Source organism: Gossypium hirsutum, chromosome A09 (assembly GCF_007990345.1).
Source record: "Gossypium hirsutum isolate 1008001.06 chromosome A09, Gossypium_hirsutum_v2.1, whole genome shotgun sequence".
Classification (NCBI taxonomy): Eukaryota; Viridiplantae; Streptophyta; class Magnoliopsida; order Malvales; family Malvaceae; genus Gossypium; species Gossypium hirsutum.
In genome coordinates, this window is record NC_053432.1 from 58,653,422 (window position 1) to 58,725,510 (window position 72,089).

The 72,089-nt window shown below is 33.4% G+C and overlaps 3 protein-coding genes across 25 annotated transcripts in view; all 3 read left to right on the forward strand.

The window, feature by feature from the left end:
- The first annotated feature begins 20,087 nt into the window (after positions 1-20,087).
- Positions 20,088-22,772, forward strand: LOC107888983 (plastid-lipid-associated protein, chloroplastic). Its single transcript, XM_016813262.2, has 3 exons — positions 20,088-20,666; positions 21,865-22,060; positions 22,233-22,772. Exons 1-3 carry the CDS (start codon positions 20,170-20,172, stop codon positions 22,548-22,550), a joined length of 1,011 nt encoding a protein of 336 aa, XP_016668751.1. The 5' UTR covers positions 20,088-20,169; the 3' UTR covers positions 22,551-22,772.
- Positions 22,773-26,680: 3,908 nt separating this feature from the next.
- LOC107888984 (uncharacterized) lies at positions 26,681-32,949 on the forward strand. Of its 23 annotated transcripts, none has more exons than XR_005901811.1 (10): positions 26,681-27,103; positions 27,861-28,023; positions 28,280-28,375; positions 28,461-28,666; positions 28,750-28,808; positions 29,153-29,221; positions 29,311-29,354; positions 29,485-29,634; positions 30,702-30,822; positions 32,685-32,949. XR_005901811.1 is itself a non-coding variant. In XM_016813263.2 (4 exons), exons 1-3 carry the CDS (start codon positions 27,023-27,025, stop codon positions 28,562-28,564), a joined length of 348 nt encoding a protein of 115 aa, XP_016668752.1. In that variant the 5' UTR covers positions 26,731-27,022; the 3' UTR covers positions 28,565-28,808; positions 29,153-29,224. The 23 variants fall into 23 exon arrangements, 1 of the variants encoding a protein (XP_016668752.1); XR_005901815.1 differs by having other exon boundaries at positions 26,739-27,103; positions 28,754-28,808; XR_005901814.1 differs by lacking the exon at positions 28,280-28,375.
- Positions 32,950-69,681: 36,732 nt separating this feature from the next.
- Positions 69,682-72,089, forward strand: part of LOC107891823 (chromatin remodeling protein EBS) — a 2,839-nt gene continuing 431 nt past the window's right edge. Inside the window, exons 1-4 of the mRNA XM_016816745.2 lie at positions 69,682-69,979; positions 70,499-70,841; positions 70,941-71,009; positions 71,104-71,245. Coding sequence (XP_016672234.2) covers positions 69,880-69,979; positions 70,499-70,841; positions 70,941-71,009; positions 71,104-71,245 — 654 coding nt within the window. The 5' untranslated portion in view covers positions 69,682-69,879. The remainder of the gene's footprint in view (positions 69,980-70,498; positions 70,842-70,940; positions 71,010-71,103; positions 71,246-72,089) is intronic.

A 72,089-nucleotide genomic window follows, 5' to 3' on the forward strand; every position in this document is an offset into this window, starting at 1 on the left:
GAATAAGGATTTAATTACATGAATTTCATTTTTCGAGCCTAGGGATGAAATCGTCATTAATTAAAAGTTTAGGGGCAAAATGGTAGTTTTACCTAAGATGTGAATTGAATTGAAATGAACATGAATTAATGTTAAATTCATTCATATAGATCCGGGTAAACAAATTCAGAATTAAAACGAGGAAAAGAGAAAATGTCAGATTAGTAGATTTTACGTACACAAATATTTTTCGAGGTAAGTTTGTGTAACTAAATTTTTACATTTATATGCTTGAATTGAATGTTGTGTATGAGAATTATATAGTTGTCATGTATATGAAATTGAATATATAAATATATATCCGATAAGCCCGATAAAAATTAAATCCCGTTTGAATAATGAAAGTCGTTGGATACATGATTTCCTGTATTGATTGTGGTCTAGCATATGTTGCGGGTACACTATAGCTAGATGAGCAATCCTGATATAAGCCCTCTCGAGCATCTTGTTATATAGTTCCTGTGAGCATCCTGATCGTAGTGATTCTACATGTGTTGCACACTACTGCAACTCTTTGTGAGCGTCCTGTTACATGATTCGATCGGTTGTGATCCAACATTTATTGCAGACACAAACGCAGCTCTTCATGAGCGTCCTGATATAAGCTCTTATGAGCTTCCTGATATGGCTCGCTTGATCTCTCTGTTATGCTATCCAGAGCTCCCTGTTAATAACTCTTCGGAGTTACCTGCTAAGCTCAATGAGCTTCCTGTTTTAAACTCTTATGAGTTTCCTATTTAGCCTGGATAAGCGTCCTGTTACATGGCTTATCTGGGCACCTTGTTATATGGCTTGAGAGTGTGCTTCTTGATTATGTGTCCTAATGGGTACCCCTGAACATGAATTGACAGATCATTAATTGGTATACCTTATGTATACTACTTGGATGTCCACCAATATTTCAAATAAATTCAACGGGCAAAATCCTGACATGAGAAAATATGAACACGAAATGAATTAATACATGTATCTACCTGAATTACATGAAAATGATGATACATGATATATGGAAATACAAGAAAATAATATATGAACATGGAATTTGTTTGATGAATATGTTCAATAATGATTATAGATTTGTACACCTTGAGTGTATTACCCGTGTGACACTGACATTTCAAATTATTTAATGGGTAAAGTTCTGACTTGGAATAATTTGAACTTGAGACGAATTATTATGAAAATGTACTTGAAATACATGGGTGTGAATTGTAAATGTTACATGAATTCATGATGTGGAAAGTATATGTATATAATAATCTCGTTATTATTAAGCCCATACATGTTTCTTGATAATTATATGAGATAATATGACTTAGAAACAAACTATTACCCGCATGTACTGAAGTACATGAAAATGATATTATCTGATATATTGATGCATGAATTGATTGTTATTGGAATGTGGAACTGACTTGATGACTTTGTTCATCCATGATTAAGGACAATTATATGTGATTACTTGGCTAACATGATGAGGATATGTGTTTAGGGCTTGTGACCAAATTGGTTGATAGTGCCTTGCATGTTTATTTTGAACATAAATGAATAGTAAATTAATTACCATGTTATACGAACTTACTAAGCATTTCATGCTTACTCTATTTTACTTTTCCTTGTTCTATAGCAATTCAGAATCTCGTTGGATTGGAAGCATTGACGAAGATAACTCACACTATCCATCGGCCCGTCTTCATATATATATTGTAAATTAATTATGGTTATAATGGTATGTATAGGTTAATTAGCCAATGTTGGCATGTAAATATTTGAGTTATAACTAGCCATTGGAATGGCTTGTGATAAATATGTTTTAATATGTATAAATGAGGTTATAACATGTTTGGTGTGTGCTTAAATGGTTGAATGATAGAAAATCATGTTGGCACATTGATGATTAATTCTAGCATATTTGGTAAAATATGCATATAAGTGAATTTGATAAGTTAAGTAAGTTTTGAATGTTTGGTTACATGATGGTAAAGTATTATTTAAAGTGCTTAAGAGCACATTGTTTGTATGTGATGTTATGTCATGCAGAAGACTTGGTTTTGACTTGAATTAATTGTTTTAAAATGGCTTTTGAATATGTAAAATTATTGGTGTAAGAGGAAGACAAATTGGGTGAGAAATGTGGCTTGGAAAATAGCCTATTTTTGTTCATACGGGCAGAGACACGAGCGTATGTCTCAGCCGCATGTGACACATGGCCTAGCACATGGGCATGTGATCTGGCCGTGTGTCCCCTGCATCTTTAAAATGTCAAAACAGAATGCTCAGAATTGATCACACGGCCTGACACACGGGCATGTGGCTTGGCTGTGTGACCCTTGCACCTACACACGGTCTAGCACACGGACATGTGAATTGACTGTGTGACCCAATTCAGAGAGTTACACAGCCTGAAACATGGGCGTGTCCATGGCCGTGTGAGCCACATAGCTTGACCACACAGGCGTGTGACCCTAGTACCTAGGAAAATTTTTGAGATTTTGCAAAAAATTCTCCGAGTACCCGGTTTAGTCCCGACTCATTTCTAGTGCATGTTATGGATATCAAAGGTTCATACAAGGGACTTTATGTTTGATTTCTAACCTGAATACTGTATAAAATGAAATATTTGTTTACTTGATCTGTATATTCCAGTAATGCTTCGTAACCCTGTTCTGGCGACGGATACGGGTTAGGAGTGTTACACATGGAATCGAGGTAGATAAAGCAGAGGTAGATGTTATTGAGAAACTCCCACCTCCAACATCTGTAAAAGGTGTTAGGAGCTTTTTAGGCCATGTTGGCTTTTATCGGAGATTTATCAAGGACTTCTCCAAAATTACTAAACCTTTATGAAAATTATTGAAGAATGACACAATGCTCAAATTTGATGAATAGTGCTTAAGAGCTTTCAATGATTTGAAAAATTGGTTAGTTTTGACACCAATCATCACCACATTAGACTGGGATTTTCTATTTGAACTGATGTGTGATGTAAGTGACTTCGTTATAGGAGTTGTGATGGGCCAGCGAAGGAACAATTTTTTTCATCCCATCTACTATGCAAGTCAGACTCTGACGGGAGCTCAATTGAATTATACGGTAATAAAGAAAGAGTTACTTGCTATTGTGTTTGTTTTTGACAAGTTTCATTCTTATCTTGTAGATACCAAAGTGATTATCTATACGGATCATCCAGAAATTAAGTATTTACTTGCTAAGAAGGATGCCAAGCTGAAATTAATCTGATGGGTACTTCTATTCCAAGAATTCAATCTAGAAATGCAAGATCGAAAAAGGGTAGAAAATCAAGTAGCAGACCACTTGTCCAAATCGGAGCCGCAATAAGGAAATTCTCCACTTATACATATTTAGGAGACATTTCCAGACGAGCACATACTTAAGGTAAATCATGTCTATAATACACTTTACTTTGCTGATTTTTCTAACTATTTAGCTTGTGGTTTGATGTTAATTGATAAGACATATCAACAAAAAAAAGTTTCTTCATGATGTGAAGTACTATTTCTGGGAAAAATCATACTTGTTTAGAAAGTCTGTGGATGAAATGATCAAGAGATGCATGGAAAAAGATGAAGTACATAAGATTTTATATCATTGCTACACAGCTCCGAGTAGCGGACACTTCAGAGGTACACGTACTGCGGCCAAGGTATTGCAAGCCAGATTCTTGTGGCCAACACTATTCAAAGATAGGTATGCTTACTTAAAAAGTTGTGATCGATGCCAAAGGGTTGGAAACATCACCAAAAGAAATGATATGCCCTGGATGAACATCATTGAGGTAAAATTATTCGATGTTTGGGGTATTGACTTCCTTAGTCCTGTCCCTCTGTCTTTTGGTCACAAGTACACATTGGTAGCAGTAGACTACGTGTCTAAATGGGTTGAGGCCGAGGCATATCCAAGAAACGATGCCAAGGTTGTGATGAAGTTCTTGTAGAAACATGTTTTCACAAGGTTTGGAACTCCTAAGGCCATTATCAGTACTAAGGGGTCCCACTTTGTGAACAAATGGTTGAAATGGTTACTTGACAAACAAAGAGTGAAGCACAAGGTTGCCATAGCTTACCATCTACAGACAGATGGACAAGCTGAATTGGCAAACAAAGAGATAAAAGGCATACTTGAGAAGGTAGTTTGCTCAAACCGACGAGATTGGTCCAAAATATTGGACGATGCTTTATGGGCCTACAGGACAACATACAAAAACACCTTTAGGGATGTCACCCTATAGGTTGGTTTTTGGGAAAGCTTGCCATCTTCCCTTGAAGTTAGAACACAAAGCTTATTGGGCTTTCCAATAACTCAACTTGGATATTAAGCTTGCTAAAGAGAAAAGGATGCTTCAACTTAACGAGTTAGAAGAATTTTGAATGTTCTAATACGAGAATGCCAAACTTTTAAAGGAAAGACTTAAAAGATGGCATGACAAGCACATTTGAGATTGAGAATTTGAAGCAGGTCAGCATGTAACACCCCAAACTCAGCCTAGACGTTATGGCCGAATCTGGGGAAGTCACATGAGAATGCATTTAAAACCGTGTTACCCGAAAACCGTTCCAGATACCACATTTTTCTTAACTCAGAAAACATATATTGATTAATTTGCTTGAAAACATTTCTTAGTTCGCAGAAGCTTAAGAACAAATTAAGTTGCAGTTCCAAAATCCATAAACAGTATTTCAATATTCTGAACTTAAACCAAATAGTCGAAAACTAGAAATTACATAATTACTCCCAACTATAGCAATTAAAATAATAAAAACATTAAAAGCCTTTAAAACCAAGGTGTATGTAGCAGTGGTCACCGTCGAGCCCCTCCGCTGCACCGATCCCCCTACTGCTGGGGATTTCCTAATAGACAAACAAAATAAGGGGTGAGTTTTCGCAAACTTAGTGTGTACATCCCCACAGTAAAGCATGCATGTAAACGAATATCAGTCAAACAGTCATAGTCGAGCCTGAGCTCTTAACAGGAACAGTGCATGCCTTAGCCCACCCAGAACAGTATCAGATACATTCAAGCCTTAGCCCATACAGACATACATGCATATCAATCAAAACAATAATGCCCACCAACCTTGCACACCATCTCCGTCTAGCCCAACACACCGTGTGGGGATAAAATCGACCCACCTAGCCCTACACACCAAGTATTGGGATAAAATCAACCCATCCAACTGTACACACCAAATGGTACCGTATACGACACGTGTCAGATATATGCAGCATAGCTGCCAGATGGCAGGCTAATAGCCTTTCAGTCTTCCTTCTCTTCAACAACATGCCTAACCCAATATAATGCAACATAAATAATAAGGCATGCTCATGTGCAGATATCAAATCATAACATCATCATCAAATCAAAACAGATACACATGCTTTAAGTATCATGCTTTTACATACATCTTAGTATTATATCAGAGTATAGAGGTCTAAGTAACGCTTACCAACCCTACAATCAGGTCACAGTCGACTTGGGCGACCCTTTGCAACCTTGCAAAACATTTCAAACAAATCGGGCTCACACACCCGTGTGCTCTGCCCGTGTGGCTCACACAGCCCACATTGGCCTTGCTCGTGTGGATCACACGGCCTGACCCAAGATCCCACACGCCTGTGTGGTTCACCTGTGTGGCCCACACGCCTGTGTGGCCCACACAGCCCAATTGGTCAAGCCCGTCCCTCGCACATGGCCTCACCAGCCTCACACGCCTGTGTCCGTCGTGCCCATGTGGCACGCGCACGGCCTACTTCGTCGACTACACGGCCGTGTTTGGCCACAAGGCCTCCATACGGGCAGACCACATGCCTGTGTGGTGTCAAAAATAGCATTTTCGGCTTTCGTCGAAACGCGATTTTACATCTGTAACACCCCAAACCTGGCCCAGACGTTGTGACCGGATCCGACATGCCACATCGAAGCGTTCAAAATATTTTATATTGTTGATCCTGAAAAACTTACTTAGTGTTTTAAAAGATAATTTCATTATAGGTTAAAGTGAATGGAAGCTGTGCACCAGGTAGGAAACCGGAAAAGAAGTGGTGAGTCCATCGGACTGCTTAAGTACCAAGCTCCCTTCGGATCCAATCCTAGACATGCATACCGCCATTGCCACACCTTAACGTCATGGATATTTCTAGGAAACTGATTTGATTAAGTCATTTTTAGGAAAAGTGATTAATTTTGGAAAATACTTTCATTGCGGAAGCTTTGTTTGTTGTCGTGTTATTTTGAAATCAATTGTTGTTTTTGAAAACGCGCCCTAAAGCTATCCAATTTCAACAGTTAAAATAAGTAATACCTATCTTAGTAATACATATTAAAACCATCAAAAATAATTAAGCGGCCTTATTACATTTAAAAACCCAAAACTTCAAACGTAAATAAAAGGATGTCCAGTTCACCAGAAGAAAATCAAACTTTCAGAACGGGTGGCCACTCCGAATTCCTTCACAGCTCCAAGCCCACTATGGTTGGGGATTTCCTGTGTGGATGAAAATAAAAAGGGTGAGTTTGGGGAAACTCAGTGTGTAAGGAAAACCCATTCAAAGCCCAAGTCAGCTCAAGCCTATTGGGCCTAAGCCCATTCAGGTAACAATAAATTGGGCCTTAGCCCCTTATTCAGATAGCAGTATGGCCCATAGGCCTATTTTAAAATACATGCAACATCAATAACATATGCAAGCCCATTTGGGGAGACTACTGAACCCACCAATCACTACACTCCACCCGTACCAGCCCTACACTCCATGTGGGGAATAGCTCAACCCACCCAGCCCAACACTCCACAGTTGCAGCCTTGCTGCTCAGTTAACAGTAAATTGAGGCAAAACCTCCAGTACGTGGACAAGCTACTTTCAGTACTTCCTCCGTCAATATCCCAATCCCATGCATCAGATAATAACACATGGCATGCAGTAAATAACAACAGTCAAACATGCATTTAGGTCAATTTAACCCTAGGGGTATTTCGGTAATTTATCTATTAGGGGTAAAGCTGTAAATTTTCCACTTTTTAAAGGTATTTCAGTAATTTATCTATTTTAGGGTTTTTCATGCATATTCCTACTTTTCACGTACTAACAGAATCACGTACCGAGGGTTCTTACCGAATTAGGCCCGTTGGCCCATCATTCCAATTTTGGCCCATTAAGCCTAAAAATATCGAGGGCACAGAAATCATGCACTTTGCAGTCCAAATTTTGCAGCTTACCAAAAAAATTAATCGATTTACCTCACGAGCATTCGCACACTCGCAAATCTACAAAATACCGGTTTTCTGCATTTCGACTTTTCGACTTTTGCCGATCCAGACTAAGAAAGAGGGTGTTAGTTACACACCTGTTTGCAACGATATGCTGACGAGATCCACACACGAACTGCCTACAATTGGATTACTAACACGTTAATCTAACTATTCAAATACAAACTACGTGTTAACCCCTTACAATATTCGGCCAACCACACCTATAGATCATAGTAAGCTTATAAGAAAACAATAAGCAACTCATTAACAAATTTTTGTCAATGTTTACCACATAATCATAATTTCACTGCAAGCTATCTTCCTGAGCAACAGTCACTAAATTATTTATAACTGGAGCTACGAAACTCCAAATCAAGTGCCATTAATTTTCCATGAAAATAGACTCATATATCTTCTATCCATAAAATTTTCAGAATTTTTGGTTTGGCCAATCAATACCAGATTTTTCTTAAAGTTTCCCATGTTTCACTATTTGACTAATCTGACCACTCTTCATTACGAATCAAATTTCTCATTGTACAGAATTCAAAATAAGTTCTTGTTTATTTCATTTGAAACTAGACTCATTAAGCTTTAATTACATAATTTATTCACCTTCTAACTCATCTCTCACAATTTATGGTGATTTTCCAAAGTCACATTACTGCTGCTGTCCCAAGCAGATTTATTACCAAATCACTCTTTCACACATAACTTGCATGCATGTTATTTAAACATGTATATCACCAATCAATCATCACATATCTATGAGTTTACTTAAGTATAGTCTCCATTTCATCATTTTAAAGCACAACACGTTAGCCGATTTTTCCCCTTAGCATCTAAGGCACATGAATGCTCATTTGTTTGGCTCAACTTCGCCTATCTTCCATTTTTCATCAAAAGAACATGAAACAACAACCATTTCCTTCATTTTAATTCATGAAAAAATGCTCACAACACAACCAAAAACCAAAATATGCTTCAAGAGTTAAGGTAGAATCAAGAAGAACTCATGAACATCAAGATAGAAGCAAACTACCATGAACTTACCTTCAATTTTCTTCCCTAAGTGACCGAACATTCAAAAGCTTTCTCTTCTCCTTTATCTTCTCTAACTTTAGGCTATGATGAACAAAGATGGACAAAACTTTGTTCTTTTCACCCCTTTTTCTTTTAATAAAATTTTATATTTCATCCATTTAATTCTTTAATACAAAAGACATGAAATGCCCATCATGGAACATTTACCTAAACCATTATCATGGAACATTTACCTAACAATATTTACCTAATCCATTATCATGGAACATTTACCTAACCCATTATCAATTTGTATCAATTTGTACCATAAATTATGGATATCAAGTGCTCATATTGTCTACAACAACATGATGGCTGGCCACTTCATGTAAAATGGAAGGTTTGTCATGCAAATCCTCCTATTTTGCACTCCTATTTATTTGGCCACTTCAATTTAGCCTATAGCATTTTCAAACATTTTCACATAGGTTCTATTTCATAATTTCACCCCCTTTTTCTTATGGAACAAAAATTAACCAAAATTGCCGAGTTCTATCTTAAGCTTGGGCCTTCTAGAGGCCCGCTAACATAATTAAACCTATGCCAACATTCACAGAATTCCTGAAAATTGGGGCGTTACAAGATTGATTGGAGTACACACCTAGTTTCGATTGAAGCCTAACGCAATCTCGAGCCCTCCAGAACCTATATTCCATAATGTCATGACCCATTTCAATCACTTAAACAATTTCAATTGAAACTAAATGAGGTATTCCGCCCCGAAATTGTTAAATTTCTTACCTCGAGCGAAAACCAGCAAATCAACGCGTTTAATTCACTATTCAGGAGCAAAGAACAGCCCCTTGATCAGTACCTAAACACCCAAAGAAAATTCTCCCTTAATTTCTTAATCAAACGATGTTTACGAACGACAAGCAGAAACTTACCAATGAGGAGAACGTCAATGAATCGCAAAAGCCCGTTAATACGAAATCAAAACGAATAGGAGGAAGGCAAGGGAAATTTCACCAAAAAGAAAAGAAAAGAGAAAGAACGTGGAGAGGGGGAAACAGTATAGAATTTCGGCAGAGAGAGTTCTTTTGGGGAAACTACTCAGAAAAATCTGATAAACCCTACCGCTTCAAGGTTTTAGCTCACCTCCAATTCTATCCCGGCCTTAGTGGCAAAAACATATTCAGATATTTTCCTATGCTACAATTTCACAAAAGCCGAAATTACAGAAATTTAAAGTGTTACACAGCAAGTCTTGTTATCCAATTCCAGATTAAGGTTCTTTCCAGGTAAGTTAAAATCACGTTGGTCCGGTCTATTTATGATTCACCAAGTTTTTCCACATGGAGTTTTCGAAATTCAAGGCAAGGCAGGTAATTTTCAAGTCAATGCTCAGCTTTTAAAACATTACTGGGGGGATAAAATTGAGCGAGATAAAATCTTGTTCATTTTTTCAGATATTTAATTTTTCTCACTTTCTTTATAAATAAATAATTTAGGGTATATTTTCGGGATTAATATGTTTAAATAAATTCTGTCTAGGAGATTGGAACTTAAGTAGGACCGCTCGTGACCCCTCCAATCTTTCCTAGGAATTGATTTTAACATAATCTTCTGAGAAATTATTCTCTAAATGGCAAAATAAGTTTTTAGTTTTTTAAATAAAAAGGGTCAATTTTGATCCAAGTTTTAATTGTAGCTCAATTTTCAAATTTTCTTTTAAGTTTGGGTACTTAATTGAATTATTAGCAAAATTTGGTTATTTTTTTTATAAATATTGAAATTAGCTATCTCTTTTTGTAAATATTTTTAAAAGATAGCTAAAATAAAAAAAAATTAATTTACTTTTTAATAAATAAAATGATAATAACTAATATATAATTATATTTATTATAATATATATTAATTATTATCAACTTTGCATAGAATTAGGATTAGTCTAAATTTGGTCATATTTTATTTAATAGTTTTAATCTCAATAAATTAATAGCAGATAATATTTTAATATACATAATATTAATTATTAGTTGTTATTAAATTTGTATGGAATTGGGACTTAGAATATTTTATTATTAAATTGTTCTAATTGTTCTACTTGAATTCTTTCCCCCCTTCACTATAAATTCTACCAACCTTCTCCACCATTCACATCTCCTTAACCAATCACCCCAACCCCCACCTAGTGTCGCAGCTCCCAACCTCCAGTCATAACACCGCCCAGCAGCTCCCGTTCAGCCAGCAGCTATACATGGCCATTGCGCGCACTTGACGCCCCTGCCTTGCATGTTGCTGCTGCTCACGCCAGGCCATGCTTCTCCTTCGCACACATGCTCATGCACCAACCCTACTGCCCTGCGCACTCCACTGTTGCTTCTAGCTCCAGCTCACGTGCGCTAACACTGTTGCACCTCACGCTTGCCTTGCGTGCTACTACCATGCGCTGCTGCAGTTATTTTCTTTAGGGGTGAGCATTCGATCAAATTGAATCGAATCGAATTGAATCGAATCGAAAATTTTCGAGTTAATCGAGTTTTTGAATCTTATTTTATCATCCTAACTTTATTTGAAATTTTCTCGAATTGAGTCGAGTGAGATGGAATTCGAATCGAATCGAATCGAATATATTTGTTCGAGTTAAATTTTAAAAAATAATTTTGGGTCCTTGTAACCACTGTCACCCATCGTAATAAAATTTATCCACCTTAATTAAAAAGTTTATTAACTTTCATCACCTCATAATTTATTTATTAATCTTTTATATACGGGTTAGCTTCTTTGTTTGCTTAGTTGCTTCAATTATCTTCATATTCTTGTCACTATGTATTTTCGAATTAAAAAATATATTAGATGTAAAAATGTGATTTTTTAATAAAAATTATTTTAAAGATAAAATGTGAAATTGATACCAATATAAAATTTTAACATGAATATTTAATGGCATAATTAATAATTTAATTTTAATATAAATATTCAATATGACTAAACAATCCAATAATATAAATAATATAAAATGTGAAATTTAATTTAATAATATAAATAGTAGATATAAATAAAATTATTACTATTTATGTTTAGTGATTTTTTTTAGATAATTTTAATTTTTTATTTGAGAGTATAGGGTGAGAAGTAAAATTTAGGGGAAAAATAAAAAGTTTTGGGAGATAAAAGTTTTGAAGAAAAGTAAATAGGGGAGAGTAAAATTTTGGAGGGAAAATATTAAAAAAATTTAGGGGTGGATTTGGGGTAGATGGGAGGTGAGATTGAAAGGAAGTAAAAACTTTAAGAGGAAAGTGGGAGGGAGTAAAAATTATGGGGGAAAATAAAAAGTTTTGAGTGTTTTTGGGAATAAAATTATGAGAAAAAGTAAATGGGAGAGTAAAAATTTGGTGGGAAATGGATTTTGGGTAGATTGGGGGGTTGGGATTGAAGGGGAGTAAAAGTTTTGGGGGGGAAGTGGGAAGGAGTAAAAGTTTTAAGGGAAAAGTAAAAAGGTTTGGGAGTTTGGGGTAAAAATGTAAAATACTATAGTTTGATATTCGAATTATTCGAATTATTCGAGTTATTTGAATTCGAAAACTCAACTTGATTCGAATTCGAAATTCGAAAAAAAAAATTCGAGTTGACTCGAATAACTCGATTAACTCGAATAACTCGATTCGTTTAACTCGAAATTCGAATTTTTTTCGATTTTTTCGAGTCGAATCGAGTTTTGCTCACCCCTAATTTTCTTCAAGTTGTGCGCACCTTAGCCATAAAATTCAAGGCCCTCGTTACCCTTGCACCACACTTCCACTACATTTAGCCACCAACCCTTCCAACCAACTCTCAATCAAAATCTTTTGCTTCTAATTTTATTTATTGAGTACTTAATTTTTATACAAAAGTGGTAAGAGAATTTTTCTCCTAAATTTCAAATTTATTTAGTTAATTAAATTTTCAATTTATTGAATTATTAATATTTTATGCAAATTGAATTTTTTAGAAAAAATTGTTTCCATCTTATGTTCAGGTTAATCATGCCTTGAAAAAGAACTCGTGCCTCTATCCAAATTAAAGAATCACAAAAGAAATTTCACTATGAAGAAGCCAAAGCAAGATACGATAGCATTTTCAAGAATCAACAAATGCATGCAGAAAAAGACTTTACGTTGAAAGAAAGCAACTACATTGATTCCATGACGCGCATTCGACAAATTGCTGAAGCTCTTAATTGGGAGTTGTTTTGTGAGAAACGACCTAGTGCAGAAGAAGAGTTAGTTCGTGAATTTTATGTGAATTTGACCACGAGTGAATTAACAGAAGTTTCTATCCAAGGAATCAAGGTACCAATAGGCTCAAACGTTATTAATGAATTCTTTGAATTACCTGATTTTGAAGATGATGAATATTCTTCCTTGATCAAAAATATTGAGGCTGAAAAACTGCAAGAAATTCTCGAGGAACTTACAGTTCTGGGTTCTAAGTAGGGTGTGTCAAAGCATGGAACTCACACATGTCGTAGAGAATATGGTTCTATTTCTTTCGATTCAGCCTTATGCCTATCTCACATGGGACAACAATTTCATTAAAGCGAATGGTTTTGTTATACTCGATTTTAACTATAAAGACCATTGATGTGGGAAAAATCATTATGAGAGAAATGCGAAATTGTGCCGTTAGACGTTTTGGCCCAACATACTTCCTCTTTACGATAATAGTTTTGTGCTTGAAAGATAAAATTCTTGCAAATGTAAAGAAGACAGGTTATAGTAAGGCACAATCATAGATTAAGACCTCTACTGAATAACCGAAGATTCTGTTCTGTAGCAACGTGTTGAAGAAGGCGAGGATCCTGAAGAAGAAGAAGAAGATCCCACAGAGATTGAACCAACAGAACCAATGCAGTCAGCTGAAATCCCTAATAAGGTAGAACCAACAGAACCAATAACCAAACCTGACATGGCAATATCAACATTCAGTACTCAATCGCCTCATCCAGATCTTCAAAATGAGTTGTCAAAGTTGATGGACATAATGAAACATATGCAGTGGCAACAACAAGCTTACTAGAGATATTCAAAAATACGAGATGACTTAATGAGAAGCGCTCTTACGAAAATATTCAATGACCTATTTATTTTTGTGCCTGAGTTTCCAAATTTTATATTTGAACCATGGAGTTCAATATCGAAGAGGGAATGAAGATATTCATGCAAAAACAAAGACAATAGAGCAAAAGATGGGTCTGATTCTGAGGGATCTGTAAATAAATAAAAAAGGGGGGATCTTGACTTTATTTTATTTCCTTTCCTAGGTTATTTAATGTTTAGGATTAGGTTCTATTAGGATTTTTATTTCTCGCATAATAAAATAAGAGGTGGAAATTATAAATAAAAATGAAAAAGTTGCAAAGTAAGAAGTGTGGCAATAGATATGTACATGTCTAGGATTGGATTTAGAGAGAGCTTGGTACTTAAGTAGTCAAATTAACTCACCTCCTCTTTTCTAGAATCCTACCTAGTGTATAGTATCTATTCACTTCTAACAATGAGGACATTGTTTATCTTAAGTAAAGGGGAGCGAAAAATTGAAATTATTTCCTCTCAGAATTAATTTTTCTTTTAATTATGGTTAGGTTATATTTTGTTCAAGAATTTGAAATTTTTTTAAGTATGCTAAACTTTAGTATGAATAAAGTTCTATTATTTCAGTAATTGTATGTTAGCTGAATTATGACATAAATGTACTCTTAATAAAGTATGTAAATCATACCATAAAATTTTAGTTCTTTAGGAAAGTTAAGCATGTATGAAAGTTTAAGTGTCTAGAATTGACTTAGTAATTTCTTGAGGTGAAATCCTATGAAACATGGAATGTTGAAAATGATTTAGACAAACTTTTGTTTGGACTGTTTGAGTCTTTCAAGCCAATCTTAATAGATTTTTATCCTTTGAAACCCAACTTTGAGACTATATGGCCTAATTTTATTTGAACCTTTACAATATTTACCCATCACTTTTCTCTTAATTATCTTTAAATTGTCTCAAACAGTAGACTCAGTACTATTTAGAATATTATTTGAAAATATGTTTGGGTGAGTTGAAAAAAAGTATCAAATGCTCAAAAAATTTTAGTACATACAACAAAATGCTCGTGTTAAAAAAGAAGAAGAGCATATGCACTCTAAAGAAAAAGAAGTGCAAAAAAGCATGTGAAAGCAAAATAAGTTGGGGAATTGAAGGTAATTATTCCGAAGGTCTGAGTCAAGCTAAGTCTAGGGCTTTAGACTAAATTTATCTATCTTTTACCTACCCCTAGTCCAGCCATGTTACAACCTATTTAAAAGACCTATTGATTCAGGTTTCTGTGCTACCTACATTAGTGGAGAGAGATTGCTATGTCCAACATATGAAGGCATAAATTAAACTTAATGATTGCAGCTTAATCTTAAACAAGGAAATAAAATCAAATTGATAGGGATTTAACATGTTTTTATTGAGAAAGCATTTAGTCTATTTTTTCTATCATAGTAATAATTGTGATTAATTTGAACGATATGTATACTTAAGTAGAATAAATCTCAAATTTTTTATTCTTAAGCATAAGTATACTAAATTCATAATTTTGGGAAGTGTTTTCTGAAGGAATTTTTCAAAGGTGTTTCCAAGAAATTCTTTTCAAATTGTGCATTACTCGGGACAAGCAATGAATTAAGTTTGGGAGTGTGGAAACACAAAGATATATATAGTTTTTCATGCCCTTTTTAACTCAAATTCATGCAATTTTGGTGTAATTCTTGTTGAAAAATATAATATAATTATAAAATAATTAAATTGTACTTAAATTATTAACATATTTAATTTTAATTAATTTTATAATATTTTTTCATAAATTTTAATTTATTTTTGATAAATTTGCACAAATGGTGAAAATTGGCTCAACAGACACTACTAGAAGTTCAAAACTGGGAAGCGATTTCTGAAGCATTGAGCCGAATTAATTTTTCAGCCTACGACAATCCAAATGATGAATACTAATACATAATATAATTAATTTTGATTTTAATCCAATTTATTTTGGTTTAAATAATTATTATTAATTAAATTATGAAAGGAGGCCCAATTGTGCTAAACTGAAAGACTGATCCAACCAAGCAAACAGACTACCCAAAATCGTCCAACATGCTGACCCAATCAGCTCAAATTAGCTAATTATTTGGCTTGCAATCAGCCCTTGAAATTTCCTTGAAATTGCATTCAAACCCCTCCACTTTCTGTGCTTTTAAAGATTCACTTTAATCCAAATTTAACAAGTTTGAAACCCTCAAACCTGCCATATGTGTGGCCGGCCAAGAGGGTCTATGGCTGCTGATTTTTTGCTATTTTTAGCAGCCAATCCCACCTATAAGTATCCCCTTTGCTACTCATTTTAGCACACCTCTCACACCTTCATTCCACACTTCTCTCTTATTTTCTCTCTTCCAAACCTTCCTTTGCTTTCTATTTTTTTCCTTACATTCCCTTTCTAACTTCCCTCTTGGAAAAAAGCCCTTCAACCGTCGTTGGTAGTAGCATTGACGTGCTTGTAGAAGCCTTGGTTCAACAAGAACGAGCAGAGAAGGAAGAGCGGACCAAACTAGTCAGGCTTCGGAGAAACACTGGATTTGATTCTAGTTTCCTATCTTTTAACTTTTTATTGTTGTTGTTATAAACATGTATATGAAAACTTGTTATGTTGATATTATTAATTTAATTAACATGGCTTAAATTTAATTCGTGTTAGATTGATTGCATTTCATCCACTTAAGTTATTAAAATTATGTTTGTGTTGTTATAGGTCTTAGTAAATTGTTTGATTAAATAAAATCATGATTATGTTTTTCTTGCATTACAATTATAAGGTAACTAATGAATTAATTATTAATCGTATTGAAATTGTAATTAATTGACACAATACTTAATCAGTGCATGTTTAATCTTCTAAGGTAGCTGAGGGTTAAATTAGTGACGGTATTAAACAGTGCATTATCCTTGCATAACTTGCAAGATTACTATGATTAAACTGTTTCAATGTAGGTATATATTGTTACTTCACTTAATCTTTACTTTCTTATTAAAATTGATTAATTGTTTGAATTGGTATAGTAATATGTTCAAGAGATTAGTTAATTTTGTAAGTCTATATGTGCTATAGTTAACAAATTACCAAGTTGCCGTGAATTTATTTGTAACAACATGAACATTGTTTTAGTAATATTAAGTTAAGAAATGTAATTAATCTAACACAATTATGTCATCTTGATTAAAATCATCTTTTGGAATCGTGCATTGAAACTTTTATTTTTATTTTATTTTATTTTACTTAGTTAAATTTTAGTTTTTAATCACTTCCCCAAAATCAAAATATTTTTAATCACCAAAGTGTTTAAATTTCGTTTCATAAATAATTTTTCTTAAATAGTCCCTGTGGGTACGATAACTTGACATTTACTTGTCACTTTATTACTTGTTGCGATTGTGTACACTTGCACATTTCCATCGTTCTACTAAATCAATATGAACTAACTCTAAAACTTCAGTGTTCTTATCTGTGAGAGTTTTTAAGGAAGGTCTCGCATTCTTGGCTTCAAGACAAATTTCACATTTATTAAAGCTACTATTATTTAGATTAGGGAGTAGATTCAACAATATAAGCGTAAGTGGTTGAATTATTATTATTAAACATAGTCTCAGTAAAAAATAAATCTCCACTCTGATAACCTTTCCCAACATAATCTCCATTGTGGGAAAGTACAAGTTTATTAGATTCAAAGACTAAATTAATGTCTGCCTTATTCAATAATCCACTACTAATTAAATTTCTGCGCAGTGCAGTTATATAAAGAACATTATTTAATGCTAATGTTTTGCCAGAAGTAAGTTTAAGTAAGATCTTTCTTTTACCGAGTACTTCTGAACTGCTAGAATTACCCATGTAGACTTGTTCAACTTCAACTAAATTTCAAACTTGGTGAACATTTCTCTGTTGGCACAAAAGTGTTTGGAGGTGCTTGTGTCTACAATGCATTCGACATTATTATTGATCAGGTTTACTTCAGAAACCATAATGGCTATTACTGCATCTAGATTTTCGACTAGATGTGCTTGTGGTTTGTTTTTATTCTGGCGGTCAGAGCGTTAATAGCATTGATATGCTTTGTGTCCAGCTTTTTCATACAAATAGCGATTCACAGGTTGTTGGATTTTTTATGCTTCCCTGGTTTCTTCAAGTTGGCAGCCTTCTTGTTTTGGACCTTTACTACCTTCTTTGAATTTCTAGTGTTTTTAAACTTATTAAACTTGATACTAAAACCAAATTCCACGAGATTAGCTTTTAAAGGAAATTGACATGAAGTAACTAAATCATTATCTTTAAGACAATTGACCTCCTCAATCTTTATATTTCTAATCAGTTGCTTCAAAGAAATGTCTCATTTTTTACACTTCAAGAGATTGTGGTAGACGGATCGGGATTTCGACAGCGTTTCAATTAGGATGTTTGCTTGGAGAATCCCACACATCTTTATCCCTTCAGCTAAGATGTTAGAAACTAACTTCTCATAGACATGTACTTGATCCATTATTAGCTTATCATCAGTCATCTAAAATCTGATCATTCTCCAACGACCTACTCTTGATTCTAGCATCATCAGCTCAATATTTCTTTTCCAAGGTATCTAGATAGACTTGGCTGACTTATTTTTGACAAATAAGTCAAAGAGGTTGTCCGGTGTATGGGATAACATGTGACCTCTTACCATTTTGTTTTCCTTGTCAAACTTGTCTTTTGTCATAGCATCTATGTTCGAGTCTCCAGAAATGGTGGTTGAATCTTTAGCTTTTTCAGTGACAGGTGGGTTAAAGAAGACGTAGTCAACTTCAAGTTGTTCAAAAAATGTTACCATCTTTTGAGACTAGAGATAGTTTTGTCGAGAGGAGCGAGCTTGGAAAGATCAGGAATGAATTTGTTCATTATGGTGGACATGTTTTGAATAGTAGTATGAATTTACTTCTAAATTGTTTGAAAAATACGACTGCAAAACAAAATCGTTAGCACTGACTTGAAAATAAACCAAGCATAAATAAAAGAAAGAATCACTGTGATGTGGAAGACCCACTTCCTTAAAAGAGAATTTGCCCTGATTAGTGTAATCGTGTAATGGATGTTGCCCCCCAAGGTTAACACAGAAATTCAATATTCGTACACCCGAATAAGGAAGGTGGAGCACAATTAGTATTGCTCTTCTCTGAGGAATAGGGAAATAAGATAAAAATAAAACTTTAAAGCTGGTTGAAAAAACTTGCCCAGAAAAATCACACTAGGTTCAATTCTTAGGAAAGGTTGGAGGGGTCACAAACAGTCTTGCTTAAAATTAAAATTCTTAGATAAAATTTTCCTCTAATGTAATTTAGTAAAATGCCAGAGTTTTTGAGAAAAGAAGAATGAGAGAAATGAGAAGACTGAAAGAAGCTCAGGTTCATTGCTTATTAGAAATGAGAAGAAATTACCTCTTATTTATAGGATTTTCAAAGGGGCAAAATGATTCAAAAAATTCAACGATCATATTACAACAGTCAGATTCCAACGGTCATATTATAACAGTCAAATTCCAACAACTATATTGTAACGAAACGATTCCACCGATAATATTATAATTATCAAGTTCCAACTATATTGTAAGAGTCATTTTTTCATTACCAACAATTTTAAGTAGTGCTTACGATTTTCGAACAAGACAAAACAAAGTTGAAAACAGTGGAACTGCATACAGCGTGGGCGATATTTTAGCATTAGAAACTTGAAATAGTTCTTATGCATGCCAATAACATGCCCAGCCAGCTTAGACAATTTCAATGACGACTTTAGTCTATGCAAAACAACAATAATAAATTCCAGGATATAATTGTCATTTACCAATATTTCCGACTACTCCATTGGGATTAACCCTTTGTTTCTTGTTTTCATCCTTCTCCAAATTTTATATGTTTTATTACATCAGAAATCCCTAATTATAGTTGAAATTCAAAACGTTTCAATTGAATATTCAATCTAAAACCTTTTTTTTTTCTTTTTATATTTATAATATTCAAAGAAACTCAAGTCATCTAGACGCTAGATAAAAACCAAAACTGTTACTCCAAGTCTTGCCAACTAAAGCGTTGTTTTATTCAAAATTTTCAGTAAGTCTAGCCATTAACTCTAACATTAAATACTAAATTAGCTGATATGGTGTTTTATAAATATATATTTATAATTTTTTTATTGGATTAGTATCACAACATCAATTCAATTGAAAATTAAAAAAAAATTGTTTTATTATAAAATTTCAAACATTACTATAACAATGTTTTTGTATTTTTATATAAAATCTATAAGAATCAACCTAGAATAAATGTAAAAATTACCCGTATAATGGGACTAAAATATTAGAGTTATAATTTTAAAACCCTAATTTTACTATTTTAATTAAAATCTTATTTGTTTTTTAATTTTTTTTTGTAAATATAATTTTTTCCATAAATTTGTCCATCCACATAATATATCATAATCTAGTAATAGTAAATAATTTTAACCATGTCGGATTTAAACTTGCATTTAATATCAAAACTAACGGTCCACCTAATACAAGGGTTTGATCCGAAGTTTGAGAATTTAATAATTTAATGTAAACGTTTTGAAGTTTAAGGACATACATAAAATTTAGCCTATAAGTTGGGGATTAAATGGCAAATAACACATTTTCATTCATACAAATATTAAATCTCCCCTGTTTTTTTGCTGTGACTTTTGACAACTTCAAAACCAGACAACCATGGCTACGATTTTTCAACTCAATAACTTTCCATACAAGACTTTCTTAACAACTCCAAAACATATTCAGTCCACTTCAAAGCCTTCAATTCTACTTCTCAACTCTATCAAACGAACCCAGAATTCAAGCAGTGTATCTCACTTTTTGACCAGAAAATCAATTCGGTCAAGACCCGGTTTCCAAGTTTTTGCTGCGGACGATGACGAGGGGAGCCCGGACAAGGAGGATGAGGTGATGGAGGAGCCAGAAACAGAGAGCGGCGGAGTGGTCGTGGCCGAGGCCGAGGCAGAGGAGGAGAAGCCTAAAGAAGAAGTGGGTGAAATCGAGAGCTTGAAGAAAGCATTAGTGGATTCGTTTTATGGGACTGATCGTGGGTGGAAAGCTAGTAGTGAGACGAGAGCTGAGATTGTAGAGCTTATAACTCTGCTTGAGGCTAAGAATCCAACTCCAGCACCAACTGATTCTTTGCCTTTGCTCAATGGCAAATGGATTCTCGCGTAAGTTATCTATCTATTTTAACTTTTTTTTTTTTTTGAGTTTGGTTTACAGAATCATACAAGTATGTGTAGTTTAGAGCCTTAAAACACCGCCTACTTAAAGCTATTGCGAGTATTGAGGGGAGGTAACTCGCTGTTGAAGCTTTTGAAGGTCGTTGGTTGGGAGTCAATAGACCCCTCAACGGTGGTTGGTATTGTTTCCGGTGTCTGTGCTCGTGCTCGGTTTTATGCGGATTTTATCTTTCAATTCCGTGAAAAGCCTTAAAAGGTTCATAGAGTAGTACCGTCTCACCTGATAAGAACACATGAGCCTTTGCTCTTGGTGGAGTTTAACCACATGCTCTCATATGACATTTGTGGCTAAGAATAGATACCATTTGCCTCACCCACCATGAAAATTTGAGCTGTTTATTTGATTTGATTTGAAAACTTGAACTATTTAAGTTTAAATTTTATTTTATTTATTCTTATTTGAATCAATTTTGGTCAGGCCTATAGCATGGTTGATCATCTTTGTTGTTGAAGGCAAAGTGTTTGCTATAGACTGTTTTATTGATATTATGAACTCTATGGAGCACTCTGTGACCTTATAAGCCTTTGCAATAACTTAAAATGGGCTATGGTAAGTTGGTAGTCTCTTGGTCTATTAGGTTAGGTTTCTTTCTAGCAATCAATAAATTAGGCCTTGATTAAATAAGTAAACAGAACTGCTAAAAGAATATATAATGATCTGGTTCGTAAAATTATTGGTTTTCTCGGTATTGCAAGTTGTTTATAAAGCACAAGTATTATAAGACACTCTTATCATGTAGGCCAACTTAATGCAGATGTTATTTTTTCTGGATGTACCCTTCACTGTTCTTTGTACTCAAAAAAGAAGTAGCCGAAAGATAGTTATCGGGAGTAACATTGAACTCGGTGAAACTAAATAAAGAGAAAGCTCGGAGCATATCCTATGCTTCTTAAATGAACCGCTGCTGCTACTCGATAGTAATTGCTTTCGCCAAAATAGCTTGGTTTTTCTTGTGGTATTTCTCAGGGTGCTGCTTGGGAGCAACCATGAAGTACACTTGGGAAATATGTATATATTCTTCTTACAAATGATTAGTGATGCTAGCTTTATCACTAAGTATCTTATTTATTTATTTCATGAGATTCTAGTGCGTGTTGATATTTGATACACTGTTTTGTGGCACAGGTACACGTCTTTCACCGGTCTGTTTCCGCTGTTGTCAAGGGGTCAATTGCGATTAGTAAAAGTGGAGGAAATATCACAGACCATAGATGCTGAAAATTTAACCGTGCAGAACTCTGTCCAATTCTCGGGGCCGTTAGCCTCGAGTTCTATTAGTGCAAGTGCAAAGTTCGAGGTCCGAAGTCCCAGGCGAGTGCAGGTATGTTGTTTATGTCTGTCTCCAACTGCCAGCATTTGGAATGTAATCGAACCCTATCGTACTAAACAAATTTTCATTCTCATTTTTCCTTTTCGAATGTCACCAAATGCACTAGGAAATGAAAGATCTGGATGTAACATGAAATTTTCTTGTTTCATTTTGTTGTATGCAGATCAAGTTTCAGGAAGGCATAATCGGAACTCCCCAGCTTACGGACTCCATAGTCTTACCGGAAAATGTGGAATTTATGGGACAAAAAATCGATCTAGCTCCTATCAAAAGCTTGCTCAACTCTGTACAAGACACAGCTTCCACTGTTGCAAAGACGATTTCGAGCCGACCACCATTGAAGTTCTCATTATCAAACAGCAATTCGGAATCATGGTTACTTACCACATACCTTGATGAAGACCTGCGGATTTCAAGAGACGGCGGGAGCGTTTTCGTGCTCATCAAGGAGGGCAGTTCTCTCTTGACCACCTTGAACTAAAATTTAGATTCCATCCCCTCTTCCTCACCTTCGCATCACTATATCTATGCTCCTGGTTTTCTGTTAGGTTGATCTGATACGTAAATATCTATAAACATGAATTCTAAATGAATAAACACGCACACACTTATCTTTCACTCCATGTTTTATGCTTTCACTCCATTAAAGCACCAAACATGTATTATTAGTTAACCAGATTTGCAATACACATTTCATTTTTTCTTTCTTGAGGCCAAAAAAAGTAGTTAAATTCTGTTATTAGTACATGTACAATGCTTGAGTTGTCTATTTGGCCCTTGTACTTTAATTGGGACATTTTCCATCTTTATACGTTTCAAATTTTAAAATATTAGTCTTCGTCAAATGGTAGCTACTAAATTCATTAAGTTATGCTGTGTTCAAAAATCGATTAGGCAAATATATAATGCCATGTCCTCATCCATATGTATAATGCAATGTCAACTTATTATTTTCACATGTTACTAAAAAAAAGATTAGTTAATAGATTTAAAGATTGTTGTTTGCATTAAGATTGAAATTCCAAATTTTAAAAAATGTAGTGATAACAATGATCTAGTTGGAGAATATGGATCAAGACCTATAACTTTATGCATAATACAAGAGCAATAGTAGAATTTAACAAAACATATTTAACTATTACCATTTGATCAGGATTACAACTTCAAAAATGAAAACGTACACGAACTAAAATTAACCAATTCGATAAGTTAAAGGACTAAAATTGATCTAATTAAAGTATAGATACTAAATCTACAACTTACAGAAGATACAGGGTTTAATATCAAGATCTAACAAAAAAACAGAGAGGAAATTTTCTTACTCTGTCTAACTTGGACTTGCTGTTGCATATATTTATGAACTTACACTATGAATTCAACTTTTCTTTTCTTGATTTAGCTTTATCAACTAATTAAGTAAATGATATATTTCAAATATAAGATTGCATTAATTCAGAAAGTCAGAATCAATCAATATAAACTTTGGCTTTCAAGGATTGGAGTCTCGTCTTTTGCCAACAATGTCACGATCTCATCGATTCACTTATTGCTTGTTAGTGTCACGATCCGTCCTTGAGTAAATCTACTTGAAGCACTAGATCAAGTTTAGAACAATGCGAGAGCAAGAAAATTGAGACACAAAGTTGTTGGAATGTCCCAGAAAACTCTAGAAATTCAAAGAAAGGATCAGATCTTGTAGAAAATGTGTATAAGATTCTAAAAGTTCTAGAACTATCCACACTTATATAACATTTAATAGGGTAGTTGAGAAATTTCTAAAGGATAGATCTAACCGTCTATTGAGATTAATGGTAACCATTGGATCTGTTGAGTATGACTCCTATTTCAATCAAATTTGAGAAATAATCTTTCAGTTAAACTCTATTTATTTGTTTCAATCAAACTCTAATTAGTCTAGATTATTTTATTATTTGGCCTATGAATTTAGCCTATAAATAGGCTCTTTTACAACCTTAAAACATATACCCATTAAAGATTAGAACTCATAACACTTTTAGAGAATTTTGTGTTTACGTTTTGAGGGTTTTTTGTTTTCGGGTTTTTGGGGTTTAGTTTTTATCTCCATCTTTTGTACTCTTTGTTCTTTTTCCATTATAGTATAATTATCTTTACCTATGGTTTTTTATCCTCTTTGGATGGGTTTTTCCACGTTAAATTTGTGTGTTCAATTTCTCAATTTCATCTGTTATTTTTACTTGTTCGTTGTTTAATCGGGTCGATCCCTAATAAGTGGTATCAAAGCTAGTTCAATTTTTGTATATCAGCCCATTCAAAGATGGTAGCAACAAGGTTTGAAATTGAGAAGTTCGATGGTGTCATAAATTTCAATCTGTGGTAAGTTCGGATGATGACAAATCTAATTCAAACCAGCCTGAAAAAGGTTATTATTAGAAAAAAGCCTGAGAATCTAAATTAAATAGAATGGGAAGAGCTTGATGAAAAGGCCTTATCTACAATTCAGTTGTGTCTCGCAAATACGGTATTGCAGGAGGTATTGATGGAGAAAATCTCATCCACCTTATGGAAAAGGTTAGAAACTCTTTATTCGACTAAGTCACTGGCCAACTGTTTAGTGTTGAAACAACATCTATTTTCGTTACGCATGAACAAATGTGAGATTTTTAGATATCACATCAGTCAATTCATTACACTTTTAAATGATTTAAAGAACGTTAAGGTTCAGATTGACGATGAAGATCAATATATGCTATTGTTGTGCTATTTACTTCCTTTATAAAAGTCTTTCAGGGAGGCCCTGATTTATGGCAGAGACAAACTTTCGTTCAAAGATGTGAACGGTCATTTGTTGAGTAGAGACAAACTCGACAATGAGTTTGGTTCGGATAGCAAGGTAGATAGGCAAGCTTCCATTTTGGTAGTATCAAAGAAGCGAGACAAAAGATGTCGCTATTGTAAAAAGTGAGGTCACGTCAAAGCAGATTGTTATAAACTGCAAAATAAAAGAGCTACTGAGAGTAACGAGGAAAATGTAGCTGGTGCTAATTTGGCTGATGAAAGCGGTGTTGATTTGTTGTTAGTGTCAACGAGCAATAACTCTAAGCTTATGTCCAAGTGGATCCTCGATTCGAGATGTTCTTTCCACATGTATCCCAATAAAGAATGGTTTTCCACATACAATTTGGTTCACTACAGGAAAATAGGGTTTTAGCGGCGTTTTATCAAAAAATGCCGCAAAAATTGTAAAACACAGAGCAATAGCGGCGTTTTTGTTAACATGCCACTAAAAACAGAGCAATAGCGACGTTTTTTGTTAAAACACCGCTAAAAACAGATCAATAGCGGTACTTTTGGTAAAACTCCGCTAAAAGTCGGAGCAATAGCGGCGCTTTTGGTAAAATGCCGCTAAAAGTCAGAGCAATAGCGGCGCTTCTGATAAAACGCCGCTAAAAGTCGGAGCAGTAGTGGCGCTTCTGATAAAACGTCGCTAAAAGTCGGAGCAATAGCGGCGCTTTTGATAAAACGCCGCTAAAAGTCATATAATCCCTAAAACCCCTAAACCCCAAAAAATCATGAACACTAATCTATAACCCCTAAAATACTAAACCCCTAAACCCTAAAAACCCTAAACCCTAAACTATAACTTCTAAAACCCTAAACCCAAAAAACATCACATGGATGTTGATGTGTATATACATATATATTAATGTAAAAGCTTATGTTCATAATAAATTATGGAAGCAATACTTAATATTGATTAAATTTATTTTTTGGTTTACGGTTTAATATTTAAGGTTTAAGGTCTATAGTTTAGGGTTTTATGGTTTAAGGTTTAATGGCCATGGGTATATAGTATGTTAATCTCAAGTGAATCATATTCAATAATTAAATCCTAAACCCTATAATTAATTATTGTTATCAATAATAGATATCTTGATTTTGATAAAAAAATATTTTTTATATATTAATAAGGTGTTATATTGTTTAATGGATTGAAGGGATATTTTGTGGAAAATGTTTTAAATGATAAATTTAACTTTAAATTTTATTAATAGTTTTTTGTTTATACTATTTTAATATTTATCTATATTGATTAATTAAAATATATATTTATTTATATGAACGAAAATTCTCTGCACTCATTTGTGTCTCCACGTTTTTTAATTGTAACTCATTTTCTTTTTAAAATATATATTTGTGTCTCCACGTTTTTTCATTTTCTTTTACACAATTATATTTATATTTATTCAATATAAAAATATATTGATCTATTTATTTTTTTAAATGTGTATGATTAAATCAAAATTAAAGTTTCAACTATACATTTAAAGCACAATTAGAATTTCACGTCTACAATTACACATTAAACCGAAATAAAAAATAAACTCAAAAAATAAAAATTAAAAAATAAAAAAATTAAAATTTAAAAATAAAAAATTAAAAAATAAAAACTTAAAAATTTAAAAATTTAAAATTTAATATTTTAGTCCATATTTCAATTAAAAAGTTCAATATTCAAAATTAAAAAAAATTCCAAAAGAGAAAAATAAAAAATATGTTAAAAATAAAAAAATTTAAAATTAATCAATAGTGCTGTTTTACCTTAAAACGCCACAAAAAATTGAATTATAATGGCGTTTTTAGTGAAAACGCCGCAAAAAAATCACCAATTCTCGTTAGTCCCTAAATCCCCCAAATAACTCTCAAAATTTGCCCCCAAATTTCCCATTTCCAGCAACACCAAGTCAATACACCTACACTAATTGCCGGAAGTCCGTAGCTTGGAGCTTGTCCTGACTGCTTCCTCCACTAATTGCCGGAAGAAGCCGGCTGTAAAAGAAAGATCTTTTACTTCAACCTGGCTTCGGTTGACCCTCTTTCGGTGGTAGTAAGAGCAGAATCTTGGGTTGGTGCTTGAAGTAAGGGTCATCAAAGAGACGGATCAGTTTCCTTTTAATTTTACCGGTGATTTCTATGGCGATGGAAACCCTAGATGACGAGAAACCGGAGGAAGAGGAGGTGATAGATAAAGAAAATAAAGAGGGAAGTGAAAAGGTATGCTTTCTTTTCTTTATTCACATCAAAAACATCAAAAGCTTGCTTCACTTCTTCCAAGCTTGGCTTTTGTTCAAACAACCTTGAAATCTCCTCACAATCGTATGATTCATTCAACTATTCTTCACTTTCTTGGCTGCAAAAATCCCCAGGTTCCCCATCAAAATCTCCACTTCTTTTCTGCATAATCTCTCACCACCAGATAAAACTTCCTTGCTTGAAAACCCAGATTTCTGGTTCTTCAGGTCCCAATCTGAAGTCTGGTTCTCCATTTCTCTGCTTTGTTTCTTAGAACCTGCTGTTTTTTCTCTTGTTTAACTGCAATTTCTGAATTTGACTTTTTGTTGTTTGTACAATGAAGTTTCTTGGATGTTCATAGGCGGCTGTTTTATTTATTCCTTGAATTTGATCCTTATTTTTCTCTACATGATTTTTCTAAAAATGACGAATTTCATAATTCGATCCTTTAAATTTGGATTCTATGTCGTGCATATAATTTGTGATTGGCTCAACTATTTACTTCAAAAACTGAAATAAAAAATTTGTCAAATTCAGAGTGCAAATGATACTTTATTTTTTATCCTCTACGTTTTCCATGGTTAATTCTGTTTTCCATGGTCTTAGGGTTAGGAGAGCTGCAATTTGAATTCTAGAGTAGACTCTTTGATTACACAGATTGAGACAAAGCTTGAGTTCGATGGTTTTTTTATTAATACCGTTGTTCTTCAATTTCTTTTCTTTTTCTTTTGGTTTGCAGTTGAATCGTTCAAGTTTCGTATCTGCAAATACACCCTCCAAAATTTGTCATACTTTTCCTGGAAATGGAAGATGTCAAAGGTTAAGTTTCAAGACCAAAGCTGCGGGTTCAGTTGAAGGAAATGTACTTGACAAAGAATCGGCTAGTATTAGTGACAAGATAGGTAACTGCTTGCTGTCTCATTAGATATCTGATTTCAGGGAAAATAATCTTGGAAGCCATGGTTTCTCTTAAGCTATTCAGAGCTGAAATATGGAGAATGAAACTGGCATCAGTTCTAACCCTGTTATAGTTTATCTGGCTTTTGAAGCATCTTTGAATTTTTTTATTTAAAATCATCAAAGGAAATTAACATGCCATCTGTATTTCATTCCTAATTTGTTTATAACAAAAGATGAATGCAAAATCTCTCTCTGTAGGTCATTTTGATGAGAATTGAATCCAAAACGCAGTTGCCTTGGTGCCGTAGTTCATAGTTTGCCACATTACGGTGGACTTTACAAGCAAAATAAAGTGTATATTATATTTGTTGCTTTCTCCTACATCTGATGCTTCTTCAATTTTGGATGGAATTACATTTAAGTATTATCATTGATGTAGATTATGGAGTTGTTGGTATTCACCATGTTGGAATTCTATGTGAAAACCTTGAAAGATCTTTTCAGAGATGCTGCGAGTTTAAATTTAAACGTAGAAGAATGTAGAAGAAGGAGTTATCTTATGACTGGATTTTTTTTTCAATTAAAATCAGCAAACACATCAGAAGAATCAGGTAAAGGACACTATTGATGTGGATGAACCTAAAGGTATTTTACTTTTGCCATATAATCTGTTTCTTTATGATACACAATCTTCTTTAGGCCTATTTTACTAAGTCTCGTGTATTTAGAAAGGGGAGACCCGTTAACTGCTGAAGAGTTGGAAGAAAAGGAGCGACTATTAGAAGAGGTGAGTGCAACGTGTTACATGTTATATTTTTATTTGTTTGTTTGTTTGAGCATGGTGATAAGATAATTGTCTGTGCTGACAATCTTTTTGCACTGGTTGAGTATGCAATGAAGCTACGCAAGCCTATGATCTATGGTGCTACCAAGTTATTTGTGAACATCAATTGCTCTGTCCTTTTTGTATTGTTTTTATATTGTTGTGTCAATTTTCCCTTGTAATGTGCAGCCATCTTGAGAGGACTAAAATTCTAGTCATGATGTGAACACTATTTTATTCAATTTGGGTTAATTATATCCACTAAGCTGAAGCTTTCTGTTATACTAATAACTATTTCCCTATTACAGGAGCACGCTACTGCTGCCCTCCAGTATTTCCTTGGAATCAGAAGTAAAACAGCATTGCATTCTCTTTTGGTATGGTCTCTGTATAAATGTCTGAACTATTATTCAATTTTTTGCATCTATTTCGTGCTAATGATGTACGTATGCATTTCCTTTTGTAGCACTGGATATGCAGCTACCAAATTTTATTCACCAAAGTCTGCAAGTATGGTTTGCTTTCTCTTTCATTTTTTTTCTCATTCTCTAATAATTCTCCTTAGCTTGTATTCTTCTCTGGTAATAAAACGATGAACCCTTTGTTACAACAAATGCGGACGGCTATTGGCAATGGACAGGCAATCAGCTTTAATCTTACCTCCTGTACATCGTCTTTATCGAACTCTTTCTGTTTCAAAACAATCATCGACTCAATCTATTTCCTCAACATTAGATCAAGGTTCTAATGCCCCTGAAGCTTATCATATCGGTTGCTTCTCGGATAACACGTAAGTTCACTCTACTTTCTGTTAACCAAGGTATATTAGCTAAAGCTAGGAAATAGAAAGATCAAATTGATACTAGTGAGTGATGAAAACAAGGTTTCTATATTTACTTACTTTAGGTGATCGAATGAGAATGTTTTAGGACATGTGTATTACATGATGTGATATGCAAATATGCTTATGTGTATGTACGCATGCTAAAAAAAGACATGGATTTAATTATGTTCTGGTGTTGATTTTATTTATGCATGCTTAATTTAGTAAAAATGTTGTGTATTCATGGAATTTTTGCAACGATTCTTTTTATATAAAAAGTAAAGGAGCATTCTGGAATTAAGATGAAATGTAAGATTTTTAGAAGCAAATTAATCAATTAATACTTTTAATCACATGTATTAATCTATTACAATTTATTCTCATTTTGTTTTATTTATATACATGGTTTCCACAGGAATGAAATTTGATAACATTAACTCATGAAATATGATAAACCCTGTTTTTATATATTCTGAAAGCTCAGAAGAAGGCACTACTGGATCATGTAAAGTTTTATTTTGGCTGCTAACAACGAAAAGGTCTTCTAATTCTCTCATCAAATGGAATTAAAAAGATGAAGTGAAGCTCTCTATCAAATAACTTGTTCACTTAAATTCGTTTTACTTGCCATTATAGATTTTGAACTACTTTAATCTCTGAACTGTTAAAAAACTTAGCCTGTTTTCTTGCTTGTGTCTGCCATTCCAATCTTATCAGGATGATGCAATATGTGCCTTCCTATGTGATAATAAATTTGAAACCAAATTCCACAGTTTCGCTTTCTTTCATGTTTGATGTGCTAGTATCTTTAGGTTATCTTTGAATGAGAGAAATGAAATGATTTGTTTGGTTGGCTTGATATATATCTATATTTAATGGTAATTGGAGATATGTTTTGAGTGATTAGGAATATTAGTCCTTTTGGTGCATACAGGGACCAGTTTCTATTAGTAGTAGTAGTTTTAAGTTGGTTAAATATTTGTGAGGCAATAGTGTGCCCTGAGATCTTATAGATTATGATTGAACCTTTACAGGAAAGGCAAAGATTGAAGCTCAAATCTTAGCTGCTGAAGCAGCAGCAAAAATGAAGGCAGAGGTTGAGCTGAAAAAGCAACGGGAAAGAGAAGAGAAGCTACTGGAATTACATTACAAAAGGTTTTTATCTTTTTCTTGCGTTTTCTTTTTTGTCCTTATTATGTTTATATAGTGGAGGGTTTTAGAAGCTAGAACACTGTAATACCATATAGTATAATACAAAATATAAAACAGACCATGCCATTATTTATTGAACAGGTAAAAAACCAATTATTTTTTTTCCCTTTTTCTTAAATTAAAGACCATGCCATTAAGGTAAATGCCATTAATTATATTTGTTGGTTGAGATAGGCTTTGCCTCAATAAAAAGTTATTGTTTTTATTCCGATTAACTTTTTATTTTACCTCGTTGCTTTTCATTCTACAAGTCATAGGACATTAATATTGCCTTAGCCACTGATTTTCCTCACCCAATTTAATCTTTTAAGTTAGCTCCATCAATCTTCCTTTTATTTTTTTTTTGGTCCTAAAAGAATTGGGCTTTTACTTCCAAAGAGGGAGAACTAGAAATTGAAAAAGTTTCCACTCACTCCAAGTGAAGTCTGAATTCTTTTCTGGAAGGTTGGATTTGAATCATTACTAATTTTATTATCACCATATTAAAAGAAAATTTTACAATTTCCCTGGGGATTAAACTATAAACTTTCTAATTTTGAAGTGACTAGAAGTGAATTTTAAATTCTAGAGGAAGTCAAATGCAAATTAACTTAACATTTTATAAAATTAAAAAAAGACTAAAAAAGAAATGATCATTTATTGGGTAACGTTGGTAAAGGAGAAGAGTAGTAGGGAAAACCAATATAAAATTTCTACAGAATGAAACCATATGTAGAAGAACAGTCTTTATATATCTGATAGATTATAGTGAATCTTGGAGCTGCTGTTATCACATAATTCTACCATTGTTTCGTGTAAGATTATTATGCAGGCCCAGATGCTATATTCAACACTTTTTAATCAATCATTTTCTTTTTCGAAATAAAATGGAGATGAATAAGATGATTAAAGCTGTGAAAAGAAGGTAGGCACAATGCAAATGCATGTTTAGCACATAGACAGGAACATTAAATTAATGTTTAAACATAAAAAATAAAATAAGAAACAATCAAACCAACTGGTTTAACCTGTGGTCTAGTTTCTTTAACATTGGCATTTATGTCCTTTAATGTCGAACTTCTACATTTATGTCTTTCATTTTGAATTTTTAGATGATAGTAGTGTCAATCAATTCTTTGTCCCTTGTTATGCTATTAGTTCCTTTGTTTTGCATTTTCTTTTTTTCTTTTTTTGCCAAAGCCACTTGTCCCAGGTGTCATGTTTTTTTATGCATTTCCTTGGCTATGGGGTTTTGCTTGGTAGTTATGCAGCTATTTATTGAAAGTTAAAACTCATGCCTGTTTTATGAATGCTTACATGCATGGCAAGCTGTTGTTAGCCTTTCTTTCTATTATGTTTGTTGCTTTGTATTAGCATTCTCTATGCTACTTGCCCTGCAAAGTTCCAAGTTTCCATTTTTATTAAAGATGGCAATTGGGTATTTGGAAATGTTAATTATCTGATCTTTGGCAATTTTGCCCAGCAGAATTAAGCTAATTTTATGGTTCTATCTTTAATTAATGCATGACTGAGCAATGCTTTCTTTACAGGTCAGTTTTCTGTTTCTTTATCATGGATGGATGTATTTATTGGAAAATGGGACAAAGTAACTTAATACAAAGAAATTTTACATTTGATTTTCTATGCCTTTTAGATCACCTCTAATTTTAAGATTGATTGCAAATGCCTTTTTTCATTTTTTACAACTTTTTCTGACCAACAATTTATTTGTTACATATATGTTTTATTTTATTTTAATCATTAATTGTATGTCACTAATGCTTAATTGTTATAATTTTTTACATAAATGTTTTTTTTTACTCGAGGCTAAGAAGTTAGCATCACAATATCAAAAGGAAGCGGACAAATGCAATTCGGGTATGGAGACGTGCGAAGAAGTAAGGGAGAAAGCTGAAGAAGCACTGTCGGCTCAAATGAAATTAACAGCAATGTGGGAAATAAGAGCTCGTCAGAGAGGGTGGAGAGAAAAGGTCGCCAAATCTAATGCATTTCCTTATTTCATTTTAGTGACTTCATTATAATGTCTTATTTTATTGATATTTTTATATTTAATCTAGTTTTTATTATTTATTTTAGTTTTGATTCTAAATTTTTATTTTTATTTTAATATTTAAGATAACTTGAGTTCTAACTTTTGAATTTTAATTGTGTTATTAATTTATTATTTTAAATTGTAAATTTAAATTCATTAATTTTTGTATTTAGTTTTAAAGTTAAAATTTTAATAGAAAATTTTTATATTTATATCATTCAATATTTTAATAATGAATTTTAAATTTTTTTATATTTTTCATGATTTTTATAATATTTTATAAAATTTTTTTGAATTTCATGACCTTTAGCGGCGTCGGCAATAGCGGCGTTTTTAGCGGCGCTTGGAAAAACGCCACAAATAGTTTTAGTAGCACTTGAAAGCGCCGCTAAAGGCATAAAAAAATGCCACTAAAAGTCAGTTTTGCTGTAGTGGTTGAAGGTGGAGTTGTGCGCATGGGAAATGATTCATCTAGTAAAGTAATTACTATTAGTATTGTTAAAATTAGGATGCATGATGGGACGATTAGGACACTCTTAGATGCCAAGTATGTACTTGATTTACGAAGTAATCTCATCTCATTGAGTATTTTAAACTCGAAAGGATACAGAATCAACATTGAGTCGAGTGGCATTAAGGTATCTTGTGGAGCTCTCGTTTTGTTAAATGGTAAAAAGACCGGCAACTTTATATTCTGGAAAGTTCTATAGTGACTGGTAAAATCGAATGTCCCTCGTCCGTTACGGAGTTCAACTCATTTGGAGCGGAGGCAACTTAGTCATAGGAGGGAAAAAGGTATGACCGTTTCGTTAAAAAGAGGTTCTCTTTTGGATGCAGGTTTTGAAAAGTTAGGGCACTGTGTTCGCAAAAATCAGACCCGGTTAGTTTTAATTTGGCAGTGTACAAGTTGAAGCTAGAAGTCTTCCAGTTTCTAAACACAAATTCGACTCAGTTAATTCCCTACATAGTTCAAGATAGGCTCGTGGCAAGCTTTGGCAAAGGTGGCATTATGGAAATACGAGTCAACTTGGAGATTTGTAGAGTATGATTCCTATTTCAATCAAATTTGAGAAATAATCTTCTAGTTAAACTCTGTTTATTTGTTTCAATCAAACTCTGATTAGTCTAGATTATTTTATTATTATTTGACTTATGAATTTAACCTATAAATAGGCTCTTTTACAACCATAAAATATACAGAACGAAAAGAGTAATAAGAAGTGAAAAGGACAGAAACACTTCCCAACCAGAAAGCAAAGTTCCCACTGATGGTATACTTAGTGTAAGCGAGCTCTAAGATCACATCTTTGGAATAAAATCTAGTTAGAAAAGGAAATCCAATTGAGATAAGCTGCCCTCTTTTACAACCATAAAATATACAGACATTAGATATTAGAATTCATAACACTTCTAGAGAATTTTCAGTTTACGTTTTGAGGGTTTTTTGTTTTTGGGTTTTTGGGGTTTAGTTTTTATCTTCATCTTTTGTACTCTTTGTTCTTTTGCCTTTATTATAACAACCCAATTTTCAGTGGTGTCAAAAACAGTGATTTGAGATCACTAAATCTGACGAGTAAGTTCAAAATTTTAATAAATTGATATTTATGAGTCAAGTGTGATTTTAGAAATATTCTTAAACTAATGAATTTTGTTATTTAAAAGAATTTATTAGGTAAATTGGGTTAAAAATGAGGTATCAAGACCTCGATTTTATAAATCGAGCCATAAATATTTTTATAAGTATTTACAGAATGTCATTAGGTTAGTATTAAAGTTTCGTTAAAAAATGCTAACGTTTTGATGGTTAATTAATTAAAAAGGACTAAATTGAAAAATGTGCAAAAGTTAATAAAGTGATTAAACAGTTTAAGTGACAAATAAGGGAGTACTTATAGGGAAAATCAACCCAAAGGGGATGGCTAGGGCGGCATTAGCAAGAAAAAAAATCTGAAAGTTTGGTGAAATAAGGGTAAAATTGGAAAATTTTCAAAATTAAGTAAATAAACTAACAATTAAAAGAAATCTAGACAATTCTTCATAAAATTTCAGCTAAAAACGCCATTGAAGAGTCCTCTCGAGCTGGTTTTTCATATTTTTGATACAAGTGAGTTTAATTCTTGGCTTGTTCTTGTAATTTTTGTGTTTTTAAGACTTTTACAATTAGGTCCAACTATCTATTTCATTAGTTCTTGATTCTATAGGTAATTTTAAAAGTTACCATTGATGATTTCTGAATTTTTATGATGAATTAACATGGATTTGAAGCTTTAATTTTGTTATATGATGATTTTATTAAGTAATTTTGATAGAAATTGATTTTAGGACCTAATTGTGAAAAAGATTCAATCTTAGGGTTTGGGATAAACTCTGAATGTCAAAGGCTGTGAAATAGCCTATAATAATTAGGTAAAGTGTTAATTGAGAAAAATTAGCTAAATTGATGGGTTAATTGATTAGGGACTAAATTGTAAAAATTGTAAAAGTTGGGGTAAAATGTGTAATTTTGAAAATTGAAGGGCATAAATTGTGAAGTGAATTAGAATTGAATTAGATGCTAATGAATGAATAATTTTACATTATAGATCAAGAACTAGAAGATAAACGCGAAAAAGAGAAATTAACAGATTAGTCCCTGAATTTCTACAACCTTACAAACTACCCCAAGTAAGTTCACATGGTTGAACTTTCATGATTAATTGTTAATTTAGGAATGATTTAATGTTTTATTTTATATATTTGTTATGAAATTATGATTATTGTAATAATATGAAAATCAAATTGAAAGTTTAAATTAAGTGGAATACATGATTGAGTACGATCGTTTCGTGATAGAAGATGAATTTATGGATAAGACCATGGTTGGACCATAGCAATGTTTAAATGCAGGACCATAGCTAGGCTATGATATTTTAGTGAAAATACCATAACTGGGTTATGGCACAGTAAACGGAAGACAATAGTTGGACCATGACAGTATATATATATGTGTAAGACCATAGCTGGGCTATGACATCCTGATGATAAGACCATAACTAGGTTATGGCTTTACGAGTGTAAGACCATGGCAGGGCCATGGAAATATACATGTAAGACTATTGTTGGACTATAGCATCAAGACAACGATGTACCCAATTCTATAAGACGTTATCTAATTTGACAATGATTGGTAAGTGTCATATGGATTTGTAACATCCCGATTTTGGGCCTAGTTAGAACAGTGGTTTTGGGACCACAAATTCGATGAGAAAAATTTTATTTTTATTATATTTTTATGGTCTACAATTTCACGGAATGATTTCGTGAAAATTTCGTTCGAAAATTTTGACGTTTGGGCACTCAATTTAGTTAAAAGGACTAAATCGTAAAAAGTACAAAAGTTGAGTTCTACATGCTAGAGGTGTCCAATTGTTATGAAATTTTAAATTGGAGGTCCTTATATGGTAAATACCATCGGTTAAGTTGGTGGACAAAAATGGACATGGTTAGGCATGTTTCCAAAGTTTTTCATTAAGGGCATTTTGGTCATTTAGTTATTAAAATGAATTAAAAATAAAATTAAAAGCCAATTTTTGTCCATCTTCAACCTCTTGGCTGAAAATTACATGGAGAAACCATGGATAGGTTTTTCAAGCTTCCAAGCTTGATTGTAAGTCGTTTTAGCCCCGTTTTTAATGATTTTTACGTTTTTGCAATCCCCGTAACAAGATCTATCTATTTCTACCATTAATTTGAGCTAGGGTTCAATTTAAAAATTGACCCATGTGTGACATGCATGCATTTTGATGTCTAATGGTAGAAAGTGAGTGTCAGGTGTTAAATAAACGACTTTTACTAAGCAATTTTTGATGAAAACGTCCGTAAGGACCATTTTGTAAAAGTTGTAAAAGTGTTATAAAAGGGTGTTTTGATGAGAATTTTAGTTTTCTATAGTTATGAAAATGGTTTTGCTAGGACTATAGAGTGATAAAATTGAATAAAAATCACTTTTACGAGTCTAGGGGAAAAAGTGTAATTTTGACAAAGTTTAGGGGTAAAAATGTAATTTTTCTAAAATATGGTTTTTGGATCATATTAAATAGTGTGACTAATAATTAGACTAAATGTGATATTATAGATCAAGGAAAACGACGATTGGACTTAGATCGGGTGAAAAATAGAAAATCGACGATTAGGTTCCTTTTTGCTATTTTGGTCCCGAGGTAAGTTCGTATGGTAATAATAATGCAATATCATGCTTGAATTGTAATTATCTATTATTATGGCATAAAATGTATGATTTAATATATTTGAAGAATTTATGGATGATGAATATGATGTGGAAAATGTGATGAATGTTAAATTACTATTACATGAGTTGTGTGAATTGCTACACGGTTGTACCCGACAAGATTTTGACAAGTAAGTTCATTGGATTAAATAAGCATGATACTATTGTTATTATTGTTACACTTGAAATCTATTTTGCTATGGTTATATTGATTTATATGTTAATGATATTGTGTATGGGAACGTGATGTACCCATGAAGTAATCGATAGCTCAAATGTCGATAACATGTGACTGGATGATTGAATATAATGAAAATTTGATGAAACATGATATTTCTTTGAAACGAGTAAGTTTGTATGTAAATAATATATCGATTCTTTTTTTTATGTTATTATCTTTTATTATTATATGAGATGTAGCTGCCTATAGAATGATCATTTGATGTAAATTACGAATCTAAATTAACTAGGAATAAATTAGTAAAATGTTGAAAAGTGAAGAATTTCCCGGTTGGACCTTCAGAATAGAAAAGATACGAATGATGTAATAGCCCAAAATAGGGTCTAGTTGGAACAGAGGTTTCGGGACCACAAAATTTGAGATATAAATAATTATTTTATGATTATTTTGAGGTCTATGATATGATTGCATGACTGTGTGAAAATTTCGTGAAGAAATTCTATGCATAAAGTGCTTAATTCGAAGTTAGGGACTAAATTGAATAAGTTGCAAAACTTGCATTCTAGAAGTTTCTAGTATGAAATTGATTTGAAATATTAATTAGGAGGTCTTAAATAGCCATTTGACCAATTTCTAAGTTATGGACAAAAATTGGACATGGATGGAATTTTTGGAAAGTTTAGTAGTAAGGGTATTTTGGTCATTTAGGGGTAAAATGAATTAAAATACAAAATTAAAAGCCAATTTTGCTCATCTTCTTCACCATGGACATGTATACCAAGGGAGACTCCATGGCTAGGGTTTTCAAGCTTCCCAAGCTCAATTGTAAGTCCGTTCTAACCTCGTTTTTCAAGTTCTTTACGTTTTTGGAGTCCCGGTAACTTAATTTAGCTTATGCTAGCAATAATTCAACCTAGGGTTCATATTTGGAAAAATACCCATAGGTAAAATTTGTGTATTCTGGTGTTTTATGATACAATATGAGGTTTTAAATTATGTTAGACAACTTGTGCTACTCGGTTTTAAGTGAAAACGAGCAAAAGGGCTTAATTGGTAAAAATACGTAATAGTCATAAGTATATGTTAGAGTGAGAATTTGATGTTGCCGTAGAAGGAAAAAGTGATCATCATGTCATAAAACATAAGAATAAGGGATGAAGTTTAATTCCCGAGCCTAGGGGCAAAAGTGTAAATATGCAAAAGTTTAGGGGCAAAATTGTAATTTTTCAAAAGTTTGAGTTAAGGACTGTTTTGAATAGTACATTAATTAAATAAGTAAAATATGATGTTTTAGATCCCAGAAAACGAGATTTGAACCTAGAATGGGAGGAAAATCGAAAATTGGGAAAATTGGTAAAATGGCCGTTTTAATATCAAGGTAAGTTCATATGTATAATAAGCATTAATTTATGCATGTTTCAATGTAAAATTGATATATTTACTATGATCTCCGAGGTGTTGAAAGTATGTAAGTTGGTATGATAATAATACAACAATAATGATGTAATTTATATTTGAAAGTTAAATTTAGTGAATTAATTGAATTATGTTAAATTAAATGATTATGGTGCCAAGTTTATGAATTGATTTAAAAATATGTCTATGGTACATGAAGTGCATTGAATTATCATACATAAATGTGATTTCTATGATTATGGATATTATGGGAAATTGTAAGTTCATATGATTTTTAATAAGACAATGTGTAATTTAATGTTATTGCGTTGATATTAAATGAGATGTAAGTTTATATGTAAGTAATACATCACTATTACTTGTATTATGATATTCTATAAAAATATTGGAAATATGTTTGTGGATAATTACTTGATTGGTGAAATTGTTGGAAAAGAGAGAGAAATCCCTGTTGAACCTTCGGAAAGATTGGATGATACAGATGGTATGTAGCTAGGTCACATGTATAGTGCTGAGTGCACATCATGTGTACAAGAGAGCTACAAGACATTATGATGTAGCTAGGTCGCATGGGTGATACTATGTGTACACCATGTAGACAAGAGAGCTACGGGATATATGTAGCTAGGTCGCATGCGTGGTTCCAAGTGAAGGACACCATGTAGACAAGAGAGCTACGAGATAAACTGGCTAGGTCACATGGGTGGTACTAAGTGTTCACCATGTGTACAAGAGAGCCGAACTATATGATGAGTGGAGCTATGTGCTGAAACCACCAAGTATCGAGGATTGATCCGAAGTGTTCAACGGGAGACTCTCTATGTATTGCTTTGTGAGTTTTGTGATGAATAAGTGCAGGAACTTGGTTATGTGAATGATGTGTTCATTAAGTGACCAGGATGTGGTAAGGTTATAAACAAGTAAGTTATACATGAGGATGATTTTATGGTGACCTTGTGATCATGGGCCTATACTTGTGATGTATGAAATGTGGTGAAAATGATTTGTGATATGTATGTTAAAATGAGGTTAATACAAAGAAAGTGTGAAAGAGTGAATTAGCAATAAAACTGTTTTAGACAGTAACAGTGACGTGATTTTGAAAAATCACCAAAAATAGTATAAATTGAATCAGAGACTGAATGTGATATCAAATTAAAGCATAATGAGTCTATTTTCATATAAAAGAAACATAAAAAGCAAACGAGTTATATATTTTGAGATATTTATGTTTTTGTGAGACTGATTCAGAATGATTACGTGATCCCCTATTCTGACTTTGGAAAATCACAAAAATTTGGAGAAAAATAACTAGAGGCTCAAAATTATATTTTTAAAATCCATAATGAGTCTATTTTCAATATAAATCAACAAGAATATTATCCGAGTTCTGTACTGTGAGATAATTATTTTTTAGTGAAGAGAGGTCAGAACTGTCAGAAAGTGAAATAGGGGAAATTTTAATGAATAAACTGTACTAATTGGATAAACCAAAAATTATGAAAATTTTATGGTGGAAAGATATGTGAGTCTAGTTTCAGGGAAAATTTACGGATCTTAATTTGGAGTTCTGTAGCTCGAATTATAAATAATTAAGTGACTATGACTCGTGTGGACAGTTTGATGTGAACATTTATTAGTAAATTGGGAAATTGTACTTACAAGAATGCTATATACATTAAGGATGTGGAATGGAGAGGAGGAGGAGGAAAATAAATATATGTGGAATACATGGAAACTATGGTATATGAAATATTGATATAATGAAATAAATGATATGTGTTTATAAGAAAACAAAAAGAGAATGTTATGTATCATGACATGTATATATATATATGACTAGTCTCAATGTAATGCTTGTTGGGTATGGAATTGAATTGAAATGTTTCAGGCAAACATGTTATTCTGCACATCTGAATCGTGGTATTTTATAAAGATATGATCTAGCTTTAAATATGAATGCTTGATGATTAAGCTGAAGATATTTGGTAAGATGATAATCTTGGTATAAATGTATAAGTGGTACTATAATAAACAAGGTAAAATGAGTATGAGAGACACATGTATGATGACATACAAATGCTATGTTTGTGGTTTAATTGAGGATGTTTAATCATTAAATGAATACCATGTTATATGCTTTTGATTTTGTATAAGTGTGTAAGAGATCAAGGTTGACCAAAGCTTGGAAAATAGCCTAGGTATATTCCACACAGGCAGAGACACGACCATGTGTCTCAGCCGTGTATGGAACACGACTTTGGTACACAGGCGTGTGGAGCCTTAAAGCATGAAATTTCCAAGATTTTCGTAAGTTCTCGGTTTAGTCCCAAACCCTTTCTAAAGTATGTTTTGGGCTCCGTAGACTCAAATAAGGGACTATCTGTAAGAGAATGAACGCTTTGAAATATGAATAAAATTTTATGGCTCGTATTTTAGTTTAATGTTTGTATGTTTGTCTGGTAACGCCTCGTACCTTAGCCAGGCCTCGGATACGGGTAAGGGGTGTTACAAATGATCCGTTGTGAGAACACATGTGTAGTACTATGTATAGGCTACTATGTGTTTAAGACGGTTTTAGGTCACGTATGTAGTACTAAGTGCAGGCTACTACGTGTACTAGATTGTTAGGTCGTATGTGTAGTACTAAGTGCAGGCTACTATGCGTACCGATAACTTCGATCAAGTGTGCAGTACTAAGTGCAGGCTACTACATGTATCAGATGGTTAGGTCATGTGTGTAGTACTAAGTGCAGGCTACTACGTGTACCAGATTGTTAGGTCGCATGTGTAGTACTAAGTGCAGGCTACTATGAGTACCAGAGAGCTTCGGTTACAAGGATGGTAATATGTACAGGCCACCGGGTATCTGTTATTATTCTGATGAGTTCAACGGGAAATTTACTAAGTGAAAATACATATGAACATGACTATGTAATGAATAAGTGAAGGTTCGTATGTGTAAACTTATGAGAAACGTGCTCGATATGTGATCAGAATTTGGTAAGATTGATATGGAGTAAGTGTTATAATGAAAGTTACTACAAAGAAAACATGAACGAGTGAAATTTAGTAATAAAATAGTTTTGGACAGCAGCAGTTGTGTGACTTTGAAAAATCACCAAAAATGGTTAAATCAAATTATAAGTTGAATAAGATATTAAATAAAATCTTATTGAGTCTATTTTTATATAAAGGAAACGGTGTAAGCAAAATAATTTCATATTATGAGATATTTGAATTTTTGTGAGACAGAGTCAGAACGATTTTGGAATCCCCTATTCTGATTTGGGAAAATCATTAAAAAATTTTAAAAAATAATTGTGGGTTATAATTTATATGATTAAAATCCTTGATGATTTTATTTTCTAAATAAACAAACGGGAACATTATCCAAATCTTTTACGAAGAGATAATTAATTTTTAGTGCAGAGGGATAGGAACTGTCGAGCAGCAAAATAGGGGAGAATTTGAATAATAAACTGTACTTATTGGCTAGACTAAAAATTCTGAAAATTTTATGGTAAGAAGATACATGAGTTTAGTTTCAGGAAAAATTAACGGATCTTAATTTGGAGTTCCGTAGCTCTGGATATAAATGATTTAATCATTGTAACTCGAGAAAACTACTTGACTGGACTTTGAATAAATAGAAAGAATTTGAAAATAGCATGTTAATACATTGCTTATTATTTTTCATGCGAGCTTACTAAGCGTAAAGATTACTCCCTCCTTTCCATTTCTTAGTGTTCTCAGGTCGGCTCGAGGTTGGAGATCGTCGGAGGCAGCATCACACTATCAAGCCAATACCTTTGGAGTATTTATACATAAGTTAGAAATATCAAGTGAGTGGCATGTATAGGGACCTAGTTTTATAACATATGTTATTATAATTTGGCCAAATGTATTGGCCTATATTAAGCTATTGATTACGACTTGTAAATCTAGCTATTCATGTTGTGTCTAATAATTGTGATGTGAATATGCCTGTTTGTCATGCATGGTTGGTAATATGTCATGTGTGTTGAATGCATGTTTTATGACCAATCGAGGTGGTCATGACCATGAATTAAATGTGTAATATAGAAATAAAATGATAATGCCTTGAACATGGACGTTTGATGGATAGTTTGGTAACCATGGTACAATGATATAAAGTGAGAAATAGTAATAATGTTAAACTGAATATGAAATTGGTGTAGAATGTCTTAGTCAAGCATATTGTTTTATGCATGTGAAATATGGACACTATATAAAGTTATGACTTGGCTAGAAGGTTATGCTTGATGTTAAGTTGGAATTAAATAGACATGAAGATAACTATGGCATAAAGGTATAAGTGGTAAGGTATTTGATAAAGCCAAATGAATAAGATATGGTGTGTCCAGACTTGATTTAATGTGAGAATGTGTAACACATGTATGTTGATAAGTAAATGAAATGTCTGAAACATAATTGAGGATGTTGAATGCTTCTGGATCCATGTTTGTGTGTGTGTATGTAAAGGGTGACAAAAAGGCTTGGAAAATAGCCTATGCGCTGGCTACATTGGCAGAGACACGGCAGTGTGTCTCAGTCGTGTGGAAGACACAGTCTAGCACACGAGCGTGTGACTTAGCCGTGTGACCCTTATTTGTTTGCTAGAGTCATAAAAAGAGAGTTACACGAGCTGAGAACATGGGCGTGTCTAGAGCCACACGGCTTTGTGACTCTCCAAAACATGAAAAAATTTCTAAGTGATGTAAAACTTTTGAAGGTTCTCGGTGTAGTCCTGAACCCCTTCTAAAGTGTGATTTGAGTTTCGTAGACCCAAATAAGGGACTATGTACATGTGATTGAATATTTTGAAATATGAATGAAATTTTATGGCCGGGTTTGCATGATTGATTGTGTTTAAGTCCAGTAATGCCTCATATCCTGTCCCGGCGTCGGACACGGGTAGGGGGTGTTACAGGATTAAAGTGATAGAATTTAAGTAGTTATTTATATTGAGCTCAATCAAGTGAAATCATCATTTGAAATTGTGATCGGCAGGAAGTGTTAGTGAATTGCATGTTTTATGATTTGTTATAATATGTTCGGTAAGAATTAACTTTAAAACCAATGAACTTACTAAGCTTCATTAAGCGTACTTGTGTAGTTTAATGTTTCTTGTAAATTAACGTGAGATTGGAGGATCGGATCAACATATCAGACCACACTATCCAGATTTCTCTGGCAAATTTTGTAATACAACCTATAGTTTATATGGCATGTATAGGGTTGGATTGAAAAGAGTTAAATTTGAATTATGAATGTGAATGATGCTTATATATATATATGCTTGTTTGCAAGATTTAGTAGTAGATATTAATAAATCAATGAATGGAGTTATCTTTATAATTTTATGTAAATGAGTTTTGCGATGACATAATATGTTTAATACATGATTTTGGTTTGAATTGGTTGCTTGGTTGGGATATATTGGTGTATATCAATGTTGTGTGCAGGATGATATTAAAAAGGGTGAGAAAAATGACCTTAAAATGGCCTATTTTTGTCCACATGAGTAGAGACATGGCCGTGTGTCTTAGCAGTGTGTGACACACGGCCTAGCACATGGGTATGTGGTCTAGCCGTGTGTCCCCTGCATCTTGAAATTTCAAAACAGAATGCCTACATTTTTGCACACAGCCTAGCACACGGGTATGTGATTGACTGTGTGACACAAGTCAGAGAGTTACACAGGTAAGGATATGGGCTGGGTTACGAGTATGTGTCACATATCGAATACCCACACGACTTAAGACATGAGCGTGTCTCCTCACACGGCCGGTCACACGAGCGTATGTCCTGAACTATTAAGAAAAATTTTGAAATTTTGGGAAAAATTTCTTGAGTGTTCGGTTTAGTCCCAATTCACTTCTAAAGTGTATTTTGGGCCTCGAGAGTCCACTAAGGGACAATATGAGTGTTTTATGATTGATTCTTGATATGAATAATAAATGTTGTAAAATGTCTGTAATTAGTCCGTAAAGTTCAGTAATGCTTCGTAACCTTATTCCGGCGACGGATAAAGGTTAAAGGTGTTACATTTATTAATATCAGAGCTTTGGTTTAGCAGATTCTTGGAATGAATATAACGTGTAAAGTGTCTAAAAATACGCCATATAAATTTGTGATAGTGTGATGTGTATGATCCGATCTAATCTTTGTTTTTCTTATAGATTGTAGAGATATCTGATAGATCCGAACATGCTAAACGTGATGAAGCTAATAGCAGAGTACAAACATTTGAACACGAGACAAGTAGTAATGTCCCAATTTCTCCGATGCAAGAACAAGAACTCAAAAATATGTTCTTTGGGTTTATGAATCAATGGTTTAAGGACTTTATACAGGAAAGAAATCAGGCTCAACAACCTTCTCCCCTTACTGCACCATTCTAGCACCTCCGGTTGTACCTCCACCTCCTGTGGTAACTGAATCAAGTAAGTGTACTCTGGTAGAAAAATTCAGAAAGTTTGAGGCCGAAGAATTTCGAGACAAGTCAAATGATGACCCCGTCAAAGCTGAGTATTGGCTTCAGAATACAGTGAGAGTTTTTGAAGAAATGGTTTGTCCTCCAGATGATTATTTGAGGTGTGTTGTTTCCTTACTGAAAGAGGAAACATATAATTAGTGGATAACCATTGTGGCTGTGGCACCAAAAGAGAAAATCACTTGGGAATTTTTCTAGAGTGAATTAAAAAGAAATATGTCGGTAAGAGATATCTAGATAAAAAGAAGAGAGAATTCCTTGATTTGCAACAACGTAACCGATTAGTAGCTGAGTATGAAAGGGAATTTGTATACCTTAGCAGATATTCTAGGAAATTGTATCAACTGAAGAAGAAATGTGTATTCGATTTGAGGAAGGGTAAATGATGAAATTAGAATGATGATTGGGGGCACTGAAATAAGGGAATTTGTTGTTCTATCAGATTGTGCTCAGAAAATGGAAGAGATATACAATAGAAAGATGCAACGGGAAAGAAGGAATAAAGAATTCTACAAGAGAAGCTCATTCAAATAATTTTTCAGCATTTCTGGCTAAAAAGTTTAAAGATCATTCCAGACGATCTACCTCAATGTTAGAACGATCAAATAAGAATAAGATGACTCAAAAGGATTTCGGGGTAACTATTAAACCTACAGCTAGTGTTGGCAGTGTACAGAATACTCCCAGGCCTAGATGCAAATATTGTGGGAAACCTCACTCCGGTGAATGTAAATGCTAGACAGGAGCTTGTTACAAGTGCGGGGTTACTGACCATTTTATTCGAGAATGTCCTCAACTACTAAAAGAAAAGGGAGAACAAAAAGTAAAACAATTAGCCACTTCTTAAAAAGGTAAACATTCGAGTCAAAGCAGTGCTACTAGGACTGGTCATACGGGTATGAGAGATTCTACTGTTCGATCAGAAGCTAGGGCATCTGCACGTACTGATGCTATTCGAGTGAGAGAGAAATCTATAGCTCTACATGTAATTACTGGTATTTTCTATCTTTTTGATGTTATTGTGTATGCATTGATTGACCTTGGATCTATACATTCTTATATTTGTACTGCATTAGCATCAGAAAAAAAATTGTCGATCGAACCTACTGATTATGATGTTCAAGTCACTAATCCATTAGGTCAAAGTGTGATAGTTAATCTAGTGTGTCGTGACTGTCCACTGAAAATAAAAGGCTGTGAATTCCTTACTGATTTGATGCTGCTACATTTTCAGGAATTTGATGTTATTTTGAGAATGGATTGGTTGACAAAGCATGACTGTAACGGCCCAAAAATCCTTAATGTTTATTTTCGTACGTTTGTGTTACACAAATGCATGTCTGCTTCAGTGGTTAAGTCTCCTGGGAAGAGTCTAAGAAGTCTTGGGTTCAACCCTTGGCTTGTGTAAAAGTTTTGTTTTTAATATGAATAAACCTCTGTCTCTAGACAGTAGGCTTTTAATTAAATATGGGTAAAACATGCCGAAAGGGCCTGCTGGTCTAAGGGATGAGTGGCATATTATTGTTGCCTGAGGTCTGAAGTTCGAGTCCTGGTATGTGCAATGGAGTGTTTATTTTGCTGCCTATGCCGTGTGGGTATTAGAGGTTGACCGAAATACTGTAGAGTTGAATGGGGTTTGGATTTGGTGGTTGAGGGGATTATGTTAGAGGGATTTTAGGAGAAAATGTTGGGATTTGGATAGTGGAGTTGTTGGAGAGTTTTAAGGAGTCATGTGAGGGGAGTGTTTAGAGGTTATGCCAAAATGGAAGTCTCTGCTTGTCAAAAAAATTGGTCATAGCTCACCTTTTGCCTATTGTGCTGAATTTTGCTCTTTATTCTTCGTTATTGTCTTCTTGGAGGCCAAATTTTGCTAGGGACTTTGGGTATTTTTAGTTTTGTTTTGTTTTAGATTTTTCTCTTCCCTTCAATCCCCTTGCCCACCGATTCTCTTTCCTTCTCTCCCTCTCTCAATCGGTTTTACTTTGGAAGAATACTTCTTTCTCTCTCTCTCTCTCTCTCTTTCTCTCTCAAAATGTGTTAGCAATCCCCTCTCTTCTCATCTGGGTTGTTGTGGCCATATACTCTCCTTTCTTGTAGCCGAACCCTGCCCTTTTCTCCATCCGTCTCTTCTTCCTCATCATTGCTGAGACTACTCCTTCTCCTACCCTCATTGTGCCAACTTTTCCTTCATTGCTCTCTGTCGATTTTGTGGTTATTACAATTCTTTGATTTTACATTTTGGTAAGTCTAATTTTCGGTTTGGTTCAAACTGTTCTTTCGAATAGTTGTTAATAGGAGGTTGGCTGAATTACAGACTGTAACCGAGGGCTTAAGTGATCGTTCTTTTTCGACAGTCTAGGTGGATAAGGCCTCGGTTGCTCAATCAAGGTAAGTGGTTGTCGATTGGGTAATTTAAGTGTAATAGTATAGTGCTATCTTGTTACTTGTTGATTGAGTGCTTACCTATTTTTGGTTGGTGCTTAGGGACTTTTCAAAGGGTGAAAGATCTTTAGTTGGTGTTAGGGTGGACGAAACTCCCCTCTTTACTTGATCGAAGGTATGATGTTGTGAGTTTAACGAATGGGGTAGTTTGTGTGTATTCGATTGAGTACTTGATTAAGTGAGTAATTGGGGATTTTAAGTGTAGGGTTCAAAGGTGTGGGCAGTCTTTTCTTTCGAAAAATAGAAACCAGGTGTGTGAAAACATTGTTCCTAATCATAAATCGAAAAAAAAGCTGAAAAGTGTGTATAGTCGACACCACACGGGCGTGTAGCTACCCTGTGGTAGCCCATGTGGCTGAACTTGGGCATATGATTGACGAGGTCGACCATGTGTGAATTCATGGGTTGGGTCGTGTGGGCCCCACACGGGTAAATCACACAGATGTGTGGAAATTATTGGGCCAGGCTATGTAATACACACGACCAAGACCATTATAGGGCGTGTGGGCCCACATAGGCCCGTAATATGGGCCGTGGGCCTTTTTTCACTGTTTGACTATTAAGGTTGCACGGGTCACCCGAGACGACTGTGGACCTACTGTTAGGTCGGTAAGTTTACCTAGACCTCCTATTTGATAAAACGACTACTTTACCCCTATGTGATGTATGGATCTATATTCATGTATGACTATATTTTAGTATGCTATTTTAACTGCATTGAGTACATGTGTAATATTATGATATGACATGATATGTTGCATGATGCGTTGCATGGGGATGGGTTTAATATGATTGGAGAAAGTGTAATGTACTGGCAGCTCTGCTACAAATACTGTTTAGTGCCACAACCGGTACTACTTGGAGTGTAGGGATGGGTGGGTTGATTATATCCCCACATGGAGTGTAAGGTTGGACGGAGATGGAGTGTAGAGGCCGGTTGGGTAGGATTTCTTAATTGCATATCTGTACCATTACTGTCACTAAGATGGGCTCAAGCCCAAACTGATATTGATACTATAATGGGCTAAGGCCCTAATTAAAACTAAACCAATACTGAAATGGGCTTAGGCCCAGATTGTATTTGCTCTCTGTTTGGTTGTTTTTGTAAGGAATTACACACTGAGTTTTCATAAAATCACCCCTTTGTTTTTATTTGTACAGGTAATCCCTAGACATAGTCGGATCGGTGCTGTGAGGGACTCAAAGGTGGCCATACAACGGCATAAATTTTCATATTTGATTTAGATTATAAGTCATTTTATTTTGGGTATTTTGCTGTAATAAGGCCTTTATGGATTTTTTCTTTAATTTGGGATTTTTAATTGTTTTGGTTTACAACTATTAGTATTAGGAAAACTCGAGTTTTCAAATGAAATAATGCTTCTAAAAAGTAAACGCAAGTACGCAATTGTTTGAAAAAGCTTCCGCTATAAAATGACATTTTGAAATTAATAATGTTTTTTTCTAAAAGTAAATACTTTTTTATAGTGACGCAAGTTTTGAAATGAACAACACATTCCAGAATCACCATTAGGATCACATAAAGAGGTTAAATATATTAAGGGTTTTCATTGATACAACACTTTACGAAAAACGCTTCAATGTGACATCACCAGATTCGGCCATAACATCTAGGCCGGGTTTGGGGTGTTGCAATGACGCTGTAGTAAATTGTAGAGAAAAATGGATTGATCTGAAATGTCAGACAGGTGAAATGATTATTGTTGAGTCTGAAAATCTGAAAGGAACTGTTAGAATTATTTAAGTTTTTTCAGCTTAGAGGTTAATGCGGAAAGGTAATGAGGCATTTTTTAGCTTATATTATTGATACTTGGGGTTTTGAATCGAAGTTAGAATAGTTACCAGTAGTTAATGAATTCACTGATGTGTTTCCTGAGGAATTGTCAGGTTTGCTACCTGATCGTGAAGTTAAATTTGTGATTGATGTGATTCCGGGAACAACTCATATATCAGTAACACCGTACAGAATGACACCAGTCAAGTTAAAAGAATTAAAGACATAGTTTCAAGAGTTATTAGAAAAAAAGGGTTCATTAGACTGAGTATGTCTTCTTGGGGTGCACTTGTTTTATTTGTGAAAAATAAAGATGGATCTTTGAGACTGTGTATAGATTACAGACAGCTGAACAAAGTCACAATTAAGAATAAATATCATTTTCCCCGTATTGATGATTTATTTGACCAATTAAAAGGTGTTGTAGTATTTTCGAAGATAGACCTCAGATTTGGGTATTATCAGTTGAAAGTTAAATAATGTGATGTACCGAAGACTGCTTTTAAAACTTGGTATGGTCATTATGAGTTTTTGGTAATGCTTTTTGGATTTAATGAATTAGACTTTTAACCTTATTTGGATAGATTCATATTTGTGTTTATTGATGATATATTTATCTATTTTAAGATAGAATCCGAGCATGCATAACATTTAAGGATTGTGTTACAAGCTTTGAAAGAAAAGAAGTTGTATGCAAAGTTTAGCAAATGTGAATTCTTGCTTCATGAGGTCAGATTTTTGGGTCATATTGTATCAGCTGGAGGAATTCGAGTAGACCCGAGCAAAGTATCTGCAGTGGTGAATTGGAAAACTCCGAAGAATATAATAGAAGTGCGAAGTTTTTTTGGATTAGCAGGATACTATCGTTGTTTTCTCAAGAATTTTTCGATGATTGCTTTATCGATGACTCGAATACTACAGAAAAATGTTGAATTTGTTTGGTCTGATGAGTGTTAGCAGAGTTTTGATCAGTTGAAGAAAATGTTAATAGAAGCTCCAGTTTTGACTCAACCAGAATCAGGTGTGCTGTATGTTGTATATAGTGATGCGTATTTGAATAGTTTGGGTTCTGTTTTAATGTAGTTAGGAAAAGTAGTGGCTTATGCTTCTCGGCAATTAAAACCACATGAAAGGAATTATCCTATACATGATCTTGAGTTGGCTGCAATCGGTTTTGCTTTGAAAATTTGGAGACACTACTTATACGGTGAGAAGTGTTATGTGTATACAGTTCACAAGAGTTTGAAGTATTTGATGACTTAGAAAGAGCTGAATTTAATATAGAGACAGTGGCTAGAGCTACTAAAAGATTATGATCTGATTATTGACTACCATCCATGAAAGGCTAACGTGGTTGTAGATGCACTTAATCGAAAATCGTCATTGTTTGCACTTCGAACAATGAATGCTAATTTGTCTCTTAATGAAAATGGTTCTGTAATAGCAGAATTGAGAACGAAACCTATGTTTCTTCAACGGATTCAAGAGTTGCAAGATGATAACCCAAAATTGATGTTTAAAAGACAAATGGTTGTGGACAAGTTGAGTTTTGAGTATACTAATGATGATAGTGGCATGTTACATTATCACAATAGAATTTGTGTTCTGAATAATTCAGATCTAAAAATGATATTTTATTTGAAGCTCACAATAGTATGTATTCCATTCATCCGGGTAGTACGAAGATGTATTGTGATTTGAGAAGAATGTATATGAAATGGGAAATATGTGAATTTGTAGCAAAGTGTTTAATTTGTCAACAAGTCAAAGTAGAACATCAGGTACCAACAGGTTTGTTACAACCTGTCATGATTCCTGAGTGGAAATGGGAGCATGTCACAATGGATTTTGTATTTGGATTACCTATGACTTCAAGAAAGAAAGATTCGATCTGGGTGATTGTGGATAGATTGACTAAGTCAGCATATTTTATCCTAATCAGAATAGACTTTTTCCTTGAGAAATTAGCAGAATTATATGTCTGATATTGTAAGATTACACGGGGTTCCAGCATCTATTATTTCGGATCAAGATCCAAGGTTTACATTGAGGTTTTTTAGCAAACTACAATAAGCCCTGGGTACTAAGCTAAATTTCAGCACAACATTTTATCCTCAGACTAATGGGCAATCAGAACGAGTGATTCAGATTCTAGAAGACATGTTGAGATGTTGTACACTCAAGTTTGGAGATAGCTGGGAAAGATATTTACCCTTGGCCAAATTTTCATATAATAATAGTTATCATTCTAGCATAAAAATGGCACCGTTTGAAGCTCTCTATGGAAGAAAATGTAAGACTCCATTGTATTGGTCTAAATTGAGTGAATCCAAGCTAGTAGGAGTTGACTTGATTCGGTAAACTGAAGAAAAAGTTCACATTATCCAAGACAGTTTGAAAGTTGCTTCTGACCATCAGAAGTGATATGTAGATTTGAAAAGAAGAGAAATAGAATTTAATGTGGGTGATCGAGTGTTCTTAAAGGTTTCACCATGGAAGAAAGTGTTATAGTTTGGCAGAAAAGTAAAACTGAGTCCAAGATTTATTAGACCATATAAAATTGTAGAAAGAATTGGCCCTGTGGCTTATCAGCTAGCTCTACCTCCAGAACTTGAGAAAATTTATAATGTATTCCATGTGTCTATGTTGAGACGGTACATATCAGATCCTCCACACATAATTCCTCACACTGAAATTGAGCTTCAATCGGATATGACTTATTTAGAAGAACCAGTGAAAATTTTAGCTCGAGAGGTTAAAGAACTACGGAATAAAAGAGTACTGTTAGTTAAAGTGTTGTGGTATAGTCATGGTTTGGAGGAGGCAACATAGGAAACAGAAGAATCAATGAGATCACAGTATCCAAATTTATTCTCAGGTAACAAATTTCTAGGACGAAATTTCCTAAAGGGGGAGAGTTGTAACAGCCCAATTTTCAGTGGTGTTGGAAACAGTGATTCGAGATCACTAAATCCGATAAGTAAGTTAAAAAATTTAATAAATTAATATTTATGAGTCAAGTGTGATTTTAGAAATATTCTTAAACTAGTGAATTTTGTGATTTAAAAGAATTTATTAGGTAAATTGGGTTAAAAACAAGGCATCGAGACCTCGATTTTATAAACTGAGCCATAAATATTTTTATAAATATTTACAGAGTGTCATTAGGTTAGTATTAAAGTTCCGTTAGAAAATTTTAATGTTTTGATGGTTAATTAATTAAAAAGGACTAAATTGAAAAAGGTACAAAATTTGCTAAAGTGATTAAATAGTTTAAGTGACAAATAAAAGAGGACATATAGAGAAAATTAACCCAAAGGGGATGGCTGAGGCGGCATTAGGAAGAAAAAAATTTGAAAGTTTGGTGAAATAAGGGTAAAAATGGAAATTTTACAAAATTAAGTAAATAAAATAACAATTAAAAGAAATCTAGACAATTCTTTATAAACTTTCAGCTAAAAACACCATTGAAGAGTCCTCTTGAGCTGGTTTTTCATATTTTTTCTACAAGTGAGTTTAATTCTTGCCTTTTTCTTGTAATTTTTGCGTTTTTAAGACTTTTACAATTTGGCCAACTATCTATTTCATTAGTTTTTGATTCTATGGGTAATTTTGAAAGTTACCATTGATGAGTGCTAGATGTTTATTATGAATTAACATGGATTTGAAGCTTTAATTTTGTTATATGATGATTTTATTAAGTAATTTTGGTAGAAATTGATTTTAGGACCTAATTGTGAAAAAGATTCAATCTTAGGGTTTGGCATGAAATTCTGAATGGAAAAGGCTGTGAAATAGCCTATAATACTTAGGTAAAGTGTTAATTAAGAAAAATTAGCTAAATTGATGGGTTAATTGATCAAGGACTAAATTGTAAAAACTATAAAAGTTGGGATAAATGTATAATTTCAATAATTGAAGGGCATAAATTTTGAAGTGAATTAGAATTGAATTAGATGGTAATGAATGAATAATTTTACATAATAGATCAAGAACCCGAAGATAAACGTGAAAAAGAGAAATTAACAAATTAGTCCTTGAATTTCTACAACCTCTACAAACTACCCCAAGTAAGTTCATATGGTTGAACTTCCATGATTACTTGTTAATTTAGGAATTATATAATGTTTTATTTCATATCTTTGTTATGAAATTATGATTATTGTAATAATATGAAAATCAAATTGAAAGTTCAAATTAAGTGGAAAGCAGGATTGGGTACGATCGCTTTGTGATAGAAGATGAATTGACGGATAAGACCATGGTTGGACCATGGCAATGTTTAAATGTAAGACCGTAGCTGGGTATGGCATTTTAGTGAAAATACCATAACTGGGTTATGGCACCGTGAACGTAAAACCATGGTTGGACCATGGCAGTATATGCATATGTGTAATACCACAGTTGGGCTATGGCATCCTGATGATAAGACCATAACTGGGTTATGGATTTACAAGCGTAAAACCAAGACAGGGCCATGGCAATATACGTGTAACAACATAGTTGGACTATGCCATCAAGAAAATAATATACTCAATTTTGTAAGACATTCTCTAATTTGACAATGATTGGTAAGTGTCATATGGATTAAAGTGATAGAATTTAAGTAGTTATTGATATTGAGCTCAATCAAGTGAATTCATCATTTGAAATTGTGATTGGCAGGAAGTGTTAGTGAATTGCATGTTTCATGATTTGTTATAGTATGTTCGGTAAGATTTAACGTTAAAACCAATGAACTTACTAAGCTTCATTAAGCTTACTCGTGTAGTTTAATGTTTCTTGTAGATTAACATGAGATTGGAGGATCGGATCAACACATCAGGCCACACTATCCAGATTTCTCCAGTAGATTTTGTAATACAACCTATGGTTTATATGTCATGTATAGGGTGGATAGAAAAGAGTTAAACTATGAATATGAATGATGCTTATATATATTTCTTTGTTTGCAAGTATTTAGTAGTAGATATTAATAAATCAAAGAATGGAGTTATTTTGGTAAGTTTATGTAAATGAGTTTTGCGATGACATATTATGTTTAATACATGATTTTGGTTTGAATTGGTTACTTGTTTGGGATATATTGGTGTATATCAATGTTGTGTGCGGATGATATTAAAAAGGGTGAGAAAAAAGGCCTTAAAATGGCCTACGTCTACATGGGCAGAGATACGGGCGTGTGTCTCAGCTGTGTGTGACACCGGTCATGTGTCCCCTGCACTTTGAAATTTCAAAACAGAATACCCAGGTTTTTGCACACGGCCTAGCACATGAGCGTGTAACTTGGCCGTGTGACCTCTGCACTTTGCACACAGTCTAGCATACGGGTGCGTGATTGGCCATGTGACACAAGTCAGAGAGTTACACAGGTAAGGACATGGGTTGGGACACGGCCATACGTCTCATATCTAATGCCCACACGACTTAAGGCACGGGCGTGTCTCTTAGCAGTATTAGCCACATGCCCAGCCGCACAGGCGTGTGTCCCCTACTATTAAGAAAAAATTTAAAATTTTGGGAAAATTTTCTTGAGTATTCAATTTAGTCCCGATTCACTTCTAAAGTGTATTTTGGGCCTCGAGAGCCCATCTAAGGGACAATATGAGTGTTTTATGATTGATTCTTGATATGAATAATAAAGGTTATGAAATGTCTGTAATCAGTCCATAAAGTTTGGTAATGCTTTGTAACCTTGTTCCGGCAATGGATAAGGGTTAGGGGTGTTACAGTTATAGTATAATTATTTTTGCCCATAGTTTTTTATCCTCTTTTGAGGGGGTTTTCCACGTTAAATTTGTGTGTTCAATTTCTCAATTTCTTCCGTTATTTTTACTTGTTCGTTGCTTAATCGGGTGGATCCCCAACAGGATCAGAAGGCTTCCCTATATAAGTGAATATTTCCTCTCTCATTTATAAACTAGTTATATTACAGAATTATCCTCTCTTTTCTAATATTCTCTAAAGCTCTTCTTTGTGTTCTTGTGTAGGAGTGCAAAGCTTTTCTAAAGCTCTTTTTTGTGTGCTTGGAGTGCATAGCCTCTCCAAACAAGGATCAAAGGTTGACTTAAACAACTAAGCTTAAGGCCACATCGAAGGCTAACTTAGACTTGTTATCTTAGTAATTGAACCTAAGAATGCATGTGACCAGGGCAAATCTTGACTCATAGGTTTATCTAGCAATTAATCCTCTCTCAATTTTTATATAAGTACATATGATGTATAAGCTTGTTTTTGTTGAAGATTAGTCAATTTATTCAATATAGTTTCTTATTTTTTGTTTTGATACATCTTTTACATTTTAATATTTCTTGTTCATCAAGCTTCAAGCTCGCTTAATATGGTATCAAAACTTACTGTTTGGCAACAAAAGATCATTGTTTAAAGGTTGGAATAATGGAAAATGTAACACCCCTAACTCATCTTCGTCACAGATTAGGGTTAGGAGCATTCCTGTACAATCAAAAAAAAATTAAACATCATAACATTCAATAATTTAAATACATCATAAACCATTCATTCTCATACATTTCGTCCCTAAATCGAGCCCTCAAGGCTCTAAAAATATCTGAAGCAATTTGGGACTAATTTGAAACAATTTGGAAACTTTATGAAAAATTTGCAAAAATTAGAAATAGGGGTTACACGGCCTTGTGGCCAGGCCGTGTGGGATCACCCCGGCAATGTAACATTCGAACAAGGGACACACAGCCGTGTTGCAGCCTGTGTCCTCACCCGTGTAACTCACTGAGTAGGGTCACACAGCCATGTCACACGCCCGTGTGCTTGGCCATGTAACTCTCTGAGTTGATCCACACGCCCATGTGCCAAGCTGTGTGTTAGATCATGTAACTCACTGACTTGAACCCTAAGAAATCCTTAGATGACACATGGTCATTTCGTTAGGCCGTGTACCTCACACGGTTGTGTCACATGCCCGTGTCCCAAGTTGTGTGAACCCAAAATTTATCTAAAATCAACCCATTTCAAAACCATTTCATGCATACTACCCAATCCATTTGTGCACACTTTCAAGGGACTAAAGCATCATTCAAATACACGCAATCATGCCAATGCAACCAACCTAATTCACCCAACCTATATGTCATTCAAAGTCACCACAAAATACCAAAACAACTACTATCAAAACATGTCAATATTGCACCATTTCATACATGATAACCTACTCCAAGTAGTTACCAAAACATACCACTTGTAACCATTTTCAAACCATTCAAAACATACCATAAAGAGCCTTATAAACATGCACAATAAGGTAACCAAAATAACATAAATTGACATGGCATCAAATAGTACCAAACCAACATAAATTTTAAAACTTATATATGCCAAAACAACCTTAACACATTTATCAAAATACCATTACAAAACACCATATATACATCCATTATAAACCTTAGCCAAAATACTTAAAAACTTCTAAATTGGCTGCTAGATTCTGTGATAGGTCTCCGACGAGCTTCCAAAGCTTCCGATGATCTATAAAACAAAGAAAAGAAACAATGTAAGCAACGAGTGCTTAGTAAGCTCATATAAACCTTAAACATAACTTACCATTTTTATGATACAATTCATAGATTAAGTATAAACCAAAACCAATGCTATAAGCTTAATATGAGCCTATACAACATCATCAAAACTCACAAGTTAGTATACTTGTTCATATATATATATGAAATCAACCATAAGATATGTGATCTACCATGTATAAACAAAACATTTTATATCATCAAATATGTTACCATAATGTCATGTTTCATAGCATTTGCATACTTACCATTTCCTTTTCCCTTTCTTACCTGTTAAACCTTCTAAAATTACATTGGATTCTCGGGAGAGCTGACATATAGTATGGCTTTACGTATAACCATAATCTTTCCTTTACATTAATGCTCATAAGAGTTGTGAAATGGACCTAGTCACACAAGTTGTAGGTCGGAATGTAAGCTACACAATACTGCTCACACAAGCTATGGAGAATCTATAACAAATGCAGAACTTCAGCCACCGGTAGGACATTCAATGCCAACACCCAAAAAATGAAATCTTTAATGACATGTCATTTGTATCCTAAGAATTTCTAAAGTTCAACCGAGACTCGATTTTCGTCAATTCTTCTACGTGTTCCTCTCGCCTTGATGCTATTCTTTGCTCTTGGGCATACAGTGCATTTATCAATTCTAAAAGAGAGATCGTCGAGAGGACCCTTGAGTCAAGTGAGGAAATATTAGATCCATACCTCTCAAGAAGTGTTGTTATGACCTTTTCAACAACTCTTTTGTCTAAGAACTCTTCCCCAAGTAAATTGATGTTGTTAACGACTATCATAATCCTGTCTGCGTACTATTTCACTATTTTAGCCTCCATCTTCAGAACCTTGAAACTCCTCCTTTAGCTTATTCCACGCTTATTTTGGGGTTTCGCAGGCCATAATGCCTGTGAATATGACATCCAAGATGCCATTTTGTATACAATACATCGCCTTATATCTTTTAGCTCGCTCATCACTATGGTGCTTGATTTCTGTGACTGTAGCATTGTCCCTTAATGGTGCGAGCTTGGCATCAATATTCACAATCTCCCACAATTCATAAGCTTGCATGTAAGTCTTCATATTAACAATCCATATATGATAGTTTTCACCATTAAAACCAAATAGTGAAGGTGGTGAAAAGCTTGCAGAAGCCATGTATAACACAGAAAGAAAAACAATGACCCTTAAGAAGGTAGTTCTAATACCCATTGTTGGAATTCTGACACTAAGAAAGAATTGTAGAGAAGAAACAAGAATTTTAGCAACAAAATTGTCTACTAAATTTTTGTATATTTCACACCTTATTTGAACAATGTAACAAGGGTATTTACAACAAGAAAAATCTCATAAATATGGAAAGAAACAACAAGGATTTTATACTAATAAATATCAAATATTTAATGCTAATAAATACTAAATCTTCTAAAAAATGGAAAATATAACTTGCATGCAAGATCTTCAAATCCAATTGCTTTGTACCTTTATGGTTTAGCTTCAGATAGCTTGCATCTTTTCGTAGACCCTAGTTCACATTTTAGTTAGCCAAGGTAATGAATTTTCCATTTACTATCATTTAAGGTAGCTTTCCAATCTCAATAGGTTTGCCAAACATGAAGGGTTCACCAGATTTAGTACTCCATATGTGTTCGCCTTGTGCTGTGAGTTCGCCATTCTTGAAGAGTTTGTTGTATGAATGGTCATCTCGAAATAGTCTTCTTCGATACCGAATAACTATACTCAATTATCTACTGGCTCATCAACACATGATGAAGATTTTTAAATGCCTACACCACCTACTTAGTTGGCAACACATGATGGAAACACACAAATGACTCTTATATCTTTAGAATCTTATGCAAATGAATAAAATGGTGATGTTAAGGCATCAAATATTCTTATAAGGTCAAAAAATCATATTTTAACTCAGACACTTAATACTAACTCTATGGTTACTCGATTTAAAGCAGGTGTATTCAAACCTAAAGTTTATCCCATCGGGCTTTACTTCACTCACATTGGAAAGAAGCTATAGAGGATGAAATGCAGGCTTTAAAAACAAGGTACATGGACTCTTCAACAATTACCTGAAGGAAGAACACTAGTAGGCTGCAAATGACTCTTCAAGATAAAGAGGAAACCAAATGGAAGCATAGCCAGATATAAAGCTAGATTAGTAGCCTAGGGCTACTCTCAAAGTGCAGGACATGATTACAAGGAAACTACAACCCTGTTATTAAAGATTGTACTGTAAGGGTTGTGTTGATGCTTGCTTTAAGTAACAAATGGCAACTGTAACAGCCTATTTTCAGTGAAGTCAGAATAGTGGTTTTGGGACTACAAATCCGAGTCGAGAAGAAAATTTATTTTAATATTATTTCATGGTATGTATTTTGATAGAAATGTCGTATGAAAATTTATTTAAGAAACTTTTACCTATTACATGATTAATTTGATGAAAAGGACCAAATTACATAGAATGCAAAAGTTGAATTCTAGTAGCTAAAGGGATCAAATAGCTATGGAATTCAAAATTGGAGGTCCTTATATGAAAACTAGACCGTTAAGAGGAGTTAGTAGATAAGTATGATGATTCATCATTGGAAAATTAAATAGAAAAATGACTAAATTGGAATGTGAAATAATAAAAGATGATAAATGATTAAATAATAAAAATATCATCATTTTATATCATCTTTCCCAAATAAAAACATGGAAACCCTAGCTATGGAGACTTGAAGAAAGATAAACTTATTTGGCTTAATTAGGTATTTTTTTTGTCTCATTTTTAGTAATTTTTATATTTTCAAAATCGTAACAGCTTAATCTAGCTATCTTGGGGACTAATTTGTAAAGAAATCAAAGTAATAGGATTTTTCCGTGGATGAGTATGTATGACTTATGAAGTTTTATGGTAGAAATTGAAAGGTTGTTGATAGATAAATAACTTTTGTAAAGGGAATTTGGATGAAATTATGATTTAGGGACTAAATTGAAAAGATGTAAAATTCATGGAAATTTTTTGAATTTTATGAAATAGATGGGCTGCTATTTTTACATGTAAAAATTGGCTAGGCTTGGAATAAGGATTAAATTGCATGAATTTCATTTTCCGAGCCTAGGGACGAAATCGTAATTAAATAAAAGTATAAGGGCAAAATGGTAATTTTTCCTAAGATGTGAATTGGATTGAATTGAGTATGAATTGTACCAAAATAATGTTAAATTCTTCATATAGATCCGGATAGACCAAATACGGAGTTTGATCGAGGAAAAGAAAAAATGTTGGATTAGTAGATTTATCATACACGAACATTGTCGAGGTAAGTTCGTGTTACTAAATTGTACATTTATATATTTGAATTGAATTTTGTATATGTGAATTGTGTAATTGACATGTATGAAAATCAGTTACATATCTGACAATGTCCGATAAATGTTAAGTCTCATTTGAATAGATGAAATTCGATGGATACAGGGTTCTCGATTGGTTGTGATCCTGCATGTGTTGTGGACACACCACAGCTCGAAAAAAAAGTCCCATTATTAGCTCTCATGAGCTTCTTGTTAATAGCTTTTCGAAGCATCCCAATTGGTTGTGATCCTACATGTGTTGTGGATGCACCGTAACTCTTATGCACGTCCCGTTATATGGCTCTTCGGAGCTTTCCGATTAAAAGCTCTTTCATGAGCCTCCTGATTAATTGGCTCTCTAAAGTTTCCAGATATTGGTTTGCTTAAACCTTCCCGATATTGGGTCGTATGAGCTTCCCGTTATATGGCTCAAAAGAGCTTCTCATTTATATGCTCAAATGAGCAATCCCGAATATGAATTGACAAATGACAGTTTTGTACACTTAGTGTGTACTACTTGTGTATCCATCGATATTTTAAATGATTCAATAGGAAAAATTATTATATGAAACAATATGAGTACGAAATGAATTATTACTCGTATATGCATGAAATACATAATAATGATGTTACTTGACATGTTGAAAAATGAGATCAAAGGTACATGTGTATGAAACTTGTCTGATGATTATGTACATTTGAAATTATGAACTATATAACTAACATTCTTGATAAGGATATGTGCAAGGGCTTTGATCAATTTGCTTTGAGTATGCTTTGAATGTTTACTTTAATGTGATTAAATGGTAAGTTAAATTCCATGTTATACAAACTTACTAAGCATTAAATGCTTACTCTGTTATTTCTCCTATTTTATAGTAATTCGGAAGCTCGTTAAGGTTGGAAGCTGGTCAAGGCTACATCACACTATCCATTGGCCTTTTCGATATATATATAGTAAACTCATTTTGGTTATAGTGGCATGTATAGGTTAATTAACCAATGTTGGCATGTAATTGTTTTGTTTATAATTAGCCATTGGAATAGCTTGTGATAGACATGTTTTTGATGTGTAATTAAGAGTCTATATATGTTTGATTGTGTGTTTGAAATGAAGAATGATGGAAATCATATAGGCATATTGGTTATTGGTTGAAATGACATAATTAGTACAAAGATGTTTATATATGTGTTAGGTTAATTTGATAAAAATGGACACTTGGTATATGTATTGAAATGTCATGCATAATACTTCTTGTTGGCCTAATTTGAATGAATGGTATTGGCTTGTGAATGTGTTAAAGTGTGAATGTAAGTGGAAGACTAATTGGGTGAGAAAAGTGGCCTTAGAAATGGCCTATTTTCGTCCATACGGGCAGAGACACACGGCCTCACGTGCAAGCGTGTGGTTTGGCCGTGTGTCCTCTATATCTTAAAAATTTTAAAACAGAATGCTCAGAATTGTTCAAATGGCCTAGTACACGGGCATGTGACTTGGTCGTGTGACCTCTGCACCTATTTATTTATAAGTCAGTATGCTCACATGGCCTAGCACACAGATGCGTGGCCTGGCCGTATGACCCAAATTAGAGAGTTACACGAGTATAGACACGGGCTAGACACGGCCGTGTGTCTCTATTTCGAATGCCCACATGGCCTAAGACACGGGCGTGTCTCTTGACCATGTGAGCCACATGGCCCGGCCATACGGATGTGTATCCCTTGCACCTTGGAAAATTTTTAATATTTTTCGAAAAATTCTCCGAGTTCCCGATTTAGTCCTGACTTGTTTCTAATGTATAATCTGGGCCTAAACGACTCATATAAGGGACGTTATGATTGTATATGATTGTTTTCTGATATGAATGCTAAATGTTATGAAAATGTCTGTAATTGATCTGTATATTTCGATAATGCTCTGTAACCATATTCTAGCGATGGATATGGGTTAAGGGTGTTACAACAACTCAGACAAGTGGACATCAATAAGGTATTTTTAAATGGAGATCTGATGGAAGAATCATTCATGTATAAGCCACCTAGATTCGGAAAGGAGTCAACTACAGGAGACAAGCTAGTATGCAAACTGAAGAAAGCATTATATGGTCTCAAATAAGCTCCTAGAGCTTGGTTTGAAAAATTAAAGGAGATTCTATGTCAGCATGATTTTAGACAGTCTCAGGCTGATGTAGCATTGTTCATTAGAGGCATCAGTGGCAAGAAGATCTGTGTACTAGTCTATGTGGACAAGATTGTGATTATAGGCGATGGTCAAGAAGAAATTAAAGAGCTGGTTAAGTTAGCATTATGAGTTTTCACTGAAAGATCTTGGAAATTTAAAAATCTTTTGGGAAGTAGAGGCTCATTTGATTGGTGATAAGCTGTTACTTAAACAGAAATAGTATATATTGGACATATTACACGAAGCAGGAAGGACGGGTTGCAATCCATTGCCTACACCTATGACATCTTCGTTAAAGCTGTCTACATTTTCAAGAGAGTTGTTGGAAAATCCAAAATGTGTTGGGAGTATAGGAGGAAAACTAAAATATTCGGGTACTACTAGACCAGATATTACTTACTGTGTGAACAAGGCCAGTCAACTTATGAATCAACCAAGGGATATGCATTGGTCTACTGTGAAGAGAATTTTGAGGTGGCTTTAAGGCACTTTAGATCATGGAGTCATATTTCAATCTTCACAGCAATTGAAATTAGTTGCTTATGCCAATGCCGATTGGGGAAATAGTGTTGATGACAGAAGATCAACATCAGGACATATTGTTTATTTTGGAGGAAATCCGATTAGCTGGAGTTCTAAAAACACAGCCTGTACTGGCCCTATCTACTACTGAAGCAGAGTATAGAAGTATTGCTAATGCTGTTTCTGATTTGAGCTGGATTCTGTCTTTATTGGAAGAACTTCAATTTGAAACCGCAGGGAAATCAATAATATAGTGCGATAATTCTAGGGCGGTAGCTATATCAAGCAATCCGGTGTTTCATGCACGATCTAAGCATGTGGAACTACAAATGCATTTTGTACGAGATAAAGTGGCAAGTGGAAAGCTGGAGGTTAACTATGTTCCAGCAGCAGAACAGGTAGCAGACATTCTGACACAACCATTGACCACATCTCTCTTCACTCGATTTAGACACAGGCTTAAAGTTGTTTCTCAAGAAGAAATCATGTGATCAATAAAAGTTTTAGAAAGCTGAGAAATGGGGAGAATATCAGAGGCATAACCGTCACGTGGTTAGTCTGTTAGATTAGAGGTTTATCCAGCAGTTAAACCTCTCTTGATCTGTATATAAGTACACATGATGTATAAGCTTGTATTCATTCAAGATCAGTCAGTTTATTCAATATAGTTTAACTGTTTGCAAGTGTCTTGCTAAGCGTGTACGATACTCTAGTCTTAATTTGCGTAGGTTAATAACGTTTTCATTTTTTTTTCTTTGATTTTTAACAGTTTCAAAAGTATTTTTGATAAGTAAATCCAATTATAATGTAATAACAAACGTATATTGTTTTTCTATGTTATTAGGTCAAGTTATGCATATAATTTCTATACTCTAATTGTTTTTTTTTTCATTTTTATTATTTTTTTTAAATTTTAAAGGTTTAGTCCAAATATACCGTCATTAAATTCGTTAAGTCAAATTGCACTATTTTTAAAATTTTAAATGACATATATAATTACATGTATAATACTATTCCTATTTCCTATTTACACTCAGATCCATCTCTTCTTGTATTAACAATAATATTCATACTAATTAAGTTAAGACTTAATCGACAGAAAATTATGTTATTTTAATTAATGAGATTAATGATTATTATTTGATGTAAAATTAGAAATTTCAAAATTTTAAAATGCGTAGAGATTAAAAATAATTAAATTAGAGAACTTGAATTAAAACTAAAATTTATATGTAGTACAATGCTATAGCAAAGTGTAACCTAATTTAATTGATGAAATTTGTATCATGAATGAAATTTTAAAATTCAAAAAATATAAGTACTAAAATTGATCTAATGTCTTAATTTGAATGGAGTGGTGTTTAAAGTTATTATTAGACACTCGTTCAACACAAGTTCAAACCGTGTTACTCTTATCTCCTATCACTAATAATATATATAAAAAAATGATCTAATTAAAATATAAGAATTAAACTCACAACTTACATATAATACTGAATTTTTATGTGATTAGTGATAATTAGAGGTGTGCATGGGCCGGGCGGCCCGGCCCGGCCCGACCCGAAGGCCCACCCGAAAAATGGGAGGGTTTGGGTAAAAATATAGGCCCGAAAAACGGGCTTGGACAAAAAATGAGGCCCGTTTAGAAAACGGGCCGGGCCTCGGGTAAGATTTTTTTGGCCCGATTTTAATATTAAATTATTTTTAAATTTTTTTTATTTTTAATTTTAAATAACTTTAGTACTTTTACTTTACTTTTTTTGTTGTTTTGATGTTATTTTGATATTGTAAAACTTTTGTTATTAATATAATTTAATTCTTAATTTAGTTTTAATTTGTTTCAAATTTTCAATTTTAATATAATTACTTTTTATTATATTTTTAATTTATGTATTATTTTAATAATTATTTTAGTCCCATTATTTACTTATTTTTTGTTTTAATATTTGTTTTTATGTTTTAAATGTATTTGATTTATTATATTTTAAAGTTTTTTATTTAATAAAAAAAGCAAAAAAAAAATTTAATATGACCGGGCCGGGCTTGGGCCTACCATTTTTTTCTCGGGCCGGGCTTAGACAAATTTTCAAGCCCAGGCCTTAAAAACGGGCCGAAATTTTTTTATGGGCCCGGCCCGAACCGGCCCATGCACACCTCTAGTGATAATTGGTGAAAATGGTGGACTTGCACATTCTCCTCACAACAGAAAGCCTTATATTCGCTCTTTTTCAAAAAAGTTACAAATTATTTTTGGACAGATTCTTCTTTCAGAAAAGATAATAAGATAATTTATATTGATATGTAAATTCTTACCATCAAAGAAAAAAGAAAGATAAAGTTTCTTGTACATTGAAAATAAAAGAATTACGTATTAAGAAAATGGTATCAACATATGATTGAAAGTCGAACAATACTGAGAGAACACTGACTTGAGCCCATCATTTTTAAGGAAATATTGGAAAGAAACACGAATATAAGCCTCATCGTGTCAGCCACAAAACCTTAGGAGATGATGCATTTAAAGTCTAAACAATTGTAATTCTTAATTTAATTATGTATAGAATTTTTGGGTTATGATTATAATAAACTTCAAGTAATACGTTTTTAAGTGTATTTCGATGTTAAGAGATAACTCTTCAATTCGTAAAAAGAAAATTAATAAAAAAAATATTTGAATCCTATTTATAAATATTTCACAAATTAACTAATCTTTCAGACTTAAGAAATAATTTCAATAAATTTAATTTAAAAAATTTAACCCTATTTATACATGTATCGCTCTTACTAACATATTGAACTTTAGCATTAGTATACCAATTCCATGTCACCAATAAGCTTGTTGTCAATGATGTGCTTTATATTAGATTGGATTGTCCTAAATGATAGAATTGTTTACTAACCGTAGTCTTTTTGCACATTTGTTATTTAGTTTGTTTGTTTTCAAAACAAGTAAAAGTTCAAGTGTGAGGAGTTGATGAGTTCTAATTTGTGATATTATTTTGAGCTTTTTTATATTTAGTTTTTGAATTATTTTGAAGTAAAATGATTAGTTTTAAGGTCATTTTACTGTTTTTGGTAATTAGGTTAAATGGTAGGAATTGCTATAAATATTAATTAATTTTTATGTTTAGTGAATTGACTACTAAAGATTTGATTTTGCTTTGCATGAAGGAGTACAAAATGGATGTGGCTTTGGCAACTTCGAATCCAACGTTGCGACATTGGTCATGCATCGTCACGAACTCGCCATGTTTTTGGCAATAAAATCATCAAATATCGAGGGCGACGTTGAGACATTGTGGACTCAACGTTGCAACATTGGAGCAAATAAGGGAGCTAGGCAACCAACATTGAGGACAACATACGACGTAGGCTGGGCAATGCCATGACTTTTGATAATGGTAACCATCATCCTGACATTTGGAAATTTAGTGCAACGTTGTGACATCAAACAAATGTTGCAACGTTGCCTTGTTGGAGACAAGTTAATGAAGCGAAAAAGAGGAAATTTGCCACTCCAAAGCCAAGCCTATAAATACTAATTATTAACTTATTTTTCCAACAATGTTAAACGAGTTTAAGCTTAGTTTTCGGTTTTCTCTCAATTTTACTTGTAATATCTTTTAGGATTTGATCTTTCTTTGTAATTGCATTTTAATTTTTTGTAATTTCTTTCTATTCTTGTAATTTCTAAGCCCTTTTTAGTTTGTTTTTCATATTTGAACCTCTCTACAAGCTGAACCTTAGAAGTGGGAGCTTGTATTGAGTTGAGTTTTGCATATATTCAAAGTTTGGAAAGAATTTCTCTCTATTTTAGATAAGATTTACTTTCTCTAATCTTTAATTTGTGTTTAAATATGTATGAACCCATGAATTATAATGAAATGATGTTTTTGTTCAAATCCATCGTGGAGTGAATATGGTTTAAAATATAAGAATAAAATAGGAATCCTTTTAATTAGATGATTATGCATGTTACTTGAGTTAAATCATTCAACTTAAGTCGTACTAAAACTTAGATCAAAAGTAAAGGAGACCAATTTATACAGTACTGCATGATGTGATTTAATCTTGCCAAGTATTATGAAGTTGAGAGACCTAACATGAGCTAATTTAAGAAGTGAGAATTGCAATTTAGTGGTAAATTCTAAGTATAATATGAGTTGAGAGATTGATTAGGTTTTGAATTAGTAATAGCATGACCGATATAATTAGAAGTCTGTTCATTTAATATTAGAGTGATCAATTAGTTTAACGGTAGCTTTTAATGTTTTTTAGCCAACTACATTAATTCAATCTTTTTTTTTAGAAGAGGTTAATTCTATCTTTTAAGTTAATTAGATTATAGTTTAGAATAACTACTTGTACATTAGATTATAGTATATGATATAATATTGCATGATATAATAATATATAAATATTAATATATCATCTAAGCATCACCCATATTTATGAAGTAAGTTACTTTATTTTGATTATATTTTTATATTTTTACAATTTTATATAAAATTAATAAAAACCCACATGTAATATTTGAAACTGAACCCTTATAACTTTCAAATTTACTGCTTAAACCAAAGCTTCAATCACTCTTTTTTTTAATAAATTCTTTAATAAATATATTTTATTTCAATTCTTCACTTAAATTGTGAGCACGTCGTGATTTAGTATATATTATAATATTATAATATTATATGTATAATATATATTGAGGTAAGATATTAATTTATATTTTATATAATAAATATTTAGCTAAATTCAATTGAAATAATATGCTTTAAATTGTTAATCATATTCATAATCAAAATGTTTATATTCATGTCATTCTTTTAATAAAGTTGATAAACATTTAATTAAGCATAAATAATAGATATAATGTAATTTTCTATAATTGTATCTTATAATGAGATCGATGATGTAATATAAGGTAAACTATCAAAATAGTCACTTTTATTTCTTTAAGGTTATATTTTACTCACTTATATTTGAAATGTTACGTTTTAGTTACTTACGTTAATATCTTGTAAAATTTTAGTTACTGAGCTGTTAATTGTCGTTAAAGGTGTAATGGTAAGCTAACGTGACAAGTTAAATCATAATTTCAAACAAAAAATTTAGGTTAAATTATGCAATTAATCTCCATATTTTTTTTTGTTTTGAGCAAATATTTTATGTTCTTTTAACTTTTCCTTTTTTTTTCTTTATTTTCCTTTCTCTTATACTTCTCTCTATTTTCCTCTCTTCTTTATCTCTTTTAACGTAAAAAAAAAATTAATTGCTAAAAGCAAAAAAATATAGGGACCAATTGTATAATTTAACCTAAAATTTTTATTTGAAATTATGATTTAACGTGTCACGTCAACTTACTATTATACCGTTAATGGCAATTAACACTCAATGACTAAAATGTTACAACACGATAACGTAAGTGACTAAAATATTATATGAGAGAAACAAAAGTGATTATTTTGATAGTTTACCCATGTAATATAATTTAACCTAAAATTTTTATTTGAAATTATGATTTAACGTGTCACGTCAACTTACCATTATACCGTTAATGACAATTAACACTCAATGACTAAAATGTTACAACACGATAACGTAAATGATTAAAATGTAACATGAGAGAAACAAAAATGATTATTTTGATAGTTTACCCATGTAATATAATACACTATACTATACTTTATATAATATAGATATAATATATAATATAACAATAAATTTAAGTAATCTAAAAACTACTACTATTATATTTAAAAAAGTTATTTTAAAAAGTATGGTAGATTTTTTTCTTTCTAAAATATATTATGTCATATTATAGAGTTAACTATGCATGTGACATGTTTCACACTTTTTGAAGACATAAAATTTATCATAATTTTTTAGATAATTTAAAAAGTCACCATATTTTTCTAAATAATTTTTTAAAATATCATTTTTATAATAAATTAATATTATGTTGAAAATAAAAATATTTACATTATGAATTGAAACATCAAAAATATTTGAATTTGTCTAATCACCTAATCAAAACAGATCTAAATATGAAAAAAAAAATTCCAAAAGAGTCTAAGCTCAAAAATTAATTTGAGAAAGGTTAAGTCCAAGAAAATCTAATTCAAAACAATATAAATTTGAAATAATTCAAATTTTAAAATAGCCTGATCGGGGCATGTCCGAAAACACTCGTTTGCCAACTCTACTATTTGAACAAGTAGTTCCTGGTTTTTGGGAGTACTACCACCATGTCTTTTGTGGATGTCTACGAGGATTATACGTACAGCTTTGAGTGTCGCCAATCTCCAGCTGTATATCATGTCCTTTGCATTAATCCAGTTGAAACATGGTGCTGAACCTGATGGTGCCTCTTTGTTTCCTCACCACTGATGACTGTTCTTCTCCTATTATGGGAAAAGAAAAAAAAAAGAAAAAGAAAAAAAGGGTTAAAAAATGGCAAAGGCAATGGAAGTGAACGTGGCACCATCTAATTAGCCAAAACAAAAGACAATAACTCAGATATGAAAAATCAGAAAATTACAGACACCCAAAATGCACTTTTAATTTATCCACATTATTAATGAACAAATATAATTACTTTACACTTCACTTGTTCAAGGAACTTAGGGTTTCCACTCCTTTCAATCCTTCCTTTTAATTCTTCAAAACTTCATACTTTACCCCATTTTGAGCTAAAAAGATTGGAACTTTGATACCTAAAAACCCTATCTTCCATGGCGAAAACAAGACCTGGCTCCTTAGCTCCCAAGTCCAAACCAGGGAAAAAGGACCTCGACTCTTTCACCATCAGAGGCACTAACAAAGTTGTAAGAGGTACAGTGATTTATATGTATGTATACATGTATACATCTACGAATACGTATATGGGACACTAAAAACAAATTGTTTATTCGAAGGAAAAAAAAATTGAGGGAATTTTCGAATCTTGTCATTTCGTGCCATATCAATTCGAAATTTTCTAATATGATAATTAGCATTGGGTTGTTTTTGTGGTTGGATTTTGCTTGTTGAACGATGTAAGTCTATTGGCAGAGTAAAGGTGGTGGCTTATGCAAATTCTTCTCTCAAATGTATATTAACATCAATCTATGCATATAAGTGTAGATAGATGTTATGAATAATGTAGTTTGTGGTCAATCAAGCCATTGGTTTAGTGGGAAAACTTGTGTGAGTCCAAATTGATTGGGGTTAGGGCCGGGGTTGATCCTTGTGTTGGTAACCCATTTTCCCTCACCATTTGATTATTGTAATGTAATTGCTTGTACAGAGAAAGAAAATGAAAAAGGTAGTTTGTGATAGCTAAGAGTGGAAGCTTGATGTTTTTTTTTGCAGTTGGGGATTGTGTTTTGATGCGTCCTCCGGATAATGGTAAGCCTCCATATGTGGCACGGGTTGAAAAAATCGAATCGGATAGTAGGAACAACGTGAAGGTTCGAGTCCGATGGTATTATCGTCCAGAGGAATCACTTGGAGGAAGGAGGCAGTTCCATGGAGCAAAGGAGCTGTTTTTATCTGATCACTATGATGTGCAGAGTGCTCAAACCATTGAAGGGAAGTGCATTGTTCATTCTTTCAAGAACTATTCTAAGCTTGAGAATGTTGGAGCTGAGGATTACTTTTGTAGATTCGAGTATAAAGCTGTTACCGGAGCCTTTACGCCTGACCGGGTTGCTGTGTGAGTACCATGATGTGTTGGTTTGTGGAATATGATTTTCAGGTATAGGAAATATGGCATTGATTCTTTGGTGTCCCTGGGTTTTTTCTGTTTTTGAAGGTACTGCAAATGTGAGATGCCATACAACCCCGATGATCTCATGGTACAATGTGAGGGCTGCAAGGACTGGTATGGTGTTCTATATTTCCTTTTACAGTTTCCCGGCACCATCTCTCCAATAACTTTTGAGATTGATGTAATGTTCATCTTACCATTCTTGGAGGTATCATCCTGCTTGTGTGGACATGACAATTGAAGAAGCAAAAATGTTGGATCATTTCGTGTGTTTTGAATGTACCGAGGATGATGCCAAAAGATCACAGAATGGATTTCATTCATCACCGGTATCTGATTCTGATGAAAAGGTAAAACTGTTTTTAGACTAATTAGCTTTCCCTTTAACAAATACTGTTATCGACATATCGTGTGCAAATCTTGCATCACCCACATGCAACATGGAAGGGGTATTGACATATTGTTGTTCGATAACAATTAACATATAACCGGTAGCTAAGTTATTTTAAAACAGTGATAAGAGTTCATGTTTTCTCACAGAATGTGACTTTGTATTTGACTCTATGTGCGTGTTTGTTTCACCAAGCCTATTGTTTTCCGTAGTAGCTTGCAAGCTCTACATTAGGTGCCATTATACTTGAGTGCTTCCAAACTGGGTTAGCCAATGAATTCAAAAATGTTTTACCTAAAAATAATGGGATATATAGCCTTTATGGACCACGCGCACTCAAAATCTCAAGTTAATGTTGGTTATCTATGTTAGTGCTAGTGATTGTAAATAGATAGAAAAGCTCATTTTTTTCATGGAACATAGGGGATGGTAATCAATTTTCACCCTTTTCCCTAAAACAATGATTATATTTCTGTTTAAGTGCCATAGCGTTTTTGGATATAATATTGGAGTTAATATCTGGCTGATTATCTATTGTAGTTTTCATCGATATAGATCTGGTTTGACTGCTCGCGTATAGCATGATATATTGTTGAAACCTACCTACTCACGTGCATGAGCTTTCGGTTGGTTTTTGGTCTTTATTGAGCATAGTGTACATAGTTATTCTTTTCATTTCACCTACATGTGTGCCCAAGCATTTAACCTAAGTGCATTAGCAGGTGGTCTCTTAGAGAGGTATAGGCAATCATATTATGCCAGCATGGTTGTAAAAACCATCCTGGACCAGCCTATTCAATTGT

Coding starts and splice junctions, on each gene's coding strand:
- LOC107888984 (XM_016813263.2), top strand. CDS start 27,023: ATGGCGATGGAAACCCTAGATGACGAGAAACCGGAGGAAGAGGAGGTG. Junction 27,104..27,860: donor ATAAAGAGGGAAGTGAAAAG/GTATGCTTTCTT, acceptor TTTGGTTTGCAG/TTGAATCGTTCAAGTTTCGT. Junction 28,024..28,460: donor TAGTATTAGTGACAAGATAG/GTAACTGCTTGC, acceptor TCATTGATGTAG/ATTATGGAGTTGTTGGTATT.
- LOC107888983 (XM_016813262.2), top strand. CDS start 20,170: ATGGCTACGATTTTTCAACTCAATAACTTTCCATACAAGACTTTCTTA. Junction 20,667..21,864: donor AATGGCAAATGGATTCTCGC/GTAAGTTATCTA, acceptor TTTGTGGCACAG/GTACACGTCTTTCACCGGTC. Junction 22,061..22,232: donor GAAGTCCCAGGCGAGTGCAG/GTATGTTGTTTA, acceptor TGTTGTATGCAG/ATCAAGTTTCAGGAAGGCAT.